The sequence below is a fragment of the Lates calcarifer genome, linkage group LG20, assembly GCF_001640805.2.
Source record: "Lates calcarifer isolate ASB-BC8 linkage group LG20, TLL_Latcal_v3, whole genome shotgun sequence".
In the NCBI taxonomy this organism is placed as follows: Eukaryota; Metazoa; Chordata; class Actinopteri; family Centropomidae; genus Lates; species Lates calcarifer.
Window position 1 is genome coordinate 9469452 of NC_066852.1, and position 56167 is coordinate 9525618.

General features: G+C 39.0%; 3 protein-coding genes across 3 annotated transcripts; 1 reads left to right on the forward strand and 2 right to left on the reverse strand.

Annotated features, from left to right (window-relative positions):
- Nucleotides 1-302: 302 nt before the first annotated feature.
- On the reverse strand, nucleotides 303-8548 carry adssl (adenylosuccinate synthase, like). The gene is made up of 13 exons (XM_018692403.2): nucleotides 8268-8548; nucleotides 7574-7676; nucleotides 6590-6658; nucleotides 6188-6238; nucleotides 6044-6110; nucleotides 5806-5913; nucleotides 5132-5213; nucleotides 4335-4461; nucleotides 4094-4248; nucleotides 2872-2996; nucleotides 2668-2765; nucleotides 1337-1486; nucleotides 303-1222 (listed from the first exon to the last, which is right to left on the reverse strand). Exons 1-13 carry the CDS (start codon nucleotides 8484-8486, stop codon nucleotides 1170-1172), a joined length of 1407 nt encoding a protein of 468 aa, XP_018547919.1. The 5' UTR covers nucleotides 8487-8548; the 3' UTR covers nucleotides 303-1169.
- An 8892-nt stretch (nucleotides 8549-17440) lies between these two features.
- kif4 (kinesin family member 4) lies at nucleotides 17441-33446 on the reverse strand. Its single transcript, XM_018692466.2, has 31 exons — nucleotides 33230-33446; nucleotides 31459-31603; nucleotides 31177-31291; nucleotides 30747-30937; nucleotides 30507-30596; nucleotides 30184-30350; nucleotides 28136-28230; nucleotides 27838-27957; nucleotides 27317-27492; nucleotides 27140-27201; nucleotides 26885-27017; nucleotides 26579-26637; nucleotides 26162-26267; nucleotides 25714-25821; nucleotides 25330-25512; nucleotides 25027-25130; nucleotides 24722-24866; nucleotides 23533-23643; nucleotides 23300-23383; nucleotides 22888-23001; nucleotides 22520-22675; nucleotides 22330-22427; nucleotides 21830-21959; nucleotides 21534-21704; nucleotides 21314-21433; nucleotides 21142-21219; nucleotides 20764-20865; nucleotides 20334-20501; nucleotides 20011-20136; nucleotides 19119-19235; nucleotides 17441-18811 (listed from the first exon to the last, which is right to left on the reverse strand). Exons 2-31 carry the CDS (start codon nucleotides 31579-31581, stop codon nucleotides 18608-18610), a joined length of 3756 nt encoding a protein of 1251 aa, XP_018547982.1. The 5' UTR covers nucleotides 31582-31603; nucleotides 33230-33446; the 3' UTR covers nucleotides 17441-18607.
- Nucleotides 33447-38144: 4698 nt separating this feature from the next.
- On the forward strand, nucleotides 38145-53077 carry ammecr1 (AMMECR nuclear protein 1). The gene is made up of 6 exons (XM_018692062.2): nucleotides 38145-39684; nucleotides 45270-45380; nucleotides 46301-46415; nucleotides 47052-47142; nucleotides 47263-47359; nucleotides 47880-53077. Exons 1-6 carry the CDS (start codon nucleotides 39209-39211, stop codon nucleotides 47992-47994), a joined length of 1005 nt encoding a protein of 334 aa, XP_018547578.1. The 5' UTR covers nucleotides 38145-39208; the 3' UTR covers nucleotides 47995-53077.
- Nucleotides 53078-56167: the final 3090 nt, after the last annotated feature.

Genomic DNA, 56167 nt, shown 5'->3' on the forward strand with positions numbered 1-56167 from the left:
CATTAGCATCATTTGGTGTCGTATTTCTAGCCACTCGATGAATGAGTCCAATATCCACTCTCTTAAAGGTCCCTGGTAAAACTCTGTCGGTTTTTCAGAGATTTGTTGCTAAAAACAGTCAAGCTGCGGGTCCTACAACCACTTTAATTATCTTATTGGTTTCCTTATTTTACCTCTAAACCACAATGAGGAAAGTAGAATTATAAAATGTAGTTGTTCATCATACATTAGACATACATTATTCACACTTGAGTAGGTAAAATTATTTACTTGATAAAAACGACTAAATTCACACTGAACACTGAATGTTACGGTTTCATTTTATTGATGCAAGCTGAATAAGAGTCCTTTACATTACTGACAAAATGAAATGTCAAAGTAACCATATTGAGATGTGCTCTGCTGCATGACCACCGTTTTCTTCACAGCTACACAAATACCAATTTCTCTGTGTGGATGTGGAATTTCTACTTTTCCTCAGCTACCATAAAGAATTTATTTACTTAAACTCAAGGTCCTTAGTGTTTACTGATCAGTCTTGAAGATTATTTAAAAAGCAGAATGGTCATTCCAACAATCATTATGAAAATACTGTTACAAACTTAACAACCGAGATGCATTCATGTCTTGGAGGTTTAAAACTGCTGAATAGAAAAGTTCACAATCATACTGATCGCAGGATAGCTTTCAATCATTTTTACAAAATCTAAAAACAATCTCTTGTTTTAATGTGACGTCTTTTAATATATGAGGGCTTCTACATCTGTTCCTCAATGGTTCTTCAAATATGTAAAAAAGAAAATATGAACATGGTGAACAGTTGTCAATTGAGGTTAATTACCTTCAAAGGCTAAAAAAATAAACGGTGTGCTTTACTGTGGAATGGAGTAAAGAAATGATTGATCCATTTACACCAGGTTTTAAAAATCAACACCCTAATAAATATAGACAAGACTATGTGGAATGCATAAATGATATCTATGAAGATTTACTGTAAATGTGATGCACAAGCAGCAACTAAAGGTTTAACAAATAGCCTTGCTGGTGAAGTATTTCCTTTAGGATAGAGTCTGAATTTTAAACTCCTCTTGTATTCCTATCAAAACCTGAAGTTGTCATCTGAGCTGTTGTTGAGGAGGAGGACTACATGTGGGTAAACTGCTCGAGGATCAGAACAGTTTGATCATGCTCTCTCTGGACTTGCCGACTCCAACCCACTTCACTGAAATGAGATTTAAAAGAGAGAGAGCAAGAAGTTGTGACTGGCAGGTTTGGCAAAGTGAAGAACAGTTTTGGCTGGAATTTCTCCATTAATGTAAAGTGTTTCTTTACAAACCTGGCACTTGCAGGAAGTCCTCAATAAACTGAATGTAATTTTGTGCCTGTGACGGCAGGTCCTCAAAGCGCCGAGCTTCCTCTGTGCTGCAGCACCAGCCAGGCAACACCTTGTAGTCAACTGACACCCGCGTCAAGTCGTCCATGTTTGCTACAATAGAGGCAGATCCATTGTGTCATCATTTGTTTTGGTTTATAGTGACTGATTTATCAAGAGTGTGGTCAAAGCACCATGCTGGACAACTGTTCTTTACTGGTATTTATAGTCCCTGTACAAGAATGACATGTTTTATTATCAGTGTAGCAGTAAGCACTTGAAGAATTAAATCTGGATCAGGAAAAGAGCCACTTCATCCAACATCCAGTGCATGACCACAAGAATGACAAATGTGCACAGGAAATCAGTGTAAACATGCTGGTTGATGTAACTGCAGTGTCATGTGAAGCAAAGAGAAAGTTCTTGCATCGTCCTCTGGCTTCATTAGTTTAACAATTCAATTTGCTTCATTTGGCACGACAAGCACAGAGATACAAATGATCAGCTGCTAAACTGATTTTCAAAAACCCAAGATGTTGCATTTCCTGCTGGTAAAAGCTGAGCCATGTAAAATAAGACATTAGGGAGCATTAAAGCTATGTTCATTCACCTGTGTGACTAAATTCTAAGCAGTAGCTCTGAAAATTATACATGATTTACACAAATCTGTGTTAATCATGCAAATTGTCTCATTTAAACCTTTGTGAACAAATAATCTTTAAAAAAAATTGTGTTTTCAATTGAAAATTATTAAAATATCAAGGAAAGTGGCCCAACATTCATTTGCAAAAAAAAAATACTTTCACTGGTTCCTGCCTCTAAAATGTGCTGCTACATTGCTCTACTATCATAATCACCATCTTAATTTTGCATTTCCTCTTTTTTGGTTACTATTCTTTTCCACTACCAAAACAGGAAATGAGCAAACATTAGAGGAACACTTGTTAAAGTGACTAGCAACAAGATTGTTGTTTCATGGTTTTATATCACTGACAACTTTATATCCTTGACTTTTTCACTGTCGGTCAGTCTCAAAAAACTGTTACATTTGACTCGTGAAGTGCATTTTTCAATGTTTTCAGGCAATTTTACATTGAAATAAATAACTGACCCACAATAAACATAATCAGTATCTGCAACCCTGCAGTCATGACACTCCTTTAAGGCAAAACTAAAACATGCTAATTTTTATGTGCAGTGATGTGTTGGCCAGTTTTTATCTGAATTTTTGACTGTTAAATGGTATTTTTCTATAATGAGAAGATCTATGACATGTTGAAGTGGGAATGACCTACCAGGGAAACTTGGTAGAGGTTTTCCATCTATATTATAGGCCACACCGACTTTAATCTCAGGCAGCGTGTCCAAAATGTCCAGCTTCGTCAGGGCAATTCTACAAAGAAAGAAGTCATTCTGTTCAGCTCTGTCCAGGTATACTTCTACACTTTAACAGCAAAACATTACAGCAGGTGAGAATAATAATCTGAATGGGTCCTTACGCAGAGAAGCCATTGACCATGTGGGCGTATCTGACCAAAATCAGGTCCAGCCAACCACAGCGCCTCCTCCTGCCTGTCGTCACACCAAACTCTTTCCCTCTGGACTGTAACATCTCCCCAATGTCCTGAAATACAGAAAAAAAGCACACTGTCAGCTGCTGACAAAGCAAAAAAGAACCCAGGTGGTTTGAAAAATTAAACCATATTTACTACGCCCAGATAATTCAAATATTTTAAGAGATATATTGATTCTGTCTGTTTTCATGGTTTTTTTTTGTAGGCAATGTAAGCTGAGCACACACCCTTTTCCAGTAACATCCTGCTTCAGTTTCACATGTTCACATTTGGGACTGCCCAATACAACCACACTCCTCTACAGTCAACCACTACCAGCTCCACCAGATATTTTTTCCCCACATTGCCAGTATCCCAGAGATTTGAACGAGCTTCTGTTTGACCACAAGTAGCTGACCACAGCACCTGAACCACTGTTTGGGCTCAGAGGAGAATCTTAATTACTGGGTCTTGAGCAGCCTCACTAAACAAAACTAATCTGCTGTCATGTCCAATCGAGCATATTCTCCATTTACTGAGAAAATACTCAATCCACAAACAAGATAACCGATACATCTGTTTACCGACTGGAAGTTTTTAATACTACTGTTACTGAACAAGGATACACAGGCGAGATGACTTAGTCATCATCTCTCTGCAGCAATGCTGAGTGTGCAGTATCTATGATATCATGTGTCCTTATTCAATAATATATTGTTCCAATTCTTAAAAAATGTTAAATCTTGTAAATGTTAAACGTATTGCATTCATTTTTGATTTTTTTTCCCAACAATGACATGATCTCATATATATATATATATATATATAAACTCTATTTTCCTGTTCACACAAGTTCATTCAGAATCTGTATACAGCACATAATTTAAATGTCACAGGTTACTATAGATATTCATTGAGATTTTATCATAGTTTTTTAATGTTTTCCTTTAATGACATGCTTGGCTTTTGTGAGTGTGGTAATCTGACAACAACACCTATCCCGGTTGAGTATGTTGGCTATGTAACAAAAAGCTGCTGCTGAGTGCCTGTGAAGCCAGTGTATGAATTTTTGCTTTAATCACAACATCAGTGACTTTCCAGCTTGTCAACATTTATGTCTCATTAGTCTCATTGACACATTTTTTAAAAAGCTGTCTTTTTTACTCACATTATCCTGCTCTGTTGGGAAAGCACCAACGCCCACCCTGGTGGTGTACGCTTTGACAACACCGTATACGCGGCCAATGTATGATGGAGGCACGCCAAGGCCGGTGCACACTCCTCCCACGGTGCAGTTAGAAGACGTCACGAAGGGATACGTCCCTGAACAAAGAGACATCTGTTAACCTGAGGTGGCAAAAACATCCATCCATCTTCATAATCAATTCCACAAACCCCTTGGTGCTCACCAAAGTCAATATCCAGGAGAGCAGCATTGGCTCCCTCCACCAGGATCTTCTTACTGGGTCCAGTAAGAGCTTGGTGCATGAAGTACACACCGTCAGTCACCAGAGGACGCAGTCTGTCAGCGTATTTCTGTGAAAACAGTCACACTGATAAATTCATATCAAAGCCAAACATGTTCTATCTCTAGATGTGCTGTTTGAAATCAACAATTTATTATGTATGTGAAAAAGACTGTGCACTAAAATATAAAAAAAAGCTGAGTTATGTTCAGCAGTAAGTACCAATAACATCTCTTAACAGCCATCCATTCAAACTGTAAATGAGAGACGAGACACCCTTATCACATTAAACTAGTAAAGAAATAATCTTTGTAATGTTGACACTCTCTGCAATGTTGACATGTTTTCCCTGGTCTTAAAAGCTGTGTTATGGTGATACATTTTTTTTAAACTAACAGCAGCAGACAGGCCTTTTCACAGCAGACACTATGACTTATTAGAGGGAGAGGCACAGGTGGAATTAATAACATTAACGGTGGCTCCATCCATTCAGTTTAAGTGTCCCAGTAAATCGTGACAGTGTGACAGTGAGTCAGTACGCACAACAGCAGTATCCTGAAACTGAAGCAGCTAAGTGGAATTGTTGGTTTTATTATTCACATCTTTCCTTTTCCTACTGTGACAATGACAAAATGTCTTCTGTGGAAAGGGCCATTTGGCACAATATGCTTATCAAATCAGTCAAAAAAAAAAAAAACAATGCACTGTGTGACCGGCTCTACATGACAACCTGTCCTCACCTTCAGCTGCTCCAGTTCACTGTCAATGTCGATGTTGAGGTTTGAGTACATGGTCAGGAAATGGTCCGCCAACATACGAAACCTACAAGGAGGACAGAGTTTAGAGTCTGTTTACACAGGCTGATTAAAATCTACATCCAGCCTCTCTATATGCAAATATACCTTCATAGATTCACTTCACAATACCATACACAGGACAGACATGCTATTGTAATGCTTCCATAAAAGCAGTGTGGCAGCAGTTTTGTGCAGCAGTTATGTTATGTGTGTACCACAGCCAGATGTTGCCACCTGCTGGCTGGAGAAGGTAAAGAATCTGCAACCACGTCTGCTCATTGTGATACATTATGGATATATTAAAGGAAACAGTGCATTCTAACATCTATAGGATCACAGCCAATAGGAACACAATAGCATTTGAAGAGAGCTGCTTCAAAACAAACACGTTTAATGCTCTGCAGACTAAGAGAAGACTCACTGTGTTCTCAGTTGTGCTGACATTCAACAACTCTTTGAGAAATTTTATTAGTTAAACTTGCCATAGAGACTTAAAGTGTCAGAGGTCTCATTAGGTGTTCTATCACTTTATTGCATCTTAGATCACAAATGATTAAACAACATGTAAGAAAGAAATTAGAAAGTAAAAAAGGAGATGAAAAATATAAAATACTCACTTGTTCTCAAAAACCTTGAAATTTGAGACAAGGTCACAGATTCTCAGACCGTTACGAGCAGCTTTGGAGGAGTAGGCAGGTCCAATACCCTTTTTAGTAGTTCCCAAACTGGAGAACAAACAAAAACAAGTTAATTATCAAAATAAACTATTAATTTAGCAGATGACACTTGGGGAGAGTGTTGTAATAAACATTATTACATAAAGCTCACTGTTTGAACTAATTAGAGTAGATTTACTTTTTCCCTTCTTGTTGCTGCCGCTGTTGTTCCTGAATCCCATCGACAGCTTGATGGAAGTTAAACACTGGAGGCGAATAGAGGGGACAGTCAATGGGGTGACATTTCTAATTTAAAAACTTAAATGAGAAAATGCTTACTCACCAATGTGGGCACGATCAGAAATCTTTAATCTCTCCTCCCATCCTTGTAATCCTGCACAAAATACAATGAATCTCTCATCAATTGTTCGCACTGCAACACAAATCTATCCTCCCTCATCTATCTGGGTGGTATGACTACCCACAATACCTAGTGTTTTGACAATCTGATCACTGTACTAAGTGATAAACTAGAAATTAATTTTTTAATGGAAACAAAACAAAACAAAAAAAAAGCGAACCCAAAACTCAGCCACCATTCATTTGATTGTTTACACCACTATTTTTCCTAATGTGACATATGAAATTATCACCTGTGAAAAGAGCCAACTGAACTGATACTGATACTGACACTGCAAGACAACATGCTGACACCACTGCATTTCTCCTGTTTACAAAACTTTACCTTTGCCTTTCTTCAGGTTTTTTTCAGCCTCATCAAACAGGCCAGGTATGTGTATCACCACTCCATTGCCTGTAATGCAAAATGGAACTGTTAAAAATCCTAATAGGAAATTGCTTTTGCATTATCACAAAATATTCCCTTTAAGCGACAAACCTCAAATGTTTTCCCTGACGTTTTATTTATATAACGTGTTATCTTGTTGCAAGTCACTTTGACAAGTGTTCCTCTAATATTTGCTCATTTCCTGTTTTGGTAGTGGAAAAGAATAGCCATCAAAAAAGAGGAAACGCAAAATTAAGATGGTGATTGTAATACTAGAGCAATGTAGCAGCACTGGGTATATTTACATGGACAGTTTATTTTTTTAACATTTGGTGTAGTTTGTCCTTTGTGTAACTAAGTACAGTCCCTGCAAGTCCTCTGTGCACTATGTGCACTGAGTTTCTTAGCTACAGCGAGCTAAGACTGATACAATCTAATACATCAGCACTGCAATAAATCCTGTCTTTGTAATGTTCACTTTTTGTTTAAACTTACTAAGAAAGGCGCTGGTTCATCTTTAAAGTCATTATAGAGGATGTGGTTTCTGGTGCTCTAGAACTGCATGGTGTTATTATGGAAGGTGCTGCTTAGTGTTCCCTCACATATGATCCCATATAAATGGGGTGGAAAAATATTAAACAAAAATAACCATGAAGATGAGGCTACTCTAGATCAGCTTCAGTACAAACAAATACAACTATAAGCTTCAGAAAAGTAGGATTTCGTGCAGGGAAGAACCTAATGAACAGTCTATATTAATACTACAGTAACAGGGTCATTTGCTCAACAACATGACCTACAACTGATAAAGCTGTCTGCAGTGCTTTTCATGTCTGCCCTGATACTTGTCATGTACTAACATTTTATTGTTTTACTACAATCTTTATCTTCCCGCCAACTTTCACCTCTTTGAAGAAACAAAACACAGGGATTTTCTCATACCAATGAAGGAGACAGCCTTCTTGTTGAGCACCCCACTGGGCAGCAGGTGAAAGTCGTACTCCACTGAGTCCACAACCACAGTGTGACCTGCATTGTTGCCTCCCTGCAAACAGTACAAAAATATTCAGCTTGCTAGAAGGCAGTTTTCAGATGAGACATAACACTGGAGGGCAAGCACACAGCAGAAAAACAAATCAACAGTAAGGACAGTTACAATGTCATGCTCTTATATAACACCTCAGCCTGATGTGAACAGAGGGGCCAGACTGGTTCCAGACGGCTCTGAGCACAAGGTACATTTGTTTTAATATCACTGGACTGACTGTGGAGGAGGAAGAGAAACAGCTCGGGGACAACGGGCGCTTTGTGTCTTACATAACGTTACATATGCTTGAAACAGTTATCAGTCTTTACAGAGGTCATTTCCTGGATTCAGCACACATTTAGCTTCCAGGGAAGCAGAGAGAAACAGGTTAGCGGACCATGCTAGCACCAACTTAGCACTTCCACATCCGGTAGGTCAGACAAGGTTGTTGACGTAGGAATCAGGTCATGAATATTTAACGGAAGCTAAACGGCAACGACTTTCACCAAACTCCAATTACAATTAGCTTGTATTGTAACAACGGAACAACACTATAGCATATACTTTGTGTGTATAATGTGAAGTTAATGAGACGGAGTGGTTAGGTACCTGACACCTGCATACAATATCCGCATCCATAGCGAGCAAGTCCACAACTTTTCCTTTGCCCTCGTCCCCCCACTGCGCTCCGAGCACCACGGTCACTTTATTCTGAGGCTCCTTCGGGATGCGAGGCGACGACTCCCGGGCCCGTTTAACGGCCGGCTCCCCGTTCTGGACGAGGGTTTCTGCCCCGTTAGCGTTCGCCATGGTGCTGACGGATGCCATGCTGCTGCCGTGCTTCTACAAACCGGAATAAGTGTTTTACCGCGTTTCTCTCAGCGTCACGGGAAGTGCGCGCGCCTGAGGCTTCCACCACTGAACGGCAGTGTTTCTTTGTTTTTCTGCGGTTCTTCAGAATTATTTATTTATTTATTCTCGCCATATATATATATATACATATATATATATATAGACTGACTATAATCAAATAACTCATAAAAAATATGTGTTAATTTGTTTTATTTGAGTGATATAAATGAATTAAACTGCGGTAGATTCACCAAGAGAACAGGAGTACATGATTCACTCCCCTCCACTTCCGTGTTCGTTTTTTTTTTTTTTTTTTTTTTTTTTTTTTTTTTTTTAATATTCCACAGTCTACACAGCTTGTTTTGTAACCGTACTGTACCGTACTTCACATTCGTAGATTTGTTTCTGGTCGATTGTGCATTTTCATTTGCTATCGGGATGTAAATCTCAAAATGAGTGGTTTAAAAACATTTTTAAACGTTTTTCTGCTCTATTAGGTAACACTCCACTCCAAACACTCACAGTCTTATATCAGTTAACAAAAAATAAATAAATAATTTATACTTAAAGAATTTTAAATAGAAACTAAAGTCATCTTCTCCGAAAAGCAATTCATCAAACAGCTCATCATATGTGGCTGTTGACAAGTAGAAGATCACGTGATCTATGCATTTATTCATTTATTCACTAATATTTCACAGCTGACTTTTCCTTTTAACCTGCTCAAACCTGTATCACCTGGTTTATCGTTATCAGATGAAATACAAATTTGACTGGTAAAATGCACAATGTAAGCACATAAACAGAAATAAGAAGCTTTGTATCATCATTTTAAACCTCGTGGCCCTGTCCTGTGAGGAGGTCCTGTGTCAAAATGTAATCTTAAGTAGTAATTCCCCACTGACCACAATGATTCAAGGTCTCATACCTTTCTGAGTACACCTATCACACAGCACTGGTTCTTTCTTGCAGTGTGTGCATCATGTTGAGCTAGGTGGCAGCAAAGGCAGCATTTTCATCTTGTGTGCAAACTTGTAAGGCCCCATCATTCCAGGTCATAGCCTGCTGTTTTTTTCCCTGATGCATTTGCCAGTAAAAATTTGCAAACTACAACACAGCAAACAAACTCTAACAGTGTGCCTGCAGCTAAGTAATGTTCCTGTTCAGCTCCTCACACCCATCTTTTCATACAGTTGTTCTATTTTGTGGTAATTTATGGTTTAATAAGTAAGTAGACCTAGGAATTTTTAGTTTAAGTAAAACATATTGTATATATTTTGTGGTAAATTTGATCACCTGACTTGTGGGTTCACGCTGTGTGTGCAGTGAACTGTATGGTCTCACTGTGGCTGAATGTCCTCACCACCTACATTTCACAATCCACTGAGGGACATATTCAGAGTGGAGGACAGCACAGTTCACCCTGCACCAGTTACCTGACACAGCGATGATGCTTGAACAACCAGTGAAAGTATCTTCACCTCATCTAAACCACTATTTTCTGTTGGTTACAGTTTTTCTAAGATTTTATCAGATTAACAGAATAAGTGCCCCTCCAATGATGAGGTAGGCTACACACCGTACTGCTAATATTAATATTAATATTAATAATATTAATTAATATGTGTTGTGCTGGACCAATTAAAGCACAGTGTTGAATGTTGACGTACATAAACACACAAACTCACAAATTCAACAGAGCACCGAATGCAAAAGTGAAAGTTGGACGTCTGTTATCAGCCATTGTTGTGTAATGATGATTTGGTAAACACCCCAGATTTGTTTGCAGACTGTATTTCAATTAAGAGCACGCTGCATAACATACTGCATAATCATATATTATGAAAACATGAATTATTAAGTCATTTTCCTTGTTGACGCCTTGTAATTTGTCATGTTTTTTTTAAAGATATATATATATGATTAAATGCTAATTATAGTGAGTTTTGGTGCTTGAAAATACCAAGGAGACAATGTGGACTTTGAGGATCATGTCAACACTTCTTCACCTCATTCAGTTTCAATTAAATACATTTTATATTCTGTAGTGTTTCAGCATAACATGAGGTCAGTAAATGTTTTTACTGAGGTAACTTCATCTTTAAGATAATGTAAGTATAAGCATATCATGAAAATGCCTCTCATTGTGTTTGTTTAAACACAGGTTATTTATTAAGAGTGTTGTTTTCCAAGCCCTTTGAGGCAAATCTATGATTTGTAATGGCAACACATTCATCTTAATTATACCAGACAAATGACAAATGACAGACCATACACAAAGCAACACATTCAAACTTTATTTACTGTAAAAGATACTTGCTTGTTGATACACCAGCTCCATGAAACCAAAGCTTTCTCCTGTACATCTGCACATGTTCAGAGGGGAAAACGCAGCAGTGGCCTACAGAACTGACAGGCAGATGTTACAATCACTGGCTGTCAATTCATAGGTCATCACTTTGTGCCCCAGTGCTCTTCAGTTACCTCAACATAAAGACCATTAAACACTTTAACTGGGAGTTTCGACAGCCCTCAGCAAAACATGTTGAAGTCAAAAAATGGATGAAGGCTCCACGTTGTGTTCGGCGGCTCTCTGCAGGTAACAGCACCTCCACTGGAACAGACACAAGTTCCACATGGAGTTGCTGTTACATCCAGCCAGCACCAGAAGGCTCATCGCTGACGACAAACCGCAGCCTCTCCTGTTCTTCTCCAAGTCCTCGGATCACACATTCAGTTTCCTCAAGGCGATTTGGTGCTAGTGTGGAAATACACCTGAGATGAAACAAGAGAGAGAAAGAGGAGAAACAGAGCGAGAGAAAGCACCGAGGTTAACTCAAGATTTGGACTTGGAGGCAGTGGCTTTAGTACGTGAGGAGTCTCCACTCGCGAGCGACTTTGACCCGGCAATTTCCTCCTCCCAGTTTTATTGCCCGAAGAGTCGGCATCATTGCTCACACTCTTCCAACGGCACGGCCAAAGGGCCAAGGCCTATGTAGATAACACAGATTTTATGGTAGCTGTCAACATTAGGGCGTTTTTTTCAATATGTGAATACATGGGTGTGTCTGACCTGTGTACCTGCAGGCCTCACATTTCCTGCTTACTCTGACATTTGTCCTCATAATTACTTAAACATTAGTTCCACAGTTTGCCAGCAGCCTATCAGTTTGAACCTAATCACGTTTCTTTGTATTAAATTCTGTAATAGTTTTAAATGTTTCTGTCATGTTCAAGTTGCAGAATAATAAGTGTAGACTTTGCCTTGCAGTAAAACACTGTGCACATGAAAAACAGAACAATAAAACAATTCAGTGATTAGAACTCTGTTAGAACACCTATGCTTGTACTTGGTTGGTTTTTATTCTGGTGAACAGACCAATCAGACTGCACCCATCTACTTCCTGTCCCTTCGAGGACAGGAACATTAACATTAATCTAAAATTTAGAAGAATTACACTGTTCCAAAAAAACCCTAATAATACTATTGACCTGTCAACCTTATACATTCTCCAACATAATAATGGATCAAAAAACATAAAAATGTAGTTGTGGGGCTCAAACTTGTAAGAAAAATTTTCTCTTACAAAACCTAATGTCTCCCTAAAAAATAGAGCTTTTTCATTGTAGTAAAACAAATATAAAGGGGAAAATCTATTTTTTCCTGGTTACCGCCGGCTTTTTTCAAGTATTCTTTTAAAATAAAGGATCAGAGGTGTCCCTGTGCATCATTTTAATCCTGTAAATTTCATATAGAATACCCTCGTCAGTTTTGGGCAGGAGCTGTACTCACCTTTAGATGCATGACCCGCTGGTTTTCACAGGACGAGGCCAAAGGTTTGAAGATCAGCAGGTTGTCGTGACAGAGGCCGAGCAGCAGAGGGGAAACACGGCGCAGAAAGGCAGAAACAGAGCAGGCAGGGCAGAGACAGACTGAGACACAGACACAGAGAGTGATATCGACAGCAAACGGCAGCTAAAAGAGGTGCATTTTTTTGATGTAAATGTCAGCAACGACAGCAAGGCACTGGCAGCAAGGCAGAGCAGCCAGTTTAAGAGATCAGGAGTTGGTGGAAGGTTAATTATTACACTCGCAGTCAATATTTAACAGGCCCAGCGCCCTGCCCCTCAGTCCAACATCCTGATTCCACACTGACTGACACAGAGGGTAGGGCCGGCGTCAAGCACATCTCTTTTGTCCCCTGCACAAAATATGTATTCAGTGCCTCACATGGCCTGTAGAAAGAAAAAAAAATCCAGTGCCCTCTCTGTGAGGTGTGCTTTTTCTGAGTCTTACCTGTGATTTGAAAAACTTGAACTCAGTGTCATTAACCATGTTATAATTCATAAGACTTTTACATATTAGTAGAGATGTATATTGCAAAAGAAACTCCCATGAGCCTCTCTGAGATCACCCATAAGGAACATGAGAAAATCTGTTAAAGGACACTCCCTCTGCCATTTGTGTTTTAGCTGTAAACTCAGCACGACATGATGCACGATGCACGTGAGCCCAATCTACATTTAGTGCGTTTATCTCCCCCACATATACTATACATACACACACCTACGCACAATTACCAGAATAAGCAGATATGAAGCTTGGAGGTATGAAGCAATAGCACAGGAGGAAGCAAAAGACTGTGGGCAGTAGTCACAGAGCGAGAGTGAGCAACAGCACAATACAAGGCTGATTGAATGGTGTGTTAAAGATTGGTAGAGGAGGAAGGTGGAGAGTGAGCTTTGATGCATATAAATTATGAATAATGTGGCAAATAGTGATCATAGCGAGTGCAGTGGGAACATAAGAAGTTATTAGGTGGTATATGACCCTGAATGATAAACTCTACCACATGTGATACTTTAACTTACGTCGACTGTAAAGATGGAACATGACACGTGACACAAACTACTGGTAGTAAACTGTTGTACAGTCACATTGAAGTTTACTGTTCTGCACTGGTTTAAACTCTACTCTCTTCTCTTCTGCAGGTGGCTCTTCTCTGCCAGGGATATTAAATTAATATCTTTACTATTATATAATGGGGCCAAAAGTCTTTTGAGTCAGTAGACTCATAATGAAGCAGAATGTATATCAGCAGGACAGGCTGATGTTCCACTGTTTTCCATCCTCATTTTCTCATGAGAATTACTGTTTAAATTAATGTCCTACTGCAAAACAAACTCCTTCAATGTTGTAAAACACAAGTATGAAATGTAGTGAAATGAAGACATTTTTCTTCTAAGTAATAGTATTTTTTATAAGTTCTGCCTCTTCTTTTATTCATACACTCAGGCTATCTTATCTCAGACATTCAGGGGATTGGTATGCCCGAGTGCAGAGTCCAGTGTCTCTAGGAGAGAGAATACGTGCGCTGTATTAATCTGCCACACAGATAAAGTCGTTTCTCGCCCCTTTGAATGGACGGTGCCTAAGGTCATAATAATTTCAGCAGCAATTTAGATCAGATAACAGCATCAATCTGCTGAGCATGAAATTATCTCGTGCACAAGGGCACATGCAGTCCACAAATCTTGGCTGAGGTTGACCCTGTCACATAATGATCTCATTTCAGAAATGATTGACTCCATCAAGGGAGATGATTTTCTTTAAACGGACAAATTGTTGCACTTTCTGAGTTTCTGAGTAAAACAATCCAGAGCTTACATCTGTTACTTTGCCCTGCTTTGATTTTGTTATGTGTCTGCAAATTATGTCTGTTTATGTTTAGATTTGTCCCAAGTTTTGATGAGAGTGAACTCTTTCATGTGCAGCTCCCTGTTTGCCTCTGTGTATATTTTTTATTTTCTTTGTATATTTTTACCAATTTTACTGGACTTAACTGAGGAGCTTAGATCAAAAGAAAAAGCAAGTGTGCATGCAGACACTACGACATGATTGTGTCAAACGTGAAAGTAAAAAGATGTTTCAGCTTGCTTCTTCAAACCTTCAAACATGTTACCACTTTGTACAGCCGGGCCTCAGATATCTGATGACTAATGTCTCTCAGATTAAAAACAAACTGTTTTTTTCCTTCCCTTTTTTGGTTGACGTGCTTGATGTTTTTTACATTAAGTCAAGAGGGAAAACAGATCATATTTGAGAAACTCACTCACAGTTTCTTCATATTTTCATGTCTGGACACGATTTGATGTTGTAAAGAACAACTTAATTTTTGAAGGCAACTTTCTGAGGTTATAAAATATCTGTTTATAATAGCATACCTGTCACATGGACCCACAGTGTTGTAGTGTTTGCAGCATTTTGGATTCACATTGTCTCTAGCCATTGGCAGTCAGTCTGCAGAACTTCTTTTTTCCTTTTTATATCAGAGGAGCTCATCATGAGCCTTATGGAGCCCTGAAACTGACAAAATCTGCTTAAAAAAATTATCAGTCAAAAACAGAACTGAACATCACCATTACAAATAAATAATATAGTTTATTAAATAGATTAAATTAGGTGTACAAACTTCTTGTATCCTCCAACCAGTTATTTTACTCTTACATTTATTTTTCACTACCCCTTTTTATTCTTCATCTCATTGTCATTGTGGTCCTTGATTAAAAAAAAAATTAAAAAAGAGAGACATTCACATCCATACACACACAGTCTCCACTCCAGTGGTAAGGTATATTTCTTTGTAAACTATTTTTACAATTGAACCAACAATACCATTTATTCAGTTATCTTTTTTTTTACTTTTATTATATAGTTCTAGATTTTTTAAACAATGTTTTGTCAGTTTGAGACTCCATACCACTGGGCTGCCTCATGTCTGTATTAATGTGTAGTCATAGATTAGACACTGCAGTTTGCTGCATCTGTATTGTTCAGTGTACAGCCAATTCTGAGGCATATTTAAGCCTGATAAACCAATAACAATCATGTGCACAATCTGCTAATATCCAGCACTACATATTTGCACAATTTAAAATGTACACAGTGGCTCAGAACTCCAAACATCTGTAAATCTCTTAAGCTGCCGTTATCAGTGATCAGTATCAGTATCTCTTACATGAATCTTTTTGATATCTTTTACTTTTTAATCTAATCTTCATACACATAATCTTAATGTTTCTTTCTGAGCTATTTTAATCTTATGTCACCTGTCTCCAAATACAGTTTCCCACAGCAAATATCAGCTCAGTCCATGAAACTGAAGATGTTTAGATGAGGAATCGGTCTGATATTCCCTGGATGAACACATACAGCAATTCTCACACATGCAATTATGTGACTGAGAGTTTACACCTGTCAAAGTGGAGTGGATGGTGTTAGATACAGAGAGGTTCAGTAATGACCTACAAGCTCATGTACAGAGTTTGAAATCAGCTTTTACTAATGATGTGGATTTTCAGCAGGCCTTCAACGTCGACGTACTCTGACTTCCAGTGCCCTCCATTGGTAACAAGAATACACTGCAACAACAGCAGCAGGCCTCTGGCTCAGAATAACCTCCCTGAGCAGTGCCTCCTCTGTAATAGGCAGCCAGAATGAGAGCAGAGATCCATCACAACAATAATGTAATATATTGCTGTGTACTTTCAAGTCTGGCATTTAATTAATTTCCCACTTTCCGTTCCTAAATCTCAGATTGAGCTCCACTGTGCACATGAAGGACCCTGCATTTTAACTTCATCCTCTCTTCCTTTCTCAACTATTTCTAAAATGCAGAACAAATCCTTTACCTCCTCAGCTCTCCTGGCTGAATGAGTGAATCTCATCAAATGGATGCGACCTTTCATTTCCCTTTTATCCCACTGTCAGAGCTGTGACGCTTGTTGTTTTGACAAAATGAATATTTTCAGTATTCATGCAGTGAGCCTTCATAATCTATTTCCTTCAGGCCTGATGAAATCTCTACCCTCTTAAACTAGATGTGCCTGTTACCTCTGCTGGTTCAGCTCATGCAGGCTTATTCATCATCACTCAACCTGTGCTTGAATCTGTAATATGTCACTTGTGTATTCATGTTCATCCATGTTCCTTTTTAGCAAAATATTTTTTCACCGTTTTGGTTTATGAAGTCCAAATGTGCTTGTTTTTTTAAATCTGAAAAATCAATAAACAAATTGTTCAGTCAAACAATACTGCTTTGTCTTGCTTTTTGTTTGGCCTGGGAAGCAGCCACCATAGCCAAAAATGTCCTTTACGCAGAGAGAGCAGTTCCTTTGCTGTCGATCGGGTCAAAATGTTTGGGGACTTTGGGGAGAAGAATTGGCAGTGATTTGAAATGCCACCAGGTGGAGAGCTTTTGTTCCCGGGAGAAGTTTTGGCTGAGAGCCAGAAAATGTCAACAACACCTTGTGAGACCTTTATTTTCTGAATCATTGGCATTCATCAAAAACATCATCAACCCCCCGCAGGTATATGACGATCTGTGGTACTTGCGCAATGACTCAGTATAATCACACTAACTGCCACTGCAACTGATCGATAACTAACTCACTGGCCAATAATTGCTTATTCAGCTTTCTACAGAAAGCCACTAAAAGAATGAACTCGATGCAGATGCCACCAGCCCTCAACACTGTACACCTGCTTGGTACTGCACACTCTCCCGGCAGAGGCCTTCACACCACAGCTGCTTCTTCACACTGTTTACATTGTGATACTTTATAACAATAAGTTGGTTTGTTCTTAAAACTGGACTAGATAACACAGAACTGCTCCCATAACTCCAACTGCAAAAATCTCCTGTCATTAAAGAATCATTCTTTACTCATCAAATTTAAAGGAACAGCATCAAATGTTTGTTTACAATTTGTGGTTATGTAGAAATAGTAATAATATTATCCAGTATATTGAGTAAAATTATTTTAAACCTCTCATTTGTGGTAAGATTTCAATGACTCAGCAAACAAAATTGAATTGTTTTCTAAAATCACCCCAGTCCTAAACCATTAAAGAATTAGCCAGAAACTGGTTGTACTTTTACTATTTAATTCATTCAAGTATTAAAACAATGTGAAACAGATGCTGTAGAGGGAGCTCATCAATGATGTGTCAATTAAAACTTGTGTCTTGTGCTTGTTGTACTACCTGGAGGAAATCTCCCAGAAACCATCTGAAACAAACTGTGGTTCAGGAGGTTCAGGCTTTGATTAACCCAAACAAACACAAAACCTCACAGAAAAATAGGAAAGCTAACAAGAGCCAGTGCAATGAACTCAAAAGCTACATAAATTTACATTAGTGACATCAATACCAGCTGCAGCCCTGGGTCTTGGACAGATGTGTAGACACTTTTTTTTTGAAGCAGCAGATGCAGAAAAACTTCATTATATTAGAATACAAAGACCTGACATGAGTCTTCTGAGTATTTGGGAGATTTGTAAGAAAGATATTACAAATATATTTTGCACTCACACTGCTCAGTTTAACTCAGTATGGGGCAAAACATATACATTTAGTTCAGCCTAAAATTAATACAGTTTTCCTCTTTAAAGTTTATTTTTCTAATCCAATGTCAAATATTGACTAATCCGCTGAAGATTAAGTGTTGCTAAGAAACAGCAATGAAAGTGAGTCAAAAGTTAAACATTAATCATAACAGACTAATGAATTAAATAAATTATTTTCATCAACTTATGTGTCAAGATAATAAAAACTGGTTTCACTTTGAGACTAAAAAGAAAAACAGTTTGCTGTTTTTTAAAAACAAGATTGAACAGTAAGACTTTATTTAGCTCTGATACTAAAAGCACAATGAAAAACCTACACTTTGCTCCCCAGGACATTGAGCTGTAATGTGTTGGACAGGACTTGTGTAAAATTGTGTGACTGTAGATTGGTGGATTACCAATTTAATGTGTTACCTAGGTAAATTTAGTTTTACTCTATAATATTGTGTAATACATGAAACTAAAAGATATGTACAGGCTTCTTGATCATCTCATTGTGAATTAATGATTCAATGCTATTCACAGTCCTTGTTAACCTCTACAGAAAACAACGATCAACAACTACTTTCAAGTTACAGTACACAACAGTTTAGTCACATATAAAAAAAGACTGAAAACATATAGACAAAACATTTAACCAAACACATATAGACACCTAAAGTAAAAAGCCCCTCCACGCTCTGTCCTGATTAAGATTCCTCTCTGATCGGAGTGCATCCAGAGAAAAAACTGTTCTGAAAACTCGTCAGGAGTCGTTTCTTCTTCTTGAGGAAGCTGACTGTTGTTCTGTCCTCCTGCTCATCGTCCTCTTCCTCTTCCTCAGGCAAGACAGGTTTCCTGACCAACTTTAGTTCTGAAGAGGCATGTCCCATGTCTCCGATTTCCTTCAGCACCTAAAAGGGTACATATAAATTTAAATGTTAGTATCAGTTCTGCATCACATCCTTTACAGTTCCAGCAACAAGCACTAGTTACTACATATTTAAAATCATAACAGTTTTGAAATGTTGTTTGTCTAAATAAACAGGAAGAACAAAGTCATGGCAGGTTGATAACTAAAAGAATGAATCACAGTCTGTTGGAATTAAGTGATATGCAGCATTGAAATAAGTATATCCTGCACATGAACGCCAATCATTCTCAGGGCAACCATACGGATTATGACTCTTTGTATCGCTGAGTCTTCTGTCGTCAGTTTACCTTCTTGGTGGGTGTACAAGATGGTGGCTTGAAGAATGTGGTGTTGTCAGGGCTGGCGGATGTCGCGTCTTGAAGAGACACAGAGTCTCTGGAAACATTTTCAGTCTGACTTACATCCTGAAATGAGTAAAATGTTTAAAACTGAGAACAATGCTTATTGTTCTGCTTGTATTTTTTTTTAAATAAGAGAATCCAATATCTTCAACAAAACAAAGGAAGGAGCATGTGTTTGTGAAAAATAGACCTGACTGGACAAGAGAAACATGTCTGTGGAAATTATGTTCAAATTACATAACAACCTGTTAAACTAGCAGCAGGTTATTTTTTTTTTATTACTTTCTAATGTCTAACTGATCTAATATTTTTGTTCTACAATTGGTAATGTAAATATTAGTCTAGTAGTTTAATAATAACTTCTTTTCAGAGTCTTCCTCTTAGTTACAGCATCATAAGTTAATATTATTGTATGGCACACTTATTACAATAACAATCACCATTCAGTTAAATGAAGTGTCCTGACAATCCAATTTTCAGAACAGATTATTTGTCAGACAGAAAACTGAAAACTAATATATGAATTTTAGCTGCATGAAAATTGATTAGTGAATTTTTTTTGTTCTTTTTTTGCAATTACTAATATGTGAAATGAAATATTTTCAAAGGATTCCTACTTAAAAAAAAAAGTTAGGAAAAGCTGATGTGTTTCTCAGGCTGTGTGCAGGTGAACAGTGTGTGAGTGAGTGTGTGAACTGATAAATATGCTGGAAACAGCAAACCAGTCATCTGGGAAGATCTGAGTGCAACAGGGTTCTTTTCTACCCAAAATGTACATAAACGTCAAACAAACAGGTTAACTTATTGACAGAGAGCTGAACTTCATTACAGGACCTACCTCAGCAGGCACATGGCTGTCCATATTTCGACATTTCTCATGAGCACACTGGCAGTTCTCCCCACATGTCATCTTTCCTTTGCGACATCTGCACTGCTTGTTACTGCAGCGACCTTTACACGCACACTGGAAGAAGACAAACGAGTTACAATCCTGGTCTTTGTATGACAAGTTATCCTGCTATTCTGATCCTTAAAAAGATTGGTTCTCACTCTTCGTGATTTGTTCACTGAGCACTGGGGACAGTCAGGCTTGATGGGTTGACTGGTTTAATACACAAATGACCAGTTTGGAGATGTCCCCAGTCCTAAACCCGGTCTTACCCCAGCTGCCTTTGGTTTCTTTGAGTTTCTGCGTCCCCTCTCAAGTTTCTCAGGACGCCACTCATCTTCTTCGTCCTCGTTCTCATCCTCACTGGGAGAGATCAGCTCCTCAATGTGGATGGCCGTGTTCAGCGGTGCTTTAGCTGTGGTGAAGCGCTTCGTTTTAGGCTTTCATTTGTGGAGAAAAAAAGCAAAAAAAAAAAAAAAAAAAAATCAACACATCTGGACTTACTGACGTATCTTGTATTAAATCAAAAGGGATGATGTTCACAGAATCATTTATCCTTTGTGCACGCTGTTCTTTCAGTTTAAAGATCAGCCCTGACTAAGATATTCTCAATAACACTATGGAAAAACCTGGACATTAAAAACTGCAGTGACATAAAACACACCAAATAAATGTGAATGTAAAATATCTGTCATAACTAACCTTTGGAGGAACGTACTCAAACGAGTCATCTGGGCTCTTTTCGTTGTTGGTTGTGGGCAGAAGGATTTTCTTTCCACTTGCCAGATGGAGCAATGACATTTTCTGTGGAGGAAAACAGACATGGTTGTGTTTGAGTTAATCACACAGTTTAAGTAAAGATGAACGCAGCATATACACTGTTCCATGGGATATTTATCATGCCTACAGCCATGCTCAACATAATTCAGTTTTTTTTCAGTTTTTAGTTTTTGAATAGTATCCGTTCTCATAAGACTGTTTTACAATAACACACTGTATTCATTATTTATAATTCAACAGTAGAATTTTAAAAAATGATGCATGGAAACCAATTACTGCTGGGGTTAATTATACAGTTACCTGTCTGTACTGTTCGTTCTGCTCCACCAGTTTCTGATTCTGCTCACTTAATTCTCGCAGCTTTTCAAGCTCTTCTTCCTAAAATGAGGTTACAAATAATCATGAGAATTCTGCATGATATCTACTAAAACAAGGCGAAAAGCTGAGACATGCATAGATTAAACACACAAACCTGAACTCTGAGGCGTTGGAGGAGCTCCCTCTCCTTTGAACTCTGCTCATCTTTCTGCTTTGTTTCATCTGACTCACCACATATGGGTTTGTTCTGTAGCTGGTTAAGCAAGTAAAGCACCTGTACAAAGAAAACATATATAAATATATATATTCACACACACACATACTCACGTCTAAATAGAATATGCATGTTTCTAAAAAGTAACAGACATGAGCACCTTTTCTTGATGCCTCTGCTCCAGGTCCACCAACTGCTGCTGGTGCTCCATGTCCATGGTTGACATCACATTTCTCTCATCAGCCAGCATTTTCCTTAAGTCTTGAGCATTTCCCTTTTCCTGTTTGAGTTCACTCTCCAGCTTGGCACTGGCTGTTTTAGCAGATACCAGCTACATGATAAGAAATGGAAATGCAATCAGAAAGCAGCAAATTAATGTAGTTAACTAATTCAACAGACAGATGTGAATACAAAATGATGTATTAATGGACCTTCCAAAAGAAAACAATGTATCACCTCAGACATCAAGACTTTAAGAGCACATTTGGCATCCACTATGCTTGTGATGCCGTCTATGCGCTGTTTCAAACGCCCCTCGCTGTCTGCAGCCAGAAGTTTCTGCTGGAGGTCAGCTATCTGGGCATTCCTGTTCAAATACAAATGACTGACATTTTTAACAAGCCCAACAGCAAAAATAAAGACAGTGTTTCTGTTGACATTTTTGTAAACCTGATATTGTGGTTTCAGAGTCACAAAATCCTATGAAATGACTTACGTACACCGTACACTATGCTAAGGTGTTGGTGACAGGTGGTGGAACAGACTTTACCAGGGACAGGATGGCCAGATTTTCAGTACCATTTTAAAGCAGTTTTGTGTATCATTAAATGTTTTACAGATGAGAAATGTGATGGCTCAGAAAAATTAATGTGCATACTGCAATGAATGCTGCTCAAATGTAAAGATCAAATCAAATAAACTTTGTGACAAAGGCTGAGCTGGTTTCTCTGACTCACCTGAGACCCATTTCTGTCTCCAGGTTCTCAACCTGTTTGGTCAGAGGTGTTTCCAGCGCCCCATGAGTCTCCAGCTCAGAGATGATCAGTGTCCGACGCTGTGTGGAAGGATACCACAAATCAAAAGATGGATTCTTTCTTCTCTGCTAGTGCAACAATAAATTTAATAATAACAAATTTCTCAGCTCACCCTGATTTTGGGAGCAGGTCTCTCCCCTGCGTCTATCTGCTGTTTGAGGTGGTTGATCTCCTGAGCCAAGACCTTTCTATCCTCCAGCAGGTCACTGAGGTGGCGCCGGGCCTCCTCTGTACTGACCATCACCTCCACCTCATTGAGAAGCCACGTCTGAGCACATAAATACAGTTAACAGCAATTTATAGTACACACCAATACAAAATCTGCCAATATTCTTGAAAATGTAAAAATATTTCATGCTTCAACATAGTTGCAACTGTTGCTTAACACCTCAAGCTTTTTTAATTTTGTCATAATGAAGTTTAATAGACCAAATAATGGTCACTGCAAACAAAGAAACGCCTTAGAAGCAGGTTTACCACCTTAACTCTTGTAGCAGCTCCCTCTATTCCTCTGTTCTGAGTATCTTTCCGTTTCTCGGCCACCTCACTTCTCTTCTGTAGAGCATCTTTCAGCCGCTTGTTTGCAGCTGCAGCCTGTAAAGGAAAAATAAAACTTGCAGTAAGCTACTCTGAATAATTTCCAGTTACACTTGATTCTAGCAGTTTGACATGAATCTAGTGTTCAAACTGAACTGCCTGCAGAATTTGAGAAATGGGGGGAGTGGATTCAGCGGTTTGCAACTAGGTTAGTGCAAATTAGAGACACATTTAAAAATATAAAACCTAATATACTGTGAGTATTTGCCATTTTCCGTATGTTGAATATATTAAATTCAGCATATTTACTTATAGATCACACAAATGACACAGACAACACACCAAGAGTCCTCACCTCTTCAGTTTTACGACGCAAAACATTGGCTTGTTTCTGGAAATCCCTCTCAAGTTTCAGCAACTCATACTGGCGCTTACGGTCCTGTACAACAGATTTTAAAAAATTGTGATTAAAAAAGCAATATAATCACGAAGCCAAAGAATCTAAGTCACTTGGTAAAAGGACCAGCCAAGTCAATTTGTGGATAAAACGTCCTGCAGTGTCTCAAGAAGAAGCTGATCTTCACGTACCTTCTCCTTCAGCTGCAGCACCTCTCGGTCCTTCTTGCTCTTCCATTGTCTGAATTTTTCAGAGTCCTCCCTCATCTGCCTCATCAGCTGTGTACGCTGAGTCTTCATAGCCTGTGAGAACATAGTGTTACTGTGCTTCCATTTGGCATATGTGGCTTTCATGTGTAACCAGCAGTATTAAATACTAATAATGTTCTAAGCCAGATGAGTAAACGTTTAAAGGAATTTTACTTGAGACAACACACGGAAGTAAATGGCAAAATAAATAACATTTTTCTAAGTGGTGCAGGTTTATTGTTTTTGCCCAACTGTTTTGCACATTTGTGCCTAAAAATATAGATATGTCATGTTTTAGTCGTTTTGCATCTGCCAAGGAAAATGAATCCTTGGTCCATAGTTTGATAATGAGGAAATGTGTTTACAATTTAGTCAATAATATGCCCTTGAAACAATTTTATGTTTAAGTAAACAACACTGTTGCTCACTTCTTGAATGCAGAATAAATTTAAGTTCTCAGGATAAATAAAAAGTGTTTTACACAACATTTGTGTCTATGTAACTGACTCATTAAGAATCAAGTCAAAATCAATCAATTGTTGAATTAGGAGATCAGTGCCAATGTCCAGCCCTATGGTTTAGTATACTGTATGCTGTGCAGTGTTAATATTATATATACACACATTTAGACTTTCTGGCCTAAGAATAGTCTTTTTAATAATTTGATGGCAACATTATGACAGTAAATGCATATCTATAGTCTATGGCACTAGGAAAAAATCTTCCACAACACAAGGTCAGTTTTTAATATAACAGTTCAGTTTTTGACCCTCTGATTAGATTATGTTCATCGCAATGAAAATCATATCCTAAGCCTGTTTGGTGTCTGAAGAAGAGAGTAGGACAGTGACGTGTCTGAAACCCTCAGCAGGCAATTTCAATACACCTGGTCAGTAAAAATACTCCATTTTGACATACATACATATATATATATATATATATATATATATATATATATATTTACTGTAGTTTATAACAGATAAACATACATTCCCCAACTATGGTGCAAACGTTTGCTGCTTGCAATGTTTTGTAGAGGTATCTAATAATCTCATGAGTGATGACACTTAAATCATCTACTACCATCATCACCCTCAAAAACACTAAATAAACAAAGAAAATCACTAGTTACCTGAATTTCCTGCATGAGCTTGCTAACTTTCTGAACAGAAGACTCTTTGAGTTTTAGGAGTTTGGACTGTTCAAGAAGCTTCTTCTTCATGTCTGTGAGCTGGCCCTCAAGCTCCTGCAGCCTCTTCCTCCGCTGCTCACTAAGCCTAGAGGATGGTGGTGTATTTCAGACAAAGAATGAAGTGAGGAGGGAGGGCTTATGATATTACTTTTGAGATTTTACACCAAAATAAATTTACCTCATGATAGACATAAATATTACATAAGGTACAACCAACCCACAGCCAGTGAAAAAAAAGCTCATACTTGGCCTGGTTAGTGTCTTTCTTTGCAGACTGAAGAGCCAAAACAAGTTCCTCTTTCTCCTTCTGCAGAGAATCTACTGCAGACTGTAGAGTCTGAACATTTTTCTGTAGGACACAGTGTCAAGAATATTAAAATGTATCCATGATTTCTCAACAATTATAAAAATAAGGATCATAATTAATACACATAAAAAGACTATGCTTTTAACTTAAACCATTTCAATGCTCACGGGAGCCTTGTACCATAGATGTTAGCCTGGGAGTCACACCACACATGTAAAAAATGGATCTAAGATTCCTGTACCTGGTGTTCTGATTGCATCGGCTCCAGCTGGCTGTCATTCTGGCACATTTTCCTCACAAACGCTTCCTTCAAGCTCAACACTTTGTTCAGCTCAATCAGTTCCTTGGAGAGCTGTGCCTGCCGCAGTGCATGATGGGCTGTGAAGGCCTCTGGGGAGTCCTTACCAACAATAGCAGTGGCATCCTGTTTAATGAGTTAGAGGTGGGAAACATTCAACTTCCATTACATTTAGTTCAGATGTAGAGATAAGTAGAGTCTTTATTCTGTGATCAATTTGTGTGTGCAAGACCAGCACAACATTGCACAAGTCTCAATGTTGTGAAGAATCTTTGACAATGAATGCCATTTAACGTAAACATTAAGAGAACAAAACTGTCAACCTACTGATGGGGACTCATCTGCTGCATTTTTACTGCCGTTCCCGGCCATGTCAGGTACCTCCTCTGCTCCAGCCATAGCTTCGATGGAGGCAGCGATGCCTGCGCTCTCATTCTTAGAAAATTCAACAAACAATAAAACAATATTATGAACAAAAAGAGTGTCAGCATCCAAATCATCCAGACCTGGATTTATAATTGCAAAGGTTCAAAAGTAACGGGACACTTGGAAACTAAATGTCTCTTGTGCAGCTGGGTGTCATTTCAACCATTTATACTGTGACCTAGAAACTACTGCAGCGCCTAACGATTGGATTCACCTTTAAATTAACCTATCAACTATATATTAATTTAATCAAGTCTATTAAAGCTGAAATACAATACCTATAGCATATTTCAGCTTTACTACACACTGCTGCCTTTTGGTGCATTATCATGTCAGTTGACTTCTGTACCTTGAGCTCCAAGATGATGTCCTGCAGGTTCCTCATCACCTCAACATTCTCCTTCAGTTCCTGGTCCTCCAGCGTCTCCAGCAGTTTCTCCAGATCCACTGTGCATCTGAAATAAAGGTAGATCAAGAGTGAGGCTCAATATAACCAACGCTTAGTCAATTAACCTTGTGTAGCAGTTATTTTCTATCTTTTCAGTCTTTTCAGTGATCGAACCTGTTGAAGTATTAACCCTTTGATGAGATCATCAGCATGCAACAACAAACGGTTGAAATCATGTACAAAATTACCAAGATCATTGAGAACTGAACAAAACCTTTAACAAGAATGGCTTGGCATAGAAAAAAAAAATCTGGGTCCTCTTTGGCTTTGTCAGACCAATTCCAAAGCCCTCCTGGAGTCATGCTCTTGTAAACTTACGCTGCATGGTGCTGCAGTTGTTCCAGTTTGCTTTGTAGTTTATCATTTGCTTGTTCTGTCTGTAAAGCAAAAAGAATGTGATACACGTGATGGAAGACACAGGACACAAAAAGATAAATGAATAAACGATACACTTTGTAAATTAAGTATTTTCTACTTTTTATTTTGATGCCAATTTCAATTCTTTTGGCTTTTTTTTTACCCATGGGTAACAAACACATTTTCATCAGTGGTAACATTGTTGTTTCATCAGCTTTCAACAATGACTTTGGAGGAAGGGTTGGTAAATATTAAGATCTGGGTCACCATAATGATCTTCTCAAACATGAGGGCAGTCTGTCCAGCTGCCTCGCTCAGCTCCCTGCTTAGCTTATTGTTCTCGTCCTGCAGAGCGCGGTTCCTTTCCAACAGCTTAGTCACATTCTCTGCTGACTCTGACCTGTAACAGACAGACTACATAACTGTTATGGCCTTTTGTTATGTGTAATACTGTATGTGCCCTAAGGGCATCTCTCTTCATTTATCTGGGACATTGCACGACTGAGAAATTTTATGTCCTACCCAGAGAGCACTGGAGCTACTCCACCACGGGCATGAAGTAGCATGACCTGCAGTTCCTGAACCTAAACAAGCATGAATTAAGACATTTAAGACATTCATTTCAGTATTCAGTATAACAGATAACTGAACTGTGTTTAACTTGAACCACAAAAGAGATTTTTCTTTTAAATTCTGTACCTGTTGTTTCAGACGGTTCATTTCTGCAGCTCTCGGGTCAATATTGACAACAGGTTTGTTTTTAATTTTGCGAGCTCTGTCAGCATATCGCAGGGTATTGATGGTCTCCTCCATATTTGAGTCTGCAGGACTGATGCATGCAATCATCAAAGTGTGGCTGTTGCCTCCCAAAGAGTCTGATAAAACAAACATAGAAAACAGTTCCGAAAAGCACTTAGTAAAATTATACTGCAGTCATTAACTGTGTTACATTAGTGCTGCTTTGAACATCTGCCTGCTCTGATGTACATTAACCAGCAATGCTGCCATTTTTGTGTTAAACAAGTAAGAAAATTAAGCTACACACAGGTAAGAGAACAGATACGGGCATGAAAAAAAAAGACTTTCAACCAGAAACTCAAAGTAAAGGCAGACAGGATGCTCTATGCGTTCCAAATAAGATTTCATCATGTTTGGTCCTGAAAGTGAAAATGGTATCCAAGACCAATATGTAACTTTTGAACATCTAAATCAAAGTCTACCTTGCAGCAGGCGGGTGAGCTTGGAGTCTCTGTAGGGAACAAAGGTGTTTTTCTTGCTTTCATCCCCCAATGCACTGATCACATTACCCAAAGACAAAAGGCCCCGATTGATGCTGATGCCTGAAGATGAAAATAAATCACAACAAAAGAGAAATACTGTTGTTAAGGACACAATGACAATATAAAAAGACAGCATGTATAAATCTTATACTGCAGCATACATCATTTGGGAGAGTCCTACATTGAGGGTTGACAACTTTTGAAGGAGTAAATCTAAAGAAAAATATATCCAGGTTACCTTCCTTTAAACGATCTCCCTCTGCTTTGGTTTTCTTTTGTCTCTCTGAACCAGCCAGATCCACAAGGTGCAACTTTGAAACAACTGAATCAGCTCTGCAACAAAAGATTACATTGGATTATTGTAAATTTAAACAATGCTGTTTTAATAAAACATACAGTGGCTTCAGAAAGTATTCAGACCCGTTCAGTTCATGCACACTTTGTGTGGCAGATTTAATTTATCAAAAATCAAAAACTGAAATATTTTATTTACAAAATTATTCAGACCCTTTGCTGTGGTACTCTAAATTGTGGTCAGGTGCAGTTATCCTTGGGATGTGCCTAGAACTTGATTGGACCTGTGGCACAGTCTATTGTATAATTGTATATACAAGGTCCCACAATTTGCACTGCATGTCAGGACAAAAACCATGTGGCCCAGTTGGAGACCTTTGTGATAAAATTGTGTCATGGTATAGAGCAAGACATTGGTATAAATCCATGTCTAAAGCATTAAGTGTTCCCAGGAGCATAGGGGCCACAATGAGTGATGTCCCAATCACGTTTTTCTGGCCTTGATCCCAATCTGAGTCCTTCAATATTGGGTATCTGCTGATACCAACTTTGATCCTCTACTTAATTTACATTTTGTAGATGTTGATTAAATAGCCTGTTTATCTGACACTTTGAAATAATACAGTTACAGACTAATCTCACACACCCTATTTTTATGGGCTTGCTCCAAATACTGAGGGTCAGGGTTCAGAAATATAAAGTTAATAATCTTAATCATATTAATATGATATGAATGAAATTTCAGTTGGGAGAATGCCAAATCTGAAAGACAGAAGAAGTCTCACTCTGTTGGATTTGTTGAAACTAAAGAAAGATTCTGGTTATTTGTGGTTTTACAGTGGCGTTAAAGAGTGGAGGCTCTTCCCTAATAAATTATCTTGCAGATAGCATACATACCAACAACAGCCAAGTTTAATTTAAACCTGTCATCAACTTACTGATAAAATTAACATTAATAGTGACATCATTTGAACTAGTGAAAGCTCAGCACCAGCTAAAATGAGAAGCTGTAGCTGAATGTTTTCTACACTACTTTGCTTTGCTGCTTAGCATCGTAGTTTAGTGAAACTGAGTAACCAAGCAAAAAGGGCCTTGGTCCAGGAGGTGACCAAGAACCTGCAGGAAGGACACCCATCTCAGCAGAACTCCATCAATCAGGCCTTTATGACAGAGTGGCTAGACAGAGTCTACTTTGAATAAAAGGCAGATGACAGCCCACTTGGAGTTTGTCAAAAGGCATTTAAAGGACTCTGAGAGCACAAGGAAAAATATTCTCTGGTCTGATGAAACAAAAACTGAACCCTTTGAGCAGGGATCCAAACACTATGTGACTGCTCATTACCTGACTAATACAGTCCCTGTGGTGACACATGATGATGGCAGCATCATAATATAGGTGTGCTTCTCAGCAGCAGGGACAGGGAGAGTGACCAAAAAGAACGCAGCCAAATAAAGAGAGGTCCTTGAAGAAAACCTGCATGACTGGGGTAACAGTTAACCTTTCAGCATGACAATGACCTGAAGCATACAGCCAAGAAAGGACTGGCTTTGGGACAAGTCTCTCTGTCTGCCCTTGAGTGGCCCAGCCAAAGCCCAGACTTAAACACTATACGACATCTGTGGAGATTTACAGATACTTCCCATCTAATATGTCAGCACTAGAGTGGATAAGCCAGAAAGAATGGCATTAAGTGCAAAAATTCAGGTGTGCAAAGTTTGCAGAGACTTATCCTAGAAGCTGCAATTGCTGTTAAAGGGGCCTCTACCAAGTACTGCATTAAGGGTCTGAATACTTTTGTAAATGAGAGATTTCAGTTTCTGTTTAATACATTTGAAAAAACTAAATTGATGGATAAAATAGCAATATGATCAATTTATGCTTAAAATTACAACAAAATAAAGGGTGTATTGTACGACAAAGTCGTAAGACATAGACAAAGTGGACTACTGTAAGCCAAAATAATAAAATGATTATTGGAGAAAAAAACTGACTTGTCTGTCCCTCTGCGCTGCTCCAGTGTGATGGTGAAGATTGCATGTGAGCGTGAAGAGGCAGCGTTCATCGCTGTTGAGCCCACAGTGCGAGCAGAATTTCCAAGCTCTAGACAGCCCACCATCTCATGAGCAGTAAACACCCGCCTCTCAGTTAACCCCACAATCTGTAAAATATGACATTCTCAATAAAGACAAAGGCTGACAACAGGGTATTGAATCAGACATGGAAACAGTTTATCAAGGTTTGTCTGTGTATTTATTATAAGTTCCCAGGACCAGAGACAATGTGTGCTGTCACTCTTACCGTGTCAGTCACTCACCTTAATGCCATCTTTGGGGTCTTCTCGAATGCTGATGGCAGGTTTATCCTTAGATGCACACAGCAAATCCAATATATCCTCATTATAGATCTAAAATCAAAAGGAATATGGTTAACCAAATTGCTTTAAGAGGCTATTGTGGAACTTACTGGATACCATGGACGACATTATATTTGTAAATGTCATTAAAAAAACACAAATGAATCATCTACACAGACTAAACAAACTATGTCCACCAACCTCCAGGTAAGATACTGCCAGACAAAATTCACAGTCTGTCCTTTTCTCCCTTTCCTCAAAAATTTCTCTGATGACTCGTGGAATAACTCCGACTGAAGGATCATTCTCTTGAGCTGATGTGTATGTTCCTCCCATGGAGAAGGTCTTTCCTGATCCTGTCTGTCCATATGCAAGAACTGTGGCATGATAGCCTACAGTAAGGACAATTTAGTGAGGATGAGAAATGATTCAAAAGAAAAGACAAAAGAAGACACAATAATTAACATCTTTGTTAATATAATGATGTTTTAGGTTTTTGTTTAATGTCCTAAAGCAAAATCATGGATCCCGAACAACTCTTATGCTGCAGACACTGCATGGTCACATCACAAGAAGGAGGTAAGACCAGAAAGACATTCAAATCAACCATAACGTTTAAAGACATAGCTACCTTTGAAAAGCCCACACAATAAGGGGGACACAGCCGTATTGAAGACTTCTTCTTGTTCAGCAGTGGGATCAAATACATAATCATAGGTGAACGCCTTTTCTGTGCCAACAATTACCTGAAAACACAATAGAATAGGCTTTATTGTAATTGTACTGTTAAGTACAATGAAATTGTGTATAGTTTATATAGTAGTTGCATAGCAACACTAATATGATTGACTTGGTACAAAAACATGATTCTGAAACAGATCTAAAAAAAGCAACTAAATTGTTGAACACAAACCTGTGGCTCTCCAGGCACAAAAGTGAGGCAGCATTGACATCCCTCGTTGATTTCTTTAGGCACTAATGGGCGACATCGCAAGGCAACCCGCACTGGGATCACCTTAGCATCCTCATTTGTCATGATGCAAAATTACAATAAATACCTAGTAATAAAAGAAACATTAGAAGTTATTATAATGAAGCCAAGTAACATCAGTCCAATAATGTGGCAAGATCACATCACCAAATATTTTGAATGGACAAAATACTCAGAAAAAACCCCAATTTTAAACAAGAGACACACTGTAATTAAAAAAGTGTTGACACTGAGTGCAATGGTAAACAGACCTGCAGTGATTCCTTTCATTTCTAAAAAAAAAATAGTATTTTTCCTCCATGTTGACATGAGGAATCGTGTGAACACACAAGTGTTTCAGGATTAAGAGATGAATTGCAAAAAATATCTAAATAATCAAACTTAATCCTGAACTTTCATTCTATGATACCAACATAGTCAAGTAATGGTTACACAAATAGACTCGGCAAATGTCTGGGGATCTATATCAACTATTGTAATACATAGCACAGTTTTGGGGTCACCGCTTGTTATATTTTCAGACCTGCAGGGAAAACATTTAATTTGGAGAATGTAAACAACTCAACAGTAGCTCTGAGACAGCGTCAAAGTAGCATTGGTTACATAACTGTGATGGTGGACTGCATTTCGGTGTCATTTTTTGCTCACTCAATATGATGCAGTGACTTGAAAAATGAATTTTGTTAAAAATCTGAACTGTACAATGCAGAGCTGCACTTACTGAGTGGGGATACTAAACTATTTCTGTTGTTGTGAGTGTATACTGTGAGTATATACCCCCTATATTATTCTTATATTTAATTCTTATTTGTAAAACCTTGACTATTATACACTTCTAAACATAATTAATACATCTGAAATGGAAATGTAAGACATATCCTAATGCCATCCAATTTTTCTGTGTTAAAAAATTTATTAACTTGTGATATGACTGTGTTTAATCAAACTGAACTGTGTGGCACAGTGTAACAATAAATTATCAACAGACAAACTGGGCTGAGCATCTCATTTATGAAACACTGCACCGGTCTCTTTTTCTGGCCACCTGCCACAGAGGCCAGAATAATGGCAATTTAAACTCCTCCCCAAAATAGAAATGAACAATGTGTTAGTTGAATGATATGTAAAACCTAGAATATCTAACGTTACAAATGTTAAATACTCTGGGAATTTTCTGATTTCAGTGGTGGATCAGGAAATGTCCCCATGTCTCAGCAGAATCACCATGGGTGCTGTCAAACTTTCCATGGAGTTAGTCCATTATTCACTGTCTATGGAGCAGCTCTATGATCTGACTGAGGATGACACCATAGCTTACAGTCCATCTTCTTAAGACAGATCAAAACCGACCTGTGCAATAAGCTATTAATATTATAGAATTGTACTATCTTAGAATAGATAACCCCTTTAACTTTAACGTTATTTGGTCGCTCCGTCTCCAGGATACACAAGCCAGCTAGCTAAATATACTTAACGTTTATTTCAACGAAGACGCACTACAACTCAAGCTACCAATTTAATCGCTGGTGGACGTTGAAGTACAGTTTTTACTGAACTGACAGCAATATCGGTGGGAAAACAAACCGTCTCCGACTAAACTGACGCACGATAGGGAAGTTAAGTTAAAGTTGGCAACAGCTTAACGTTAACTAGCCAGCTGCAGTTATTAGCAAGACGTTGATGTTAACGTTACCTTTTCACGTTTCCTCCTGTGTCAGCGTTTAAATATCACGAAAACTATATTCAGTAGCTCCGGTTGATAATACTCGAGCAGTAATATCCGACAGGTTCAACAAAACGTTTGTGTTTGACTTTTACTTGTTGTAGTTTTGTCCTAATCCTGTGTACTTAGACCGACACCCATGAGATGAATGTTGTTACTGCCCGCCACTTTCAAACACTCAGCTCCGCCCCCTCTTTCTTCTTCTACGCTCAGTTTTGGGGCAGAATCAACGCAGCTCTAATGCTTTACTGACCTCTACAGGTAAAACATAGTACTAACACAAAACCTCAACAGAGATTTACAGGAATTATTCTTGTGCTTTGGTCTCCAGTAATTAAGCAAAATATATTCAGACGGAGGCATGTTTTGCTGCTCCTAATTTAGTTATTTGTTACTTGTTTTCCCTCCCTCTTGACTATTAGTGAGCCTGTGCCTTCTGCACAGAGGAAAAAAACTAATTCTATTTCACAATAATTTTTGTGGTGTATTCAGAATACTGGATCCATTTGAGGGCAGTAAACAAATTTATAAGACTTTGGAGTTTTGTTAATTATGACTGTCTCAGTGAATCATCCAGTCTGTAAATGATTCAGTATTCAAACGCTTGTCCCAATGAGCTGAGCATATATCTGGTCATGCATTAATGATTTTTATGTGAAGCAATATAGATGGCAATTTTTGGGCCGATGTAAAATACAAATTAATTTCTCTGTTGATCCAAGCTTGGAGAGGTAACTTATAACACTAAATTCCCAATGGTGATTTGAAAGCTGTACTCACTTACTAACCAAATATTGCCACAATTTAATGACAATAATGAATGAGTGACTCATCATTATTACCTGACAGAGTTCATCCCCTTAATTTCAGACAATGAGGGCCATATGAAAAAACATATCAATTGCTAGATCGCCAAAATTACAACACAACCAAAAGAATGGATTGAGGCATCAGAGCCATGCTGTCCAGGCAACAGCGTGTGACTCAATAATTAGATCGACTCGCCACTTTAAGAAATAAAGAGCTCAGGAGAGATGTTTTTCACTTCAAGATAAGTGCAAATGGAGATGGAAGATAGAGCAGAGGAGAAGCCGAGAGGGTGACATGACATCCCTCTTGATGAGATGAGTTTTCAGCCTACAATGGAAAATGGGGAGGGACTCTTCTGTTCTGGCTGGAAGAGAAAGGTCATTACACTGGGAGCCAGAGGGGAAAGCAGCTGAGTCCAGATAGAGTGATGACAAGGTTTCTGCAGGGAGGAGAATCAGGCAGTCTAACGGCATAAGTCAGAGCACGGACTGACCATTGAATTGGCATTCTGATAAGATGCATTAATATTAAATTTCTCAATTTCCACGACTGATCATGCAGAAATGATCATTAGGGGATTTACTGAATGCACAAGACACACAGTTCTGTTGTTATGGGGTCCTATGTGAGCCATGACCTTTACCAACCTTGTGACCACTGGGGACTGCAACAACACTGATAGAGCTTATCCACTCTAACACAGATGTCTGGCTCAGCCTCCACTGAGCCTGTGACAGATGCTGCTGACCTCACATACAAACAATGAAGTCACATTTTCACAGTATGAGTGCGCCATGCAAGTACATGTCCCCCAGAGGTATTTATTGAGAATTCCTGACATTGTATCATGTTAACTATCCTAACTATCATATTGATCATCCACTTCTAAGCAGTCAAAAGCATTAAGATAAAAACACATTGGCAGTGGGATAAGGTAGGGGGGCTGTGAAACTCTAATGGGTGGAGAGATTTTGTGCCACAGCATGAGATTGGCCAACAATAAGTGATTGTTATGATATCCAGAAATCTCAGCAGGAGACTTGAGAAGTAATCACTGATATTGTGCTAACCCCCTGCTAATGTACTTTGGCCATTATGTGCCCCGTGGAAGTAAAGAAAAAAAAAAAGAAAATCTATTATTTTCCTTTCAGTCTCATTCAAATATATTTCTATTCAACCAGAGATGTAGTATGTGGTTGATCCTGCCTACAGAAAAAACATATAATGTTATTTTGTATTTTCTGGCATTTTGAAGAACCTCTCAACTTTTACTGAACTCCCTTTATTTTAATTATCATTAAGATGGCTACCTCTCTGTCTTCTGTCAGCTATTGTACAAGAAGAGAGTGAGTCCTGCCGCAGTGGGAAATTCCACCACAAGGCCTAATAACAACATGCCAGATTGTCCCTGCTCCCAAGAATAGAACAGGCAGCAAATGAATGGAACAAACCGGTCTATTCTCTCCATGTATATTCACCACACGATGATTGTACATGTCAGAATTTTTCTTGAGTAGGAAGATTACAGCGCCAATAAAATTGCTCTCAGCTCAGCCTATTGACCTTACTTGAAGCCACTCTGACCTTGAACAGCAGTGCCCTCTCTTATACTGTAGCTGGAATAGGTTGTAATTCAGCCTGCTTCCCTTTTCCTGTTGTAGTTTCAAGAGATAATCTGGATGGGGTGGATTGCATTGCAATGACATCACCCGTGCCTAAAATCCAATGGTCGCATGAATGGGGTTTTGAAGAGAATACATTCTGCTCAACTGCACTAAGCCATGTGTACATACCAGTTTCATGGTCTACTAGGCTATAATAGAGTTTCCCATTAACTGTGGCAAATGTAATATATGATCAAAATAAATTTAATCTCAGTAAAGTAGTTGAAGTAATAATTAAGTCTGATGAGTATCAATTAATTAGAGCAGACTTCAGGATTTTGCTGCAGAACTTTATCACTGAAATATTAGAAAGATTAAAATCACTGGATATGCTCAAATTCCACACCAGAGCTGCCATACATTTCATGACTTCACAGTGCCGAATGTGACAATAAAACCACATAACATCACATCATATACTCCCTCTATTAATGTCCATGACTGAGGACATTTTACACATTATTCTGTTTACTTGTAAATGCAAACCATGGCTGCTTCTGTTGTCATAAAACGAATGAATGGGATATGGGATATATTGAACCCACTGCTATTGCTAATGCTCTTACATGTATATTACTGGGCAGTAAAATATTTTACGAGGACAGAAGTAGAGCAATGGCTCTCAAGGGCACTGCCGTCATTTGTTTAGAAGTGAGCACTAGCCTAAATCAAGTAAAAGCACATCAGCCAATCAGTTACCATATCACTTTGTGTAAGAGCTACATGTTTTCCACATTCACTTTCCAGGAAAGCTGAACAGAGCATACGGCAGAGGGAAATCATTCATGCAGGAGAATAAAGGTTTAAGGGTATATTCTAACCCCTGCTTTAACTCAAGTTATTTAGCATGAAATGTACTTGAGTCTGACTAAGGAGGCCTGTTACCAGGCAAATGCTCAGTCAATAGCCACTAGAGCCAACAATAATTAGTTGTACATTTTAAAACAGGCTTGAAGCCTTTTGCTGAGTCAGTCATGAGGCACTTTGTGGGAGGGGTGTCTGTGGGTTACTGCTTAGTGCTCTGGCCTAGATGATAAACTCAAATATGTCTGGACTTGACAGCAAATGCGGGTAAAGACAAAGCAAGTCGACACTGAGTGCACATTAACCTTAAGATACGTTTAATATAAGCACAGGCACTTTTTCGGCCCTGCAATATTGCAGACGTTTACGTCAGTTTCACTGGCACTGGTCCTGTTTTGAATCTTCACCACACGTAAAGCAAATAGCAACGATAAAATTACAGTCTACTCTCAACTTTATCTGTTCTCTAATGTCAGCCAGGCTTTAAATACTGAGTGGCTGGGAGTATTTTCCTCTGAGATAATTTATTCTGAGAGGTTGAAGTCTGATGATTGTTTGGACACTATACACTGTCTTGGCCTAATCATTTTTTCCAAAGTATGCAGCATTGCCTAAGTTTTAAAATGAGGTATTTTGGGCCATAAACCATGGAGAAGATGACTTGTATTAATATTTTTCTCCTGACAAATGTCCCACAAATTTATTTGAAAAATAAGTATGGAAAACAACTGTCAAACACATTTGTTCCTTGGTGTCTGTGGGTTACACATATTGGTTCACATTAAGTTAAGCTTAAGTGCATCAGCCTAGATGTGTAGCTGATTTCACAAAGGTCCAAGTGCTTAGAAGAGGAAGAAAACACACCATCAGATGAATTTCCAAATTTCAGCGTCTAGATGTTTTATTTAGCATCCAGAGATCAAGACCTCCTGCCCCCATGCCACCCACCGAGGTGATATTTCCCTCCATCATGAATACAGTGTTTTCATTTCCCAGCACACTCAGTCCAGCATCGTGAGTCAGGGCAGGGTCATCATCAGCTGATCCTACAATGTATATTAATCACTGACATTTAGACGATGCTCACTGCTCTTGTTACTGATATTTATTTGTGACTAAATGTATTACCAAGAGGCATGGGCACTGAATGAGGCTGGAGTAGGAGAATGATGATTCAAGGGTGCCAGAAGTGGACGGGGGACATTTGTGACAGGATTTTATTCAGTGTTTCAGGGTCCCATGAGTTTACCAACAGCCCTGAACCCACCAAAGGAAAAGGACAAATTACTAACATGAACTATTTAAAGATATAATGCCTTAGTCTGTGTAACCTTTCTCTTTTCCCATAGAGATGCTTGCAAGGACACATCACCTCAGTGAAATACAAAGACACTGCCAATGTAATTCACTTTACAGCATGTATTATTATGTGGCGAATCTAAAGGGTAGGCCCAGACAAATACTAATCTGGTCCTATGCCTTTTATAACTTATGGATAGTTTTTCCATGCTCGCACGCTTACGCGCGTACGAGCGTCATGAGCGCGCATGCTTCCACAGCACCGTTCATTTCTTCAGAATCGCTAATTTGATACCCCTCGGAAGCTACGCATAATGTGTAGCAAGTGGGCGCAACGCATTTTCTGAATCCGGTTCCGGCGTGCCGACGACACCGATGCCTGTGCCCACAGACTGATCACAGGGCTTTTACCCGAACAGCACTGAATGGTAGCAGCTGAGAGACGGGTGCGGAGCGAGGGTTGCCAAACCCGGAGGATTTCTCACGGCTCACGGACTAGAATGCTCTTTTATATGTATCCTCATACATGGATGACAACCTCAAAACAAACCTATACTGAAAACTTTCAGCTCAACGTTTGACGCGGGGGTGTTATTGAGATTTTTAACCAGGTCCAAGAGCAGACATGATGCAGGTGCAAACTGTGGGCTAATGTTACTGAAATGACTTGCTCGGCGCTGACGCGGTTCATTGTGCCATGCCAACCCCGCATTGTCAGATGCCATTTTACTCTGCGTTATCCCAGTGTCTGGAATTCCAACATACTGGGCCTGTTGTGTAATTAGAAGTTCGTGAGGCAGTAGCAAACAAGCTGGTGCAATGAGAAGCTACGCTGTCCAAGACATTGTGCGCAATTTGTGTTGAAGCTTATGGGTCCTGCGTACTCAAGCTCCCGGCTTCCACTTGGAGAGGTGTGCTGCGGGGCTACAGCGCACTGGCTGTCGGCTTCACATCTGGACCGCCTGGCTACTGTCATCTGCGGCCTGTTCGGACTGTGTACTCCCTGAACTTGTATGTTTAAGGGGAACTGATTGAGATCGCCTCGGATGGTGTCGTGTTAGGGAGAAGGGGTGAATATTTGGCCAGGACTTGACGTTATCGGTGATCCACTGGAACACCGTTGTCCAAAGCTGGACTGGCTGACTACTCAAGAAAAAAACGCTTATCCTGCTATGGATTTTGCGTAGCGAAGTCACGCATTTTTAAAGGCAACGCTAGGGTGACATTGCAGTCTTCTCACCACATCGGTTATTTCGTCGTCCGACAAAAAAATAAAAGAGTGAAAGTGGAGTATTGTCCGTCATACGTATCAACGCAGTGGGATTTCTACGTCTGGTCGGCGTTCCCCCCCACCCTTCCCGCGGTGACGGTTATGGGTCGGAAGCGGTGTGTCGGTGCAGATTGTTCCAAGATGGCGGCCGGGTGCTGCGGGGTGAAGAAGCAGAAACTGTCGGGATCGCCCGGGTCGGGGGGTCCCGGCGGGGTGGGGGCGGGAAGCGGGGTGGCAGGAACCGGACATTGTGGCTCGGAGTTGGGGATTGGCTCCTCGGCGACCGTTGCAGCAGCGGCGAACGTGAGCAGAGCCAACGGCCTGGGGGGACCCGGGGGTAACGTTAGCGGCAGCAGTAGTAGTAGTGGTAGCAGCGGCACAAACGCTCTGTCCCCAGCCCCGGCCGGTTACACTTCATCCGGCCTCTCCCCGAATCTCAGCCCGGGACCTGGTTCGGGAAGTGGAGGCAGAAAAATGGTGGTCTCAGCGGAGATGTGCTGCTTCTGTTTTGACGTGCTTTATTGCCATCTGTACGGATACCAACCTCCGAGAACACCCAGGTTTACAAATGATCCCTAGTGAGTATTTCTTGTCTTTTGTTGTTTTGCTGCATGTCAAAGCTCACTGGTGTACTCTCTCAACTAATGTCTGCTGCGGCACACCTGATGGCTTTACCCCTAGATTAAGCTTTAGTTTTGAGGGCAGAAACTGTCACATCGAAACACCGTTTTACTTAGAACGAATTTAAAGCGAAAAACTCGCGATCATAGCTGAATTTGTCCAAGTTGGAATTTGGGGCCTTGTCGAAGACACTGTCTGCACTGGCCTGCAGCTATACTAGCCTAACATAAACGCTACAATCAATGATCTGATATGATGTTATCAGGCTATGTTATATCCCGCTAAATGTTGTACACTGTCACTTACTGATTTCCCGTCGGTACGTGGTGAGAAAATATCTTTAGATCCTGTTTGTTCAACTCGAATAGCACTGGCTAACGTTAGCTAAACCTGCTAGCTTCTAGCTAATATCAGCTAACCGATAACACTTGAAGAAAGAGGGTGGAACGAGCAAGATAACATCGTTTATTTTTCGGTTTAACAGCAGCAGTTTTGCCTGTTAGGGTAGACGTGTCTAAAGTGCCAAATAGAAAACGTCAAAAGTTAACATTAGTAATCTTAATCTTTCAAGTTACCCTCAATGAACTCTGGATTGCCACATAATAGGCTTAGCTTTGTTAGCTACGAGCTACATTGGCTTGGTAACGAAGCTTTAATGAGCTTGTAGTAATTAATTTAATGGTAGGTGTATTAAAAGTCTGATATCGCTGCCAGGTAGGCGTTCAGATTACAGCAGGTTTTATGTGTTAAGGGTGAGTGAACTGTCGAATGAAGGGAAACCCGGTAACCACATTTAGCATCAACCAACAAAGAAAAACTGGCTCTTGCTAAACACTTAGCAGTCCTAAGCATTCCTTATGGCTAAATTTCACTGAAATATACGGTCTTAAATTAATATAAAAACACAAACAAGCACACTGTTAAACCATTTGAACTATTAACAGAACACGAGAGATATTGTGTTATTGTGTTCTTTACTGTAAGAACACAAAAACCATAGGATTAATAAATGTATGTTTTCCGTCCGTAACCACACTCTTACGCCCTCCACTGAAACATTTTAACCCCTCGTTGTACAGGTGTTGTAATGTGATAGCATGTGACTCTGTGGGCGTTTTACTTACATGTCGAGGCTGTCAAGGGATTGTTTACAGTTGCAGCCATAGTTGGCTATTCCAGTGTATTGACCTGAAATGGGTGAAAAAACTTTGGGGTGACCTACTGACAAGGACCACAAGAGTTCATGGGATTGCTGTATTGTTGTTTTAATGTATATTTCTGTTGTCCTGTGATAAATGAAAATGTCTAATTAGTGTGTGTGAAACACAGTTTTATGCTTAACAATACAGTTACTAAAATACAATGTTTCATACATTTCAAATGCTTATCATGGGTTGTAAATGGTCCAAGTAAATATTTATGTAAGCTGCTCCAACACTCCCAACATGTGTCATGGTAGTCCTTATCTATTATGGAAAACAACAACCCTCATTACATATGTATACAGTAAACAAAATCTTTCTCTTCTTCCCCTACACATTTACATATAAAGCATTATTTTCATTTATATTTGAATCTGCATTGAATGACTGTTGGATCTGTTGAAATGCTGTATTTGGCCTATTGACCTCTGAGAGAAAATCTAACATGTTGGAGCCTTAAACAAGCGTACACTCAGAATCTGCATTAGATTAGCATATCAACTTAGAATGTGTATCAGAATAACCTCAGTAAACGTAAAGAAAATGACTTTGCATGTTCACATATGAAAAGCAATCAAAATTGACATAAATAATAAATATACAGGTTTCAGACAGAGTGGATACAGCTCACTGTACCGAGCCTATGGTGTTAGCAAGACTAACTAAATGTATCTGTTAGATAATGGAGAAATGCAAATCCATCACTCCAAAAAAACATTCTGGGGTTCAAATATTCATTTAAGGAAATATTTATTCCAGAAATATTTTAGTATGATATTTTTTATTGTGTGTGTGGGGGTGGGGGGGTGGGTGTGTGTTTGTTTCCTTGCAAATTCATTTCAGACATTCCTTATTCCATACATGGCTGCCTCTCTACTCACACCCACACACACTCTCTGACATTGACAAAAATATTTTCCCCAGTCCTATCTAAAAGTACTCTCATGGTGTTGCCCCAGACTAGCCTAGCAACCCAGATTAGTATTACCACTGATTACACACACACACACAAAAACCTAATCTGGCTTCCCCCTAAATTAGAAGAATTGTGGGGGGAAAAATGAGTGTGTCTTGTTGTTGTTAATTTCAAACTGTTGTACAAAACCCTTAAAGGCCCGGAACAAATCCACACACTTTAACCTTAATAAATATCAAATGAGATTGCTCCTGTAACCAGGATGAATTTAAGTTTTTTTTTTTTTTTTCAAATCCCATGTAACATGGGCAAAAAAAACACAAGTGACTAGTAAGGTGTAGGCCTCACATTTCATATGTAATTTAATTAAATTTTGCATCTTCTGTTGACTTTCTGAAGAATAGAGTAAGAACTTACTAATAATGCATTTAGAATGCTGTGAGTTGTGGCTAATTTCCTTTAGCAAAGACTGCATATTGACATAAGGAAAGTGTTCAGGTTTATTTGGAGGAGAAACATTGCCCACAAAAATCACTAATCTGAGCATGCAACATTTAAACTTCCTATCTCCCTTAGAAAAAAAATCACATTCAAATTGAGTTTAAGTCTGTCATTGCTAAAGGGTGAACACTGGGATTTTGCCTAACCTTCACCACACAACCAAGCAAAACCAAGGTCTAAAGCCAACCAGTCCATCATGGCTGTTAAGGTTGTAGGCTAATGCCCACCAATGTGAAAACTCCCGCAGGTCTGAGAAACCCATACTTATGGTCTGTGGTGTTCTTAACACATCCTTCACTTGGGGGCATTGTCAGAGTGAATTACTGAAATGCTCAAAACAACCACAACATTTGACACAGACACAGTGCTCTGCAAAGTTAGCCAGTAAACAATGCAGGGCCTTACACTGTGACCATTTTGTGACCATTTTTCAGAAGCAGTGGGTCTAAAATTTAGGAACAGGAACCTTTGCCTCTTGCAAATGTGCCCTTTATTTTGTGAAGCCACCGTGGTACTGTATGCCCATTTGAGTTATGAATCACCTTGAGACAGGATGTGTTTTTGCTGTCTAGACCGGTGACCGGCTGTCTAGCTTACAAAATTAGCAAAAACAGCAAGCCTTCTCCTCTAAATAGAGACCCACAGGCTGAGAGCTGTGACTCAATATATTAATCTTTGGCTGTACAACATATTTTTAAAAGTCATTTTGCTTCATTTTGACTGCAAGTGGACCAATGGACCCCACAAGCCAGTGAGCACTGCCACAGGTATGTTAGCATAACTAGTCAGCTAATTTAGCTAGAGAGCTTTAGTTGATTTGAATGGTTGTATGATGGGATAAAGCAAATGTAATTCATTGGCGGGGTGTAATACCAAATGAAATCTGTGTAATGTTATGTTAGATGACATAGATATTGTTAATTGTACGCTACTTTGTGGCTACAGTAAGCTAATGAACCAACTGGAAGATAAGATTAGAACTTCTAATTAATAACCAGCCAGCAAACATGTCAGCTTGTTAAATGTACCTAAATTCATTGTACTACCAAAATGGTGAATGCTAGCAATCTTTTCTACGTCGACCATTGCTCCTGTTGATCCCTTGTTTAAGGACAAGACCAGAAGACCCTAGTCTTTTCTAACTGACAGAGAAGAAAATCATCCAGGAAAGGTAAAATGAAGCCATGGGACTGTTGCCATGCAATGTTTTTCCAAGGAACTTCAGGGTAAAACTTGTGTAAGACAGTCTACAATAGTGACCATTAAAGAAACCATGTTGTTTTTCATTGAACTATTGGCACCGATTTGCTGTAGTAAAGTTTTTTTCTCTTTGTAACTTACTTTTTTGTTTAAATATTGCTACTTCCTAGAATCAAATCAGAGTATTGGTTTTACTTTTGTAAAACAAGTGTTTATAATGTGAAGAAGCTCAAAAATAAAATGTAAGATTTTATGCAAGAGCAAATGTTTCATGTATGTTTTTCTTTATAAAATTGGAATTAAAAGCCTCTTTTTTTATTCAAAAGGTATAGGACTTCTAGCTTAAGGCTGTCTGCATAAAACCAAAAATATTTTTAACAAACCAGTGTCAAAGTTGAGATACCAGTATGGATATCTGATTGATACTTGGTTACTGAAAATGTCTTTACTTGGGTTACAACTTAATAATTTACATGCATTTATTTTTCATGAAGTGAAAGAGAAACATTTCCACCAAATTTTGGGGGGATGGGGACTCCATACTGATTCATTATAGGGAAAAAAGAAGAGGAATGCAGGAAATTAGAAGTAAATACAGTATAAATAAAGTCTATCAGTCTACTGTTCCAAGAGGACAAAACACTCTTAGCTCTGTAAAATAATAGGCATCTCTTTTTATTACAAAAGAATTAATCAGTGACACAAGTAATAATGTGAAACTGTGGAGGTGTTATGCTTTGGATTTGGATTTAATCGGTCCTCTTGAAATATAGGAAAAATAGTCTGAGGATGTGAAGATTTAAATTACATCTACAGTTTACTGTTGAGCCATCCAGGGCAGAAGCAGTCCTCTGTCAGTGGATCTGTCCAGCCACAGTACTGCCCTGTATCCAGAGGTGTCTTCACAGTGCTCACAGCAGAACCCAGTACACCATCAGTGTAGTTTTGTGGAAGAAAATGCACCAAGGCAATAAAAAGACACTTTTGACTGCAGTAAGGTCTAACTGAAGAATGGGCAGTTATGTGACCATTGTTGAGAACCATGTTCATTAAAATATAACAGTATTTGTTCCATCAGACATGTATTAGACGACTGGAAAATGTAACTGAAAGGTGTCCCATCTGGTATAGAAAGGTTATTGGTCTTAATGTACATAATACTGTGTGGCAGCCATGTCTTGTCATGCACAGTTTTGGTTCTGATCCACTGTGATGCTCACCAACAATGTCACTACACTGAGTATTGTTCTCTGAAGTGCACTTATGCAGAGCCAATGAGATACCTTAAACTGCTGACATACACTCCACCACAGCACCATGCCTGTCCTGTGCAGTTTCTGTTCACTGTCATTCACAGATTTATTGAAGAATCATACAAGTGGTGATTTTTTTTGTTTATCTGACCATGTAAGAGAGAAACTTTGTTTGTCCCTGGCTTAATTTACACATTAACGTTCTTTACAAGAAACAGTTTCACTACAAAAAAGTTGAAAAACCCAAATAACTACATGCAGTCTTCGATGAAAATTGACCCATCATGATCTAAAAGACAATGTTGCATATTTCACCTAATATGATTAACAACTCTGGTATTCCAGCAGAATTAAATATGCATTATGTGCTGTCAAGCAACTTTCATACGCCAGAGAAATGTGCATCCACTGTGCATGTCATTAAAGCCCAGCTGTTTTAACATGGCCTCTCGTTCTCTCTTGTTTTTCAGCCCGCTGTTTGTCACATGGAAAATAGGCAGAGACAAGCGGTTGAGGGGTTGTATAGGTACATTTTCTGCCATGAATCTGCACTCAGGACTCAGGGAGTACACCCTTACCAGGTAAGAAATAGTATGGAATTAGTTTTCTCTGGTTCAAAGATGTAGACAAAATACTATGGCCCAGCATGATTGTGGAGAAATAATGACATTGGAATGTGCAAATTTGGAATCATGAATACTAACACAGATGACTTTATGAACAGTAACTTATCAGTAATAGTAAATTGCCCTTAGAATTCATAATTGGCCTGTGCATGGCTGTTTCATATGCATCGCTTTCTGTAACACTGTATTAAACGTGTAAAGAATATTGGAAGAAAAGCTATTAATACCCATATGTCAATTTCTCTAAACCCTAAAAGATCATTCAGTGTTAAGATGTTCAGATAAATGGATACTGTTGATATACTGTATAACAATTTATTGATCAAGGTGATAACCACTGACACAAATAAAATGTACCAGTAGCCTTATGCACTATATTCTAACTGTAATGTGTGAATGTGTGTTATACTGTAATGTAAAATGTGTGTTATAGTGCCATTGTTTAAAAAGAATCTACTTTAAAAAAGGTGAGTCTCACCTGGTGTGGAGTGTCTTCACTAGCAGTTCTTGACCTGAGGGCAAACATACCTGACCGGTCTCTTGCATGTAAACAGACACTACTCCTGATGATGTGTACACATACTCATTTTACAAACAGTACTAAGAACAGCCATTATCAGTGCTTGTGTTGCAACCATGCTGCCCTGTGAATGTCTACAGGTCAGCTACATCAGAGAAAAGGCCTCTCTGATTCATCATCACATGTTGTAAATGTGAGTGGAAATTGGCCCTCAATTTAGAGGGAGGTTATTGGAGTGTTTCAAATCCTGCACGTAGTAATCCAACTGTTGGGCATTTTAATGCTCGGTTGTGACAGCCACTTTCTGAATTTCACTCCTGTAATGGTATTTTTCCTTGTGCTTTTATCGCTGCAGTGCCCTTAAAGACAGCCGCTTCCCCCCTATGACAAGGGATGAGCTGCCTCGCCTCTTCTGCTCAGTGTCTCTTCTCACCAACTTTGAAGACGTCGGTGATTACCTTGACTGGGAGGTAAAGACGCATGCTTTTCTAAAACATTGCTTGAGCTTGAGCTTTGAGAATCGTGATGCCTTACAGTTTCAGACCTGTCTTTCCCTCTGCTAATTATACTCAAGCAGCTCTTCCACATTTTTCTCTGTAGGTGTGCAAACAAATTCTTGAAATACCAACCAAAATGACCAACCATATTTGTGTATTTGCTTGGAGGTAGAATTGTATAATTGTAATAGCTTTTTTCCTTAAGAATATTGCTTCAAATTAAATCACAGCAATTAGGTTTTTGTCCTTCACAATTCATTCAGTTTGATGAGGTGAAGCTCTGTATTAAGGGTGCTTACTCTGGTCCATCATCTGTCCATCAGCTATCTTGTATTAAAGGCAATGGAAAAGCTATAATTTTGATATATATAGCCTTCTTTTTCACTAGCAGTTATATGATATGTATACTACATATGTGTATATGTATATATATATAAAAAACCCATAATAACATGTCTCATAACCTGACTAAAGCTAACATAATGGTGGAAATAAACTGTACATGGCACATGGTAGTAAAATGTAGCAGTTCTCAATTAGTTGAGACTGAATAGCTTGTTCTTTTTTTTTTATTATTTACTTGTGTGTTGTGCCTGTCTTGAATTCTAGGTGGGTGTTCACGGTATTAGGATAGAGTTTTTCAATGAAAAAGGATCAAAGCGCACCGCCACCTACCTACCAGAGGTTGCAAAGGAGCAAGGTGAGATGTTCTTGTCCTCCTGACAATCCAGTTTAATCTGCTTTTCATAAAGGGAGTGTATATTAAAGTAAATCTGGACATTCAGACTTGTATAAAGACAAATATCTCTGTTTTATCAAGGTTGGGACCACATTCAAACCATAGATTCCTTACTACGAAAGGGAGGTTACAAAGCTCCCATCACAAATGACTTCAGGAAGACCATTAAGTTAACCAGGTAAGATTGCACTTATTGTATTGGGGAGTAGCACTCCATATGAGAAAAAAGCCGTGTAAAGCCTTTTGTAGCTCCAGAGGAAGCTGCAGGAAATCGGATAAATTCAGTGTAGATTGAGTCTGAAGACTACAAGTCTGAAAATAATACAAATCTGTGGGGTTAGACAGAAGTGAGCTTGCCAGACCTCTGTAGTCTGCTCCTCATCTGTGTTTGAGGCCACAGAAGCTGCTAAATCTCAGCAGTCCAGTTGGCATTGTGGGTAACGTAGGAGCCAGGTTTTGACAAGGAAGAAGAATGCGGGGACTAAAAACAGCATTATCTCTGGTTTTGCTGCATCGATCTAGATCTTTTGTTTTAAAGTGTCCACAGTGAATCTGACAATGTGCAATGCTATATGAGTGGAGAGCTCTTCTGACCAAGGCCTCCAAAGTCTAGTATGGACTCAATTGGTGTGAACAGAGTCATAGAGCAGGGTCAAGGGTCAGCCAGCCTTTACCAACACATCTTTTCTCATTCCTAGGTACCGTAGCGAGAAGATGACAATGGGTTATGCAGAGTACATCGCCCACCGTCAGCACCATCACTACCAGAATGGCATTGGGCACCCTCTACCACCCTACAACCATTATTCCTGACAGCGAGCCGCATGACCAATCATTGGACCTCTCCGCGGACCTTTTCCCAGGAGAGCCTGCCCCCTCCTGGTCTAGCTATTTCTACTACTGTACCATTTTATGATGATAGTTTCCGTTGCCATGCTGGCCGTCTCCCAGACGTTGACATGGCAACGGGTGGCAACGAAGCATCATTTGATTATGGCAAGAAATCCACGTTTCTTTTTCTTTGCCTGTGGTTAAGTTTTTGCAGCATATGTATACCTATATCTATAACCCCCTTCATTCATATTTTTGAAAAATTAACAAATAATAGATTTTATTAATCTTGCGAGTTTTCAGCAAACCTAATCAGGTGTTTGATTCTGTGGATGGAAGGAAGTCTCTTACAGTAGATTAGTCTCACGCTTATATTGTTTAGGCTTTGCTACGATTTTACATTTACTAAGAAAATTCTCCTTTTTTTCCTTCTTTTCTTTTATCTTAATATCCAGACATGTATACCATGTAGCAAGGCAACTGCAGTTCTCAAAGGCTGTGTCGTCTCTATTCTGATTCCTCTCAAAAAAAAAAAAAAAAAAAAGATTGATTGTTGAGGTTGTTTGAACCTTGTAAACTCTTGTAGTGTCGTAGTTGGAACTATTTATCGGGATATGTATACTCCAAAGTATAGATAGTAGGATTGTGATGCCCTTTGACTGGCCCTTTGCTGGTGCTGTTTATTGTTTGAGCTCACAATCGTGTGTGTGTTTCTGTGTGTGGATATGGACGTTGGTCTGCCACAAGATAAAAAAACAGTAAAAATTTGAAATTGGATTTTATCCTAAAGATTCCCTTCAGAGATTTTTGGAAACCTTCTCCCCTCTGAGTATTTGTAGTGTTTTGTGGTGGAACCTTTAAACCTTGAACTGCGTTTGTTTGGCTAGAGTTTACAGCTATGTTCCCTCTTTTTAATTTTTTGTTTAAGTTTTTCAAATTTAAGGTAATTGCGGAGGAAGCCATTTTGTTGGAGGATAATCACGTCCGCGCAGGTGATTTGTTAATTATCTACGTAAAATGGGCTACAAGTGGTTCTGCTTTCCCGGTGTTGGAGAGGGGAAGCAGGCATAACCACAGGTCCCTAGAGGAAAAAAAAGTATGTGCATGAACAATGCTTTCATTTAAATTTACTGTGTCTGTTGGTTTCTGAGTTTACTGGCAGGGAGTCACTTGACAGGGACATGCTATAACTACTTAAAGCCATATTCTCTTTTTATTCCACACTTTGTAAGAGTAGTCTGTCGTTTGGCTTGAAGTGTTTGCATTCAGTGCCACTTAAACTGGTAACCTCTTGTACCGTGGGTTCTTCAACCTCTGAATGCAAACGTACACCAGCCAGCCTCAGGCAAGGCTGCATCACTGAATACTTGTCGAACCGGCGGTTTCAGTCATTTGTCCGATGTCTTGTACATTTGCCCGTGTTGTTGAGGAAACATTGTCTTGCCTTTTCAGATTATAGCTAACCATTGTCAATCGTCCACGAAAATATTTGCTGTATTAAAACTGTCATTTTAAATGAAGACACACCACTTGACGCACAAAGGAAGTGAGCTAATTAACATGTTTGTGTCATATAGAAGTGCATGTCATTGTGCAGCTGCAGCGATGCAGCTAGTCGATTTAGTTGTTGGAACCGCACTACCACCGTTCTCCTCTGATACTCTGCTGTTCAGTGAGATCCCGTTGATCTGTGTGTCCACGGCACAGGAAATGTTTTGGTTCGTGGTCTGTTTTGTCAGCTGTTTGGCAGTAGGTTAGAGCAAACACAGTTGAATTAGTTAGAGCAGAATCTCTGCATGGGACCTGGCGGCTCACAGTTGAGGTCTACAAAATAAAAAGCCAGGGCTTTGTAAGGACTTAAGAAGCCATTTCCCATCCAAATAATACTTGTTGTGAGTCACATCCACACACATACTAGGCTAGTTGGATTTACTTTCCAGAATGTTTGAATTGTCAAGGATCGTCACATGATCCGCTCGTTTTGGGTTCGAGTTTTAGTTCTGCTAACTGGAATTTTTGAGAGGTTCTTGTTACTTGACCAACATCTTTCTTCGTAACAGCCTTTACTAACTGACAGGTTATTTTTCTTTATGCAAAATGTCAAGGGCTTTTGGCACTCCATCCACAGTAACCCGAAATGACCCAGATTTCAGTTGTGTTGCCTTAAATTAATGATTTAATAAATGATGGACCAGTAGATGATGCTCTGAGTGTTCCTCTGGCCCATGGTTTGCTCTTTCCCCATCTCCACACCACAGTGTAGGGAAGAGGCTCAGATGATGCTTTCCTCACTTGAATGCTAATAATACTTTCTTAGACATACGGGGGCTCCTGTATGCCTGCAGTCCCCTGTTTGCTTACGTCTTACCCGGAAGCTGGTCCTCAATTCTTTCGCTTTTGAAAGCCCCACGTAGACTCCTAAACTTTCTCTTAAACTAGCGATGGGCACTGTGGTGTTGTTACCCTAAATGTTTAAACCATGGGAAGACCGTGTCATGCCTCTAGAGAAATGTATTAAAAATACACCACACACACTACATAAAGACATTCAGAGAGGAACAGTCAGACATTAATTTCCTGGTCCATTTAATACAGCACAACCTGAAATTTTCTGCTGCAAAACCAAATTGACCATGCTCTTTTACATATATGTCTTTGTATACACATGCAATGTATTTTGTTGCATGTATGTCTGAGTATGAGACCTATGGTTTTATCCATGATATGCTTGATCTATGGCTTAGACACTCTTATTAACCATTAAGAGATTTAAAAGACAAATATGGTGCTATCGGACCTCATATTGGGGTGGTCACATCTCGTGACTGGTCATGCGGACTCATTGATCATATCATACTTAAAGATGCTACATGTAAGATTTTCTCTCAGTACATTGCTGTGAAGAGAGTCATGACGGCACATTTTAAAACTGAAGGATGTCTGTCACCGATACAAACAGTAGCCCCAAGAATTTCTGCTTTCGTTAAGTCTGGCATGGGTGATTGTGGGATCAATTCCCTATGGGAAAAACATAGATATTGTTAAACATACTATAAAGAAGGAAAAGTCCCAGCAGCATCGTGTCATAGGGGCTATGGAATGTACTGTTAATGGCCGTTATAACAATTTAACAGTGGTATATTAAGAGAAAATCCTACATGTGTTACCTTTACTATCCTTGATATATGCAGATCTGTTCAACAGGTGTTTTTTGTTTTTCCTACCAGTGCAAGTCAACACCCCTGCAGGTTTGAAAGGACAAGAAGTCACACGTTAAACCTTCCTTCCCCCTGATTACTCCCGACACTGTGGCCCAACCTCATGGCCTAGTTTGTCAAGGTGTGATGTGTGTCGTTCGGTAGATAGTGGCAGTAGTTGTGGTCGTTGCCTCTCCCAGGAAGACCGGACGCTGCTCTTTCTGAGCAAGTCCTCCGTTTTCCTTCTAGCTGCTGAATCGTTTGACCTCTGTAAGGGCAAGGTTTGAAGTGTTGACTAGGGAAAGGTTCCTGTTGTTGAGGCTTTCTGCAGCCTCTCTTTAACTATGTCGATGGTAAGCATCTCCTATAATGGGACGCAGAGTTAATGTTTTACGTAGAACACGCAGAATATAGTCCTGGTTCTGTACTGATTTAACTGTTTAAAGCATTGATACCTCATGGGATATTATGGAACGACATTTGTAGTTTGTTGTAGCAGATTGTGTTTTGGTTCCATACCAGGGTTAGAGTTCAGCCTCAGCATTCCTTGTGTGGTCATTCTCATATTTCGTGGAATGCTCAAGCTCATGTTACCTTCGTATGTTTGACTGAACCAAAGATGCCAGCGGCCATGCCCAAATGCTGCTCTTCAGGCCTGGCTTCCTGTCCTTCCAAAAAACACCCCTGCAATTGACAAAATGTTCTTTATGTCTTTTTTTTTGTGCGATTTCTCAACTGTCTTGACTTATTAAGCAACCCAATTTTTCAATGAATTTTCATTGAGTCTATCTCTGAAGCCGCACATGGCATCAAGGATGGTTAAAAATGGTTGCAAATTGTTGTTACTTGTTTTGTTTATTATTATTATTATTATTGTTAGTATTATTATTATTATTATTATTGCTATAATTTACAAAAATGAAAATCCCATGGTGTGCCTCCTAGCTTTATGGGTTTATAAATGTTTTTTTCCCTAAAGACCAGCAGTTATACTTTGTATAAAAGATGGATTTTTCCTTATTTTTTATGCCATTAAAGATGAAAAAGCCTGTTTTCTTTACTCTGGACCCAGTAGCTGCACTGGTATACAATCGCACTGATAGATGAATTTAAGAAAAAAAAAAAAAGAATAAATGAATCAATAATAATAATGATAATGACAAATGAAATAAGAACTACAATAAACTTGTGTTTGAAACTTTTATTAAAAAAAATTATTTTAAAAAAACAAATAAAAAAAAAGAAAATGACTGTTTTTGTACATCAAAATAAATTCTTTTCAAAAGAATATTTTGGATCTAGTTTCAAAATTATTTTAGTGGTTTTCTATGTTCTGAATTTTTGAGACACTGACTTCTAAGACGTGTCACTGTACAAAATGACTTTTTTCTGTTGCAGTGGCCTGATGGGCTGGGAGGGTTGCCTGGTGTAACTCCTCATACCAACTTTTATTTCTTTTCCTTTTGAATTTTGGATCTTTTTTTTTTTCTCTCTGCTTTCGTAACTTGAAAAATGTTGATGGAATAATATGAACTGGGAACTTCAAATCCATCCCCTGTAGAGATAGACCCTTCCTCTTTTCCTATTGAATTGCTGTTAGTGTGACGAGACTTGAAACGGGCATTTATTATGATAGTATGACTCCAAAAGAAAAAAAACCACAAAAATAAACAAACACAAAAAAAACAAAAGAAAAAAAAAAGAAATTAGCAAAAAAATTGCAAAAGTGGGGAGGGTTGAAAGAATATATATAGATGGGTTATCTGAGTATGTAAGCAATGGCTGTGAAGATAATGTAGTTTTAAACATTGTTATTACATTTTAAATCATTTATTCAATAAAAAATACAAAATCAACTGAAAAGAGAACATGTGTCATTCTATTTCCTTCAACACACACATCCACAGTATTTTTTTAATTATGTGCACAAGTTGTAGGGCTACTGATGGAAAAACCTTTTAGTTTGTAATTTAAACATTTGAAACAACAGTATGAGGTGTCACATTTAGACCCAGATACCATGGCAATAGTTCAGTTGTTTGGTGCTAGCTTCATTTGCAGTCAGAATTCACACTCATCTCAATCACATTCTGAGTCAACATGTGGTTAAGGTGTAGTTGAATGCTTGACGGATACGATTTCAGTTATTCTCTGTTACAGCCTTAAATAATAGAAGAAGTAAAAAATTAGTTTGATTAGATTGGTGGAAGTGTTTGACCCCAGCAAGTGTTCTGGCTGTTTTTTCTGAATGCTAAACACATTGTCAACAGTTTTCATTGGAACTATTTTTCACCAAGGAAACAGTTCTTATGAAAACTGTCCAAAGCTGCATACTGGGTTAGTGGCAGAAATTTCAGAGACAAATTTATCAAAACCTGGACAAAAAAAAAAAAAAACACCCATCTGTGTCCAGGTATCAAAAAATAACTGTGAAAAATATAGGAACAGACTCTTTAAATTTGACCTTGTTGCAGTCCCAGTTTGCATGCATCAGTGTATCAGTGCTTTTCTACAGTTATGTGAAATAACTTAGGGCATCATACTTTTTTTTGATGTGTGAATGAGCAGTAGACCATGCAGGGCACATGCTATTGCCCTAGGCTAAAAATTTTCTGGCTCCAGTAACTGATAAAGATGGCATTCAGTGCTCAACCCAGAATCAAGCTATAAAATATCCTTTCACAAACCTATGGCATAGACTAAACAAGGGAACTCTTAGTTGCTGGGAAGATGAGTTTTTTGTGTCACAGCAGCATAATAATAGTAGTTTTGTGACAACATGGCTAACTGTTGATGAAGATCATGTGATATGATCGAAAGCTCTAGAACAGCTACTAAACAAATCTTGAGATTGTTTTGAGCTGTTGTAGTTCAATGGAAACTGCCTCTATAAGTGATGTTATACTGTACTGAGGTGCAAAACTACATCACAAGTGCAACAGTCCTCACACTTCTGACCCAACAATGATGGCTTTGGTCACACCACAATCCAGGTCAGGGCCACAGTGTTTTTATGATGTAAACGACTGGGTGGAATTACAGCCCGTGTTAATCACAACATTGATAATAACTGCTGTACTGTCGACCTCATGTGAGGTATGGATATAGATAGAACAGTAACACTTTGTGTGATGCCTGATGTCAATTCAGATAATAGTAAAAATAACAAAAAACCCCACTGATAATAAAAATACAGCATAAAAAACATAAAAACACAGAATCAGACACTGCCAGTAAGAGTGTACCTACTTCATCAAGTCATGGTTGTCATATTTTCTCATGCATCTCAAGTGGTATCAAGACATGCAGATTGTACGCTTTTTATTTACCCAGGTTTTGACATCTTTTCTGTTTCCAAAATGTCTGCCACCAACTGCTTCAGTTCTGACATTTTTGTGAAATACTGTTCTTTACTCAATACTGTAAACTTCACAGAGGTAGCAGTCATTGCAAGACTGTTGTACTGGACTGCATTATATCAATCTATTGCTGTTATACTGTTCACTCTTCATGTTTTTAGACATGTTAGCAGCCAGTGGCAATATCTGTCTGTACACCACTTTGGTTTTGTCTTTAATTTTTTTCATATTTGCTGCCCATGAAGTCAAATTAATCAAAAATGTATGTGCAACTGACACTGTCGTCATAGAAAGTGTTCATCGTGACATTCTTTGTTTCTGTACTGCATAGACCACTGTGAGGATTAATGGCGATTACCAGTCATACGAAACTGGAACAAGCCATTAGTTGAAGGTCTGTGCAGTCTTCTTGTAAAGCACATTGCAGGTGATGCATGTTGTTGGTGCATTGCCCCTGTACATTTTACAGCAGGATTTATTTTGAATTCCTCTTGTTACTGGATATTAGAAAGTTCTATATTGACTAATGCTGATTTTCTTTTTCTGTATCTTTGTTCTGGTAACAAACCCCTGAAAACTGTGGCCACGCTGAGCTGCACACATGGCTAATGTGTAGTCTGTGGAGCTGTGAGTGTAATAAGGAGAAGGATCCTCACATGCTCGTCCTGCCTGTCTGCCAGTCGTAACACCGAAACTGCTCAGCACCACGCCAGGAGAAGTCCAGGCAGGTGTATCTGAAAATACTTTGCTGCTTGTTACATGATATTCAAGGCTAAGTGCTCAGAGATAGTTGAGTGCTTCAGTCTGATGCCAGCATGTGTAACCACACATGAACCCAGTGCTGGCCTGAGATCAAATAAAGACCAGCACTTTATTTTCTCTCCTGAGTCTGCCTCTGGGCTTCCATCTGTCTGAATAAATGATACTGATGAGTGAGTGGAGTTAAAACTGATGTTGTAAAAGCAGTGACTCCACCAAGCCCACTCTCAATCTCAATTCACGTTATTTCCACAGGGATTTATATTGTCTTATGTGCCATTTGTGTTAGAAAATGTGTCAACAGTGTCAACTCCATTACCCTCCTGTCACTAAATACTCTACATTTCCTCTAGCAGTGGTTATTTCTGACCAAGAGACTGGCTGTTTGTTGTGCTGGAGCCAAGAGAACTACTTGTACACCAAGTAAGTGAATAGATGCTTCTCAACTGCCTTTGCCTTACATTGAAAAAATAATGGAACCTAGTCAAGTTCATCTTATGAAAGAGACCCAAGATTTCCTATGGCTGCTGTAGCGTAGCTTTCTGCATTTACAATGAGCACTTGAAAAGAAGAGCAGCATATTTTAACATTTTTCTCCTCTTAATCCACCGTCACCTTGAGGCCTTTTTGCAAGCAGTCGGGTGGTTTTAGGTCGATCTCCTCTCTTGACTGTCTGTAATGATGAAGTGCTACAGGCCTGTGAAAACTCTCTGCAGCTCACTTCAGTCGATATGCTGCACTTAAAGCTTTTCACCCTGTCTGGCCTCACAGAGAGGAGTGAACCCAAATGTACAGCACAAAAGCATGAACGCATGAGTCAGGCAGCAACTTAGCGTCAGT

What these genes read in the sequence shown, in the direction of transcription:
- adssl (XM_018692403.2), bottom strand. Translation starts at nt 8,486, where the DNA reads ATGGCATCCGTCAGCACCATGGCGAACGCTAACGGGGCAGAAACCCTC. An exon ending in ATATTGTATGCAGGTGTCAG is followed by an intron (nt 7,677 to 8,267) that starts GTACCTAACCAC and finishes TACTGTTTGCAG; the next exon opens with GGAGGCAACAATGCAGGTCA. An exon ending in GTGAACTGGAGCAGCTGAAG is followed by an intron (nt 4,462 to 5,131) that starts GTGAGGACAGGT and finishes CTGTTTTCACAG; the next exon opens with AAATACGCTGACAGACTGCG.
- kif4 (XM_018692466.2), bottom strand. Translation starts at nt 31,581, where the DNA reads ATGACAAATGAGGATGCTAAGGTGATCCCAGTGCGGGTTGCCTTGCGA. An exon ending in GCTCACCCGCCTGCTGCAAG is followed by an intron (nt 27,493 to 27,837) that starts GTAGACTTTGAT and finishes TTGTTTTATCAG; the next exon opens with ACTCTTTGGGAGGCAACAGC. An exon ending in AGAAACCAAAGGCAGCTGGG is followed by an intron (nt 20,137 to 20,333) that starts GTAAGACCGGGT and finishes GTCTTCTTCCAG; the next exon opens with TGTGCGTGTAAAGGTCGCTG.
- ammecr1 (XM_018692062.2), top strand. Translation starts at nt 39,209, where the DNA reads ATGGGTCGGAAGCGGTGTGTCGGTGCAGATTGTTCCAAGATGGCGGCC. An exon ending in AGGTTTACAAATGATCCCTA is followed by an intron (nt 39,685 to 45,269) that starts GTGAGTATTTCT and finishes CTTGTTTTTCAG; the next exon opens with CCCGCTGTTTGTCACATGGA. An exon ending in GTGATTACCTTGACTGGGAG is followed by an intron (nt 46,416 to 47,051) that starts GTAAAGACGCAT and finishes CTTGAATTCTAG; the next exon opens with GTGGGTGTTCACGGTATTAG.